At 44.5% G+C, this 71,861-nt stretch overlaps 2 protein-coding genes across 6 annotated transcripts; both read right to left on the bottom strand.

Moving 5' to 3' along the window:
* Positions 1 to 19,884: 19,884 nt before the first annotated feature.
* On the bottom strand, positions 19,885 to 44,843 carry LOC149971611 (disks large homolog 1-like). 2 transcript variants are annotated; one of them, XM_090219638.1, is made up of 5 exons: positions 44,478 to 44,843; positions 42,396 to 42,527; positions 37,573 to 37,658; positions 26,953 to 27,066; positions 19,885 to 20,686 (listed from the first exon to the last, which is right to left on the bottom strand). In XM_090219638.1, the coding sequence occupies exons 1-5, from the start codon at positions 44,491 to 44,493 to the stop codon at positions 20,633 to 20,635; spliced, it is 402 nt and encodes a 133-aa protein (XP_090075764.1). In that variant the 5' UTR covers positions 44,494 to 44,843; the 3' UTR covers positions 19,885 to 20,632. The 2 variants fall into 2 exon arrangements, with proteins under 2 accessions (XP_090075764.1, XP_090075765.1); XM_090219639.1 differs by having other exon boundaries at positions 42,396 to 42,521; positions 44,478 to 44,806.
* Positions 44,844 to 45,390: 547 nt separating this feature from the next.
* LOC110504963 (glycerophosphodiester phosphodiesterase 3) lies at positions 45,391 to 58,641 on the bottom strand. 4 transcript variants are annotated; one of them, XM_021583877.3, is made up of 15 exons: positions 58,054 to 58,641; positions 55,519 to 55,811; positions 53,595 to 53,698; positions 53,368 to 53,461; positions 53,225 to 53,284; positions 52,937 to 53,035; positions 52,654 to 52,747; positions 52,281 to 52,426; positions 51,750 to 51,832; positions 51,421 to 51,580; positions 50,633 to 50,836; positions 50,389 to 50,537; positions 49,710 to 49,857; positions 47,928 to 48,010; positions 45,391 to 46,126 (listed from the first exon to the last, which is right to left on the bottom strand). In XM_021583877.3, the coding sequence occupies exons 2-15, from the start codon at positions 55,603 to 55,605 to the stop codon at positions 46,057 to 46,059; spliced, it is 1,581 nt and encodes a 526-aa protein (XP_021439552.2). In that variant the 5' UTR covers positions 55,606 to 55,811; positions 58,054 to 58,641; the 3' UTR covers positions 45,391 to 46,056. The 4 variants fall into 4 exon arrangements, with proteins under 4 accessions (XP_021439552.2, XP_021439554.2, XP_090075762.1 ...); XM_021583879.3 differs by having other exon boundaries at positions 45,391 to 46,123; XM_090219636.1 differs by having other exon boundaries at positions 58,155 to 58,341.
* Positions 58,642 to 71,861: the final 13,220 nt, after the last annotated feature.

The following is a 71,861-nucleotide window of genomic DNA, read 5'->3' as shown; positions in this document are numbered from 1 at the left end:
GAAAAGCAACCAACAAGTGCTCAGCATATGTGGGAACTCCTTCAAGACTGTTGGAAAAACATTCCAGGTGAAGCTGGTTGAGAGAATGCCAAGAGTGTGCAACACTGTCATCAAAGCAAAGGGTGGCTACTTTGAAGAATCTAAAATCAAAAATATATTTTGATTTGTTTTACAATTATCTGGTTACTACATGATTCCATATGTATTATTTCATATTTTTGATGTCTTCACTATTATTCTATAATGTATAAATAATAAAAATAAAGGACAACTCTTGAATGAGTTGGTGTCCAAACCTTTCACTAGTAAACCACACTGTTCACTGCATAGGGAGGAAAGACACTCCCTCACACACGAAAGGGCTATTACCTAGTCACATGTGTCTCCTTCATATGTGTGAACTGTGTTTTGGGGGTAAAAGATAGGCCAGATCATAACCTCTGCTATTCGAAATCCATGTATTCCCTGGTTCCAATGCAGCCAAAATTCAACAGACAGCCTCCAATTTACAGCCCTGTTCCTGGGACCGGTGCCTGGGCCTCTACGGTCATCTCTGGTTCAATGATAGGAGCTTTGTTGTCTTGGGCCATTGATTGACACCCTCAGGGCTAATGTCATGCTGTGGCGCTGAACATCTAGACGCGATGTAACAATGAAACAGGTGTTGTTGTGCCTCACAGATGTTGTTGTGCTGTCATTCACATGACAATCCTGTTACAAATGGTATATCATCAAAAAAATACTAGGGGTTATGATACAAAAAATCTATTACCATTATAGGGCTTTGCCTTGTAATAAAGGGTGCCTCTGAATCCCTATTATAGATCCCTCCCTCTTCTACCTATACCAATGTATTCCATTTTCAGCAAGCCTGGAACAATATTGAATCACGTATTACTAAACACCCCGAGATCAAACATAGTATGATGACCAGAGCCCTGTACTGACAGGGAGAGACTACTATATCTATTAGAAAACAATGCTGTTGCGTACATCTAAGACTCCATGGTACACTAAAGAACCATGGGGGAAATATCTCACATGTTCACAATGATGACATCAACACATGTGTACGCAACCAACAAGATTACACGCTTGGGCTTTCGAGTGGGTGGAGGAAGAGAGAGAGAGGGAGAGAGGGACTGAGAATGTGGAAGAGAGACGGCGAGGAAGAGAGAGTATGGATGGACATGTATTTATGTGTGTGGTTACGTTTTTTAGTCAGTGATGACTGAGAGTGTACTACTTATGCAAGCTTATAAGTGTAAGTGTTTATAAGAGCTCCATCCATCTGCGTGTGTGTGTGTGTGTGTGTGTGTGTGTGTGTGTGTGTGTGTGTGTGTGTGTGTGTGTGTGTGTGTGTGTGTGTGTGTGTGTGTGTGTGTGTGCGCGTGTGTGTGTGTGTGTTACAGTATCTGCATTAAAGACCTGTATATGTACATTATTCATTCAATGTGGTGGTGAGATAGACCTGGGTGTGTGGGGGAAGAGAGTATATTTACAGTGTCTGAGTTGTGAGAAAGAGAGAAACTATCTATGAAGAGAGTACCTTAGAGCACTGGTTCCCAAACTGTGCTACTAGGACCCCTGGAGGCACTTGGCCTATCCACAGGGGGTACTGGAGGTACTTGGCCTATCCACAGGGGGTACTGGGGGTATCCTGGAGGTACTTGGCCTATCCACAGGGGGTACTGGAGGTACTTGACCTATCCACAGGGGGTACTGGGGGTACCCTGGAGGTACTTGGCCTATCCACAGGGGGTACTGGAGGTATTTGGCCTATCTACAGGGGGTACTGGGGGTACTTGGCCTATCCACAGGGGGTACTGGAGGTACTTGGCCTATCCACAGGGGGTACTGGGGGTACCCTGGAGGTACTTGGCCTATCCACAGGTGGTACTTGAGAAGACTCATGAGGCATAAGCCTACTGGTAAGGGGGTACTTTGGATGGGGTACTTTGGAGGGGGTACTTACGGATAGAGCAAAATGTGATTTGGGGTACAATAACCAAAAAAGGTTGGATATCACTGTCTTAGTGTGTACATGAAGGATATATGTATGTGTATATGCACCTTGGTGTGTGTCTGGGAACATATCTTAAGAGTAGACGAGTGTATGCGTGTGTGTGCATGCGTGTGTGTGTGTCTAAGTGAGTGCTTACAGCCAGTACACAGCTACTGCAGCCCTGCCCGGAGGCACAAACAGCAGGCTCAGCCACACTTAATTACATGCAACAGTAACTCACTTCATTATCATGATATTCTATTCCTATAACTTCTGGAGATTCTGCAAGAGGAGCAGAAAGAAGGGGGAACGTTTACATTTTTAACGGAGTGAGAGGTGCCACTGAGAACGCCCATCTCGGTTACGAAGACGTAGTCACAACTTTTGTCAGAGCCAATCACTGCTTGAAGGCGCTGCTTGAAGGATGTGTTTGAAGGCGCTGCTTGAAGGCGGTGCTTGAAGGAGGTGCTTGAAGGACATGTTTGAAGGCGCTGCTTGAAGGCGCTGCTTGAAGGAGGTGCTTGAAGGCGCTGCTTGAAGGAGGTGCTTGAAGGCGCTGCTTGAAGGCGCTGCTTGAAGGATGTGTTTGAAGGCGCTGCTTGAAGGAGGTGCTTGAAGGAGGTGCTTGAAGGACATGTTTGAAGGCGCTGCTTGAAGGACATGTTTGAAGGCGCTGCTTGAAGGCGCTGCTTGAAGGAGGTGCTTGAAGGACATGTTTGAAGGCGCTGCTTGAAGGCGCTGCTTGAAGGAGGTGCTTGAAGGCGCTGCTTGAAGGAGGTGCTTGAAGGCGCTGCTTGAAGGCGCTGCTTGAAGGAGGTGCTTGAAGGCGCTGCTTGAAGGAGGTGCTTGAAGGCGCTGCTTGAAGGAGGTGCTTGAAGGCACTGCTTGAAGGACGTGTTTGAAGGCGCTGCTTGAAGGCGCTGCTTGAAGGCGCTGCTTGAAGGAGGTGCTTGAAGGAGGTGCTTGAAGGTGCTGCTTGAAGGTGCTTGAAGGCGCTGCTTGAAGGCGCTGCTTGAAGGAGGTGCAAGCATATCCTTCACGGCACACATGACCGAGCACATGTTGGAACCATCCTCCCTCTGCCTCTCTTGTCTCTATGTCTCTCTTACCCATCGCCTGCATCATATTTACGGTCCAGCGGTATGCAGTGAGGGCGTTTGCAGTATAAAAGGCACAATATGACAGAGGGAATGAAAATAGATGGATACAGTACAGGCAGGAGAGATGGAGGAGAGCAGCAAAGAAACAGAGATGCCTGCACTGTATGAACACAGATATGGTGTGTGTGTGTGTGTATATGTGTGTGTGTGTGTGTGTGTGTGTGTGTGTGTGTGTGTGTGTGTGTGTGTGTGTGTGTGTGTGTGTGTGTGTGTGTGTGTGTGTGTGTGTGTGTGTGTGTGTGTGCGTGTGCATGTGGGCGTTTGTAGTACCTCTGGGGAAAAGAATCCTATTCCTTTAAAGATTATATAATATGAAATATAAAACATTTTGCTAGTTCTCCTTAGAACCAATCAATGACCGGTACTCTCTGTGTAAGCAGGACAGGGAGATGGAATGAGAGAGAGAGAGAGAGAGAGAGAGAGAGCAAGAGAGAGAGAGAGAGAGAGAGATAGAGGAAGGAAGAGGGGAACAGGGATACAGGAGGTTACCAATGGCAAATCAGACCAGTGGTTCTATGAAATGGTCTCCAACACGGCATAGTGTGCATTATATCAGCTTATACGGTAGCAAGGATGTGCCTTTAAGATTATTATTACTGACTGACATGGATGCATTTTATATACAGTCATTCTGATCAAATGCTTGGGAATGCTTGGCCCTTGAAGCTTGGGAATAGTGTGTATAGCAGTATACTATCCTAAGAGTGGGTCCATATCCCAGTGCAGTCCCACTCACACGCTGAGGAACAGATGCCTCTGCTCAGAGGGTAATTTCTCAAAGCTAAATGTGTTCACTGTGTTGTTACCACAGCTGCACTGTCAAACCAGTGGTCAGGATTCTCCTTAGTTTACAAGAGTCAAGTAGGATGTCTACAAACCACTTACACAGAGGAGCGTTTCTACTGAGATGGAACACATCTATAAAGATTGTTTACAGTATGTCATGTTTCATGCTGAGAGGGATATCATAAACTAGATTTCCGTCCAATTGGCAACAGATTTTAATGTGAATATCCTAAAAATCGGCATAAAAACAACATGCACATTTTCCCACCAGAGATGTGTTTCCATCAAATTGACTTGAGGCCGTGCGTGATGACGTAGGGCACATAAAAATACATTTTGCGGTGAAAAAAGATAAACAGGTTTCCATCGCATTTTAAACTCTACTGATGCTTTTCTCACAAACAAATGTTGCGTTATATAGTGAGTGTGCCCACTCTGGTATGGGCACGTGCACTCTAGCAACAGCGTGCTGTTGGCCACAGCGTACGTATAGTCTACGCGATCAGATTATTATGGACTAAAGAGAGAGATTATTTTTACTTGTCAAACGGAAGCCAAGCATCGATTATCATTTCACCAGAATAAGACCCTCGATATTTATTGGAAAGGAGCATCAAGCTCATCACCGTGCTCTTTCACCACCCTGTAAAGTTCATCATAACCTATTTCATCTGTAGTCTAATAAACCACTTGCTTTCCTGACGAGTCGTAGTAGGAGGACCACAAAACGTCATCACGTGACTCCAGGTTTACTTTGATTAGATGTTCATTATATCGATATCGATATCAAATCAAATCCAAATGTATTTGTCACATACACATGGTTAGCAGATGTTAATGCGAGTGTAGAGAAAAGCTTGTGCTTCTAGTTCCGACAATGCAGTAATATCTAACAAGTAATCCACCGATCCCCAACAACTACCTAATACACACAAATCTAAAGGGGTGAATGAGAATATCTAAATGTAAGTATATGAATGAGCGATGGCGGAGCGGCATAGGCAAGGTGCAATAGATGATATAAAATACAGTATATGCTTGTGATATGAGTAATGTAAGATATGTAAACAAATAAAATACAGTATATACATGTGATATGAGTAATGTAAGATATGTCAATACTATTAAAGTGGCATTATTTAGAGTGGCATTGTATAAAGTAACTAGTGATCCATTTATTATAGTGGCCAGTGATTGGGTCTCAATGTAGGCAGCACTTAGTGATTGCAGTTTAGCAGTCTGCTGACCTTGAGATAGAAGCTGTTTTTCAGTCTCTCGGTCCCAGCTTTGATGCACCTTTACTGACCTCACCTTCTGGATGGTAGCGGTGAGAACAGGCAGTGGTTCGGGTGGTTGTTGTCCTTGATGATCTTTTGGGCCTTCCTGTGACATCGGGTGCTGTAGGTGTCATGGAGAGCAGATAGTTTGCCCCCGGTGATGCATTGTGCAGATTGCACCACCCTCTGGAGAGCCTTGGGGTTGAGGCTGGTGCAGTTGCTGTACCAGGCTGTGATACAGCCCGACAGGATGCTCTCGATTGTCCATCTGTAAAAGTTTGTCAGGGTTTGGGTGACAAGCCAAATTTCTTCAGTCTTTTGAGGTTTGAAGAGGCGCTGTTGCCCCTTTTACACCACACTGTCTGTGTTGGTGGACCATTTCAGTTTGTCTGTGATGTGTACACCGAGGACTTTAAAACTTTCCACCTTCTCCACTACTGTCCCTTCGATGTGGATAGGGGGGTGCTCCCTCTGCTGTTTCCTGAAGTCCACGATCATCTCCTTTGTTTTATTGACGTTGAGTAAGAGGTTGTTTTCCTGACACCGCACTCCGAGTGTCTTCACTTCCTCCCTGTAGGCTGTCTTGTCGTTGTTGGTAATCAAGCCCACTAATGTTGTGTTGTCTGCAAACTTGATGATTGAGTTGGAGGCGTGCATGGCACGTAGTACAGGAGAGGGTTGAGCACACACCCTTGTGGGTCCCCAGTGTTGAGAGTCAGCGATGTGGAGATGTTGTTTCCTGTTTCCTACCTTCACCAACCTGGGGCAGCCCGTCAGAAAGTCCAGGACCCAATTGCACAGGGCGGGGTTGAGACCCAGGGCCTCCAGCTTGATGATGAGCTTGGAGGGTACTATGGCGTTGAATGCTGAGCTGTAGTCAATGAACAGCATTCTTACATTGGTATTGCTTTTGTCCAGATGGGATATGGCAGTGTGCAGTGTGATGGCAATTGCGTCGTCTGTGGACCTGTTGGGGCGGTATGCAAACTGAAGTGGGTCTAGGGTGGCCGGTAAGGTGGAGGTGATATGATCCTTGACTAGTCTCTCAAAGCACTTCATGATGACAGAAGTGAGTGCTACGGGGCAGTAGTCATTTAGTTCAGTTATCTTTGCCTTCTTGGGTAAAGGAACAATGGTAGCTATCTTGAAGCATGTGGGGACAACAGACTGGGATATGGAGCGATTGAATATGTCCATAAACACACTAGCCAGCTGGTCTGTGCATGCTCTGAGGACATGGCTAGGGATGCCGTCTGGGCCAGCAGCCTTGCGATGGTTAACACGTTTAAATGTTTTACTCACTTCAGCCACGGAGAAGGAGAGGAGGGGGGGGGGCAGTCCTTGTTAGCGGGCCACGACAGTGGTACTGTATTATCCTCAAAGCGGGCAAAGAAGGTGTTTAGTTTGTCTGGAAGCGTGACGTCGGTGTCCGTGACGAGGCTGGTTTTCTTTTTGTAGGCCGTGATTTCCTGTAGACCCTGCCACATACGTCTCGTGTCTGAGCTGTTGTATTGCGACTCCACCTTGTCCCTGTACTGGCGTTTCGCTTGTTTGATTGCATTGCAGAGGGAATAACTACACGGTTTATATTCAGTCATTTCCCAGACCTCTTTCCATGGTTAAATGTGGTGGATCACGCTTTCAGTTTTTCGTGAATGCCGCCATCCATCAACGGTTTCTGGCTAGGGTAGGTTTAATTAGTCACAGTGGGTACAACATCTCCAATCCACTTCTTTTTAAACTCACTCACCGAGTCAGCGTATAGGTCAATGTTGTTCTCTGAGGCTGACAGGAACATATTCCAGTCTGCGTGATTGATCAAAACAACCTTGAAGCGTAGCTTCCGATTGGTCGGACCAGCTTTGAATGGTTCTCGTCACTGGTACATCCTGTTTGAGTTCCTGTCTATAAGACGGTAGGAGCAAGATGGCGTTGTGGTCGGATTTGCCGAAGGGTAGGCGGGGGTGTCATGTTGTGTCTTGTTTCTGTCCTTTCCCTTCACCCTGTCTCCCTCTGCTGGTCGTTATTAGGTTACCTTTTCTCCCCCTCTTTCCCCCAGCTGTTCCTTGTCTCCTCCTAACTACCTCGTCACCCCTTTTCCCACCTGTTCCCTTTTTCCCTCTGATTAGTCCTCTATATCTCTCTCTGTTTTTGTTTCTGTCTTTGTCGGATTCTTGTTTGTGTTGTTCATGCCTGAACCAGACTATCGTCATGTTTGCTGCAACCTTGTCCTGTCCTGTCGGAATCTGCCGGTCCATCTGAGCCTACGTTTGTTTTGTTATTAAAGAAGCTCTGTTTACGTTAAGTCGCTTTTGGGTCCTCATTCACGCACCGTAACAGAAGAATCCGACCAAGAATGGACCCAGCGACTTCGGATCCTCTCCACTCAGCCGTCGAGATCCAGGGAGCGATGCTAGGCAGACACGAGCAGGAATTGTCTGCTGCTCGACATGCCGTTGAGACCCTGGCCACCCAAGTCTCCAACCTCACAGAACAGGTTCACCATCTCCGCCTCGATCCACCGGCCACTTCCAGGGCTTTCGAATCTCCGGAGCCCAGAATCAATAACCCGCCGTGTTACTCTGGGGAGCCCACTGAATGCCGCTCGTTCCTCACCCAGTGTGATATTGTGTTTTCTCTCCAGCCCAACACTTACTCCAGGAGCACTGCTCGTGTCGCCTACGTCATATCTCTCCTTATTGGACGGGCTCGTGAGTGGGGCACGGCAATCTGGGAGGCAAGGGCTGAGTGTACTAACCAGTATCAGGACTTTAAGGAGGAGATGATACGGGTTTTTGATCGATCTGTTTTTGGGGAGGAGGCTTCCAGTGTCCTGTCCTCCCTATGTCAAGGTAATCGATCCATAACAGACTACTCTATTGAGTTTCGCACTCTTGCTGCCTCCAGTGGCTGGAACGAGCCGGCTTTGCTCGCTCGTTTTCTGGAGGGTCTCCGCGCAGAGGTAAAGGATGAGATTCTCTCCCGGGAGGTTCCTTCCAGCGTGGATTCCTTGATTGAACTCGCTATTCGCATTGAGCGACGGGTTGATCTTCGTCACCGAGCTCGTGGAAAGGAGCTCGCGTTCTCCGTTGCCCCCCTCTCCGCATCACTACCATCTTCCTCTGCCGGCTCGGGTGCTGAGCCTATGCAGCTGGGAGGTATCCGCATCTCGACTAAGGAGAGGGAACGGAGAATCACCAACCGCCTCTGTCTCTATTGCGGTTCTGCTGGTCATTTTGTCACTTCATGTCCAGTAAAAGCCAGAGCTCATCAGTAAGCGGAGGGCTACTGGTGAGCGCTACTACTCCTGTCTCTCCTTCAAGATCCTGCACTACCTTGTCGGTCCATCTACGCTGGACCGGTTCGTCAGCTTCCTGCAGTGCCTTAATAGACTCTGGGGCGGAGGGCTGTTTTATGGACGAGACCTGGGCTCGGGAACATGACATTCCTCTCAGACAGTTAAGGGAGTCCACGGCCTTGTTCGCCCTGGATGGTAGTCCTCTCCCCAGGATTCAGCGTGAGACGCTACCTTTAACCCTCACTGTTTCTGGTAATCATAGCGAAACCATTTCTTTTTTAATTTTTCGTTCACCTTTTACACCTGTTGTTTTGGGCCATCCCTGGCTAGTTTGTCATAATCCTTCCATTAATTGGTCTAGCAATTCTATCCTCTCCTGGAACGTCTCTTGTCATGTGAAATGTTTAATGTCTGCTATCCCTCCTGTTTCCTCTGTCTCTTCTTCACAGGAGGAGCCTGGTGATTTGACAGGGGTGCCGGAGGAATATCACGATCTGCGCACGGTGTTCAGTCGGTCCAGGGCCACCTCTCTTCCTCCACACCGGTCGTATGATTGTAGTATTGATCTCCTTCCGGGAACCACTCCCCCCCGGGGTAGACTATACTCTCTGTCGGCTCCCGAACGTAAGGCTCTCGAAGATTATTTGTCTGTAGCTCTTGCCGCCGGTACCATAGTCCCCTCCTCCTCTCCCGCCGGAGCGGGGTTTTTTTTTGTTAAGAAGAAGGACGGGTCCCTGCGCCCCTGCATAGATTATCGAGGGCTGAATGACATAACAGTGAAGAATCGTTATCCGCTTCCTCTTATGTCTTCAGCCTTCGAGATCCTGCAGGGAGCCAGGTTTTTCACTAAGTTGGACCTTCGTAACGCTTACCATCTCGTGCGCATCAGGGAGGGGGACGAGTGGAAGACGGCGTTTAACACTCCGTTAGGGCACTTTGAATACCGGGTTCTTCCTTTCGGCCTCGCTAACGCTCCAGCTGTCTTTCAGGCATTAGTCAATGATGTCCTGAGAGACATGCTGAACATCTTTGTTTTCGTTTACCTTGACGATATCCTGATTTTTTCACCGTCACTCCAGATTCATGTTCAGCACGTTCGACGTGTCCTCCAGCGCCTTTTAGAGAATTGTCTTTTTGTGAAGGCTGAGAAGTGCTCTTTTCATGCCTCCTCCGTCACATTTCTCGGTTCTGTTATTTCCGCTGAAGGCATTAAGATGGATCCCGCTAAGGTCCAAGCTGTCATTGATTGGCCCGTCCCTAGGTCACGCGTCGAGCTGCAGCGCTTTCTCGGCTTCGCGAACTTCTATCGTCGTTTCATCCGTAATTTCGGTCAGGTGGCAGCCCCTCTCAAAGCCCTTACTTCTGTCAAGACGTGCTTTAAGTGGTCCGTTTCCGCCCAGGGAGCTTTTGATCTCCTCAAGAATCGTTTTACATCCGCACCTATCCTTGTTACACCTGACGTCACTAGACAGTTCGTTGTCGAGGTTGACGCGTCAGAGGTGGGCGTGGGAGCCATTCTTTCTCAGCGCTCCCTCTCTGACGACAAGGTCCACCCTTGCGCGTATTTTTCTCATCGCCTGTCGCAGTCGGAACGTAACTATGATGTGGGAAACCGCGAACTGCTCGCCATCCGCTTAGCCCTAGGCGAATGGCGACAGTGGTTGGAGGGGGCGACCGTTCCTTTTGTCGTTTGGACTGACCATAGGAACCTTGAGTACATCCGTTCTGCCAAACGACTTAATGCGCGTCAGGCGCGCTGGGCGCTGTTTTTCGCTCGTTTCGAGTTTGTGATTTCTTATCGTCCGGGCTCTAAGAACACCAAGCCTGATGCTTTATCTCGTCTCTTCAGTTCTTCAGTAGCCTCCACTGACCCCGAGGGGATTCTCCCTGAGGGGCGTGTTGTCGGGTTGACTGTCTGGGGAATTGAGAGGCAGGTAAAGCAAGCACTCACTCAAACTCCGTCGACGCGCGCTTGTCCTAGGAACCTTCTTTTCGTTCCCGTTCCTACTCGTCTGGCCGTTCTTCAGTGGGCTCACTCTGCCAAGTTAGCCGGCCACCCTGGCGTTCGGGGTACGCTTGCTTCCATTCGCCAGCGTTTTTGGTGGCCCACCCGGGAGCATGACACGCGTCGCTTCGTGGCTGCTTGTTCGGTCTGCGCGCAGACTAAGTCCGGTAACTCCCCTCCTGCCGGCCGTCTCAGGCCGCTTCCCATTCCCTCTCGACCGTGGTCTCACATCGATTTTGTCACCGGACTGCCTTCGTCAGCGGGGAAGACTGTTATTCTTACGGTTGTCGACAGGTTCTCTAAGGCGGCTCATTTTATTCCCCTTGCTAAGCTTCCTTCTGCTAAAGAGACGGCACAAATCATCATCGAGAATGTTTTCAGAATTCATGGCCTTCCGTCAGACGTCGTTTCGGACAGAGGTCCGCAATTCACGTCTCAATTTTGGAGGGAGTTTTGCCGTTTGATTGGGGCTTCCGTCAGTCTCTCTTCCGGCTTTCACCCCCAGTCTAACGGTCAAGCAGAACGGGCCAATCAGACTATTGGTCGCATCTTACGCAGTCTTTCTTTTCGCAACCCTGCGTCTTGGTCAGAACAGCTCCCCTGGGCAGAATACGCCCACAACTCGCTTCCTTCGTCTGCGACCGGGCTATCTCCTTTTCAGAGTAGCCTCGGGTACCAGCCTCCGCTGTTCTCATCTCAGTTCGCCGAGTCCAGCGTTCCCTCCGCTCAGGCTTTTGTCCAACGTTGCGAGCGCACCTGGAAGAGGGTCAGGTCTGCACTTTGCCGTTATAGGGCGCAGACTGTGAGGGCTGCTAATAAGCGTAGAACTAAGAGTCCTAGATATTGTCGCGGTCAGAGAGTTTGGCTCTCCACTCAGAACCTTCCCCTTAAGACCGCTTCTCGCAAGTTGACCCCGCGGTTCATTGGTCCGTTCCGTATTTCTCAGATCATTAATCCTGTCGCAGTTCGACTTCTTCTTCCGCGATATCTTCGTCGCGTCCACCCGGTCTTCCATGTCTCCTGTATCAAGCCCGTTCTTCGCGCCCCCGCTCGTCTTCCCCCCCCCCCCCCCATCCTTGTCGAGGGCGCACCCATCTACAGGGTCCGTAGGATTTTGGACATGCGTCCTCGGGGCCGTGGTCATCAGTACCTAGTAGATTGGGAGGGGTACGGTCCTGAGGAGAGGAGTTGGGTTCCCTCTCGGGACGTGCTGGACCGTGCGCTGATCGAGGATTTCCTCCGTTGCCGCCAGGTTTCCTCCTCGAGTGCGCCAGGAGGCGCTCGGTGAGTGGGGGGGTACTGTCATGTTGTGTCTTGTTTCTGTCCTTTCCCTTCACCCTGTCTCCCTCTGCTGGTCGTTATTAGGTTACCTTTTCTCCCCCTCTTTCCCCCAGCTGTTCCTTGTCTCCTCCTAACTACCTCGTCACCCCTTTTCCCACCTGTTCCCTTTTTCCCTCTGATTAGTCCTCTATATCTCTCTCTGTTTTTGTTTCTGTCTTTGTCGGATTCTTGTTTGTGTTGTTCATGCCTGAACCAGACTATCGTCATGTTTGCTGCAACCTTGTCCTGTCCTGTCGGAATCTGCCGGTCCATCTGAGCCTACGTTTGTTTTGTTATTAAAGAAGCTCTGTTTACGTTAAGTCGCTTTTGGGTCCTCATTCACGCACCGTAACAGGGGGATGGCTTTGTATGCATCGCGGAAGATAGAGTAGCAGTGGTCGAGGGTATTGCCCATGCACGTAACGCAATCAATATGCTGGTAGAATTTGGGTAGCCTTGTTCGCAAATTTGCTCCGTTAAAATCCCCAGCCACAATAAATGCAGCCTCAGGATATATGGTTTCCAGTTTGCATAGAGTCCAGTGAAGTTCCTTGATGGCCGTCTTGGTGTCTGCTTGAGGGGGAATGTACACAGCTGTGACTATAACTGACGAGAATTATCTTATCTTGGTAGGTAAAATGGGCAGCATTTGATTGTAAGGAATTCTAGGTCAGGTGAGCAGAAGGACTTGAGTTCCTGTATGTTGTTATGATTACACCATAAGTTGTTCATCATGAAGCACACACCCACGCCCTTCCTCTTCCCAGAGAGGTGTTTATCTCTGTCGGGGCGATGCATGGAGAAGCCCGGTGGCTGAACCAATTCCGACAACATATCCCGAGATTTGCGTATAATAGCATTTCCATCGACATTTTTGCATAATTATTTTTACTGACACAAAAAGATTTGGAAAGTTGACCTGTTTCCATCAGGTCTGTTATGACATTATTTATCCGATATGTACTTTACCCGCATAAAAATCCTGGATGGAAACCTGGTTATAGAAATAACCAATATCCAAAATGACAATGAATTTCTATTTTATCCTTAAAGCAGGGTCAATATCAGGTAATAGAAATGTCTAGAAGCGAATAATGAAGACATACTAATTTACCTCGCACCTGACCAACTGAACAACATGTGCGTGTGTGTATGTTTGTGCACACATACATGTACGTGTGTGTGTGTGTGCGTATGTTTGTGTTTGTTTGGGTAAACACTGTGTACAATTAAAGGCTTGGGGACTGCTGGGAAGATTTGTATCAACAATATATGGTGATTTATCTTCTGAAATTAAATCGGCAACCCTTGACCCTCCCTTGACAAATGAAAGGGGGAGACCTGTGATTTACGGTGTCACGGCTTATGGGATGGCTACAGCATATCCCACCTCACAGCCTCACAGCACATCTGCCTGTCAGTGTACTGTTACCTAGCGCTCACATCCCCCATTATATAAACCCACCTGGAAGAACCAACACACTCACACACTCACACACACACCCATTATCACCATAGCAACACACCCACCCCCTGCACACACAGCATGTGTAATGTGTAGAGAGCATTTTGGTCATTTCTATGCACTCTCCGAGAAGCAATGTGACTACTCCCTGGTCACCTGACAGGATGCATGCCCATGTAAGGAGAGAGGACGTTGATGCAGTCTTAAAGGAGCAGTCACACCATAACCCATCCTGGTCCTCTCCTGTTGACTTAAAGGAGCAGTCACACCATAACCCATCCTGATCCTCTCCTGTTGACTTAAAGGAGCAGTCACACCAAAACCCATCCTGATCCTCTCCTGTTGACTTAAAGGAGCAGTCACACCAAAACCCATCCTGATCCTCTCCTGTTGACTTAAAGGAGCAGTCACACCAAAACCCATCCGTATCCTCTCCTGTTGACTTAAAGGAGCAGTCACACCATAACCCATCCTGATCCTCTCCTGTTGTCTTAAAGGAGCAGTCACACCAAAGCCCATTTGCGATGGCTCTATGTTCTACTGATCATACTAAACATTTTTGTGGGTGTCGATATGGTTGTCCTTGTTCGATTGAGCCAGTGGACTTCTTTCAGCGATGTTGATATCGGCGGATTCATTGCTAAATATACAAGCAGACATCATTTTCCAGTCGCTGAAAGACTACAACTTGTGTTGCTCTGGCCCCCGTCCCTCCCTCAAGCCAGGCTTTATTTAAAAGGAGGCAGACACTAACAACAATCCTTTGGGCACAACTGAAATTGGTGATATTCAACCATACATGTTTCAACCGGAATATAGCAAATAGGATTCGAAACAAAAGGTTTAGAAGCTCAGCTACAGCCGATGCCAGCACCAAGAGGGCAGATAACAAATACGATGCCTAGCTAAGTAAGTTATGTTTCCTGCAAAGCACCGAGCTAACTTGAGTGGGTTGAGTCACTGATGTGATCTTCCTGTCTCGGTTGGCGCACCCCCTTATGTTGTGCCGTGGCGGAGATCTTTGTGCGCTATACTCGGCCTTGTCTCAGGATGGTAAGTTGGTGGTTGAAGATATCCCTCTAGTGGTGTGGGGGCTGTGCTTTGGCAAAGTGGGTGGGGTTATATCCTTCCTGTTTGGCCCTGTCCGGGGGTATCATCGGATGGGGCCACAGTATCTCCTGACCCCTCCTGTCTTAGCCTCCAGTATTTATGCTGCAGTAGTTTATGTGTCGAGGGGCTAGGGTCAGTTTGTTATATCTGGAGCATTTCTCCTGTCTTATCTGGTGTCCTGTGTGAATTTAAGTATGCTCTCTCTAATTCTCTCTTTCTTTCTCTCTCTCGGAGGACCTGAGCCCTAGGACCATGCCTCAGGACTACCTGGCATGATGACTCCTTGCTGTCCCCAGTCCACCTGGCCGTGCTGCTGCTCCAGTTTCAACTGTTCTGCCTGCGGCTATGGAATCCTGACCTGTTCACCGGACGTGCTACCTGTCCCAGACCTATTATTTGACCATGCTGGTAATTTATGAACATTTGAACATCTTGGCCATGTTCTGTTATAATCTCCACAGCCAGAAGATGACTGGCTACCCCTCATAGCCTGGTTCCTCTCTAGGTTTCTTCCTAGGTTTTGGCCTTTCTAGGGAGTTTTTCCTAGCCAACGTGCTTCAACACCTGCATTGCTTGCTGTTTTGGGTTTTTGGCTGCGTTTCTGTACAGCACTTTGAGATATCAGCTGATGTACGAAGGGCTTTTTAAATACATTTGATTTGATTTGATTTATCCACTGAAACCTATATTGCGTATTGCTGGCTAACATACTACAGTGGGGTGAAATTAAATTATTTTTCTGTTTGCTAATTTAGCTAGCTAAACAACTACCAGTAGCCATATATAAACCTATTAGCTTTTCAGTCATAGGTATGACTAGCTACTAAACAGCAAGCTACAACTTTACAACCAGCCACCTAATGTCACGCCCTGACCTTAGTTATCTTTGTTTTCTTTATTATTTTGGTTAGGTCAGGGTGTGACATGGGTGATTGGTTTAGTTTTTGTATTGTCTATGTGTAGTTGCCTGTCAGCACAAGAAGAATGTATGCTTATCACGCTGCGCCTTGGTCTCATCAATATGGCGAACGTGACACCTAAAGCTAGGTTTACCAGCAAACATTTGTACATGACTGGAGTTGGCTAGCTATTTAGCCTGGTGCCTGCTAACTTGTTATTTTTTATATATTTTTTTTTAATTTAAACTTTATTTAACTAGGCAAGTCAGTTAAGAACAAATTCTTATTTACAATGACGGCCTACACCGGCCAAACCCAGACGACGCCAATTGTGCACCGCTCTATGGGATTCCCAATCATGGCCAGTTGTGATACAGCCTGGATTCGAACCAGGGTGTCTGTAGTGATGCCTCTAGCACTGAGATGCAGTGCCTTAGACCGCTGCGCCACTTGCCTCGCATTTGTAACTTGTTAGCAAACGTGTCGCATCAGCAACTGTAAGTAATTTACTAGTTGGCTATGTAACAAAATTGACGAGGGTTGACATTGGTTATGATTATGACCTTGGATGCATTTCAGTCCAAAAATTATAGGTATAATGCAAGATACGATTCCAAACAGATGTAAATAACAAGTATTGTATAGCCATAGATAGCTAAGTTTACAAGCAAACAGTGAGGAGAAACAATAATACAACAATTTACTATTGTAAATCTCTAAAACTGAAGCTATACCTTAAAATATATTTTCCTAAGCATGCCTGATAGACATGGTTGTAGGTAGATACGGTCTGCCTGCCTACAGTACCTAGGCTCATTTGTACGGTCTGGTCACTGTGCAAAGGTTGAAGATTATGCCCTATTTCTTTTTATTAGGCTTGATATTGTTGTATGTTCAACTAGTCTACCCTAATGTTGATGTTGTGCTGGCATGGTTCAACTGTTGTTCAAAGTATAATTTTGTTTGTTTTTTGTCTTACACATAATACCGTGTGGTGCCTGGGCTTCTTCCTGAACTGGATTTTTGATACAGAAACAGAATTCCTTTGCCTGCGTGTGCCATTGTAGCATAACTGTTTCCTGTGAACTGTATCCCTCTCGAGGGATTAGACATTATGCTCGATTTCAAGCACATGACTCATGAGAATCTGAATGGCAGTTTGATCAAAACACTCCTCTCACAGCTTTACAAGTATTCCCTGAATTTACCATATGTCTCCTTGGAATAGCAATTCCATCATGACCACCTCTCCCATCATCTGCTGATCACCAGTTCTCTTAGCTACACTGTTACACCAGATAATGATATTTAACCAACATTGTTGCTATCTATTACTGGGAGTTACAGGACAGGTACTGTTTGGTGTAGCACAGAGACGTTTTGACCAACCTTAGTGTCATGTCTGTGGACTATTCATTAATGTAACAACTGTTATATGAAATCAGTTCTCTATGTGTAATTATTATTACTTGATTTAAATAATCACGTAAACATTAAGTAACTAGGAAGTCAGGGCACCACGGGAAAATGTTGTTTAAAGAGTTACTGTACACTTATTAATGTATTATTGCCTCATCAGTCATATTCTGAAGGTCGCAAACCCTTGGAATTGGCTTAATTATTTATTTACTAACTAAATAATCACACAGAATTGCATAAACACACACACAGAATAGGTTATACATTGGTTACTACATAATAAAATGAAAAGTTCCTAGTGGACTAAGCCCGATATGACGGCTTGGTAGACAATGGAAAGGGGTGGGGACAGATAGAGTGGGAAAGACAAAGGACTCCACTATCGTACACACATCTGATAACTAGGCTCATGGAAATGCTAACACTTTGCACATGAACAGCCTCTCATTCAAAAATAAATGGCATTTTATATATTTACAACTGTAGGTCTTTTTTGTCTCTCTCTGTGATCACCGGTCCCTCTGCTGGAGAATCAGTCGACAGAAAGTTTCTGGTTTGTCCACTAGAGATCAAAGTCTTTCGTAGTTGTAGCTTGTTATAATGGATACGTCAGGGATACCAATTGTCATTCGATAGTGAAATGTTCTCCAGAATGGACCTTTCAGAGTACCATTTGGTCGTTCGATCGGTCGCGTTTACCAGACTAATGTACTCAAACAGCTGCAGACTGAATGCGTAGTCTTCAGTTTTGTAGAACTTTTCTTCTTAACCATTTGTAACACCAGCGTCCCTATGTCCTCTGGTCTGTATTTAAATTGCCAACCATTTCAACGACGCTACAGCTCCATGCTCTCTGGTCTAATGTACAATTTGTCGCGTTTTTTTATATTGGAGTAGAAAACGGAGCGTTTCATAATTTCCACCCAACGTCTGTGTTCACTTGGGGCGGGGTCACTGACTGATCATAAGTTACTATGAAAAATAATTCTTATTTAGAAGACTAAAATCACATTGTTATCTTTCCAAAAGTATTCTTATACTTAATTAATTTATTCTATACAACATTCCGATGCAAATCCCATAATTGAGAAGTGTATACAAACAAAGATACAGTAATGTGGTTATACTGTCTTTCATGAAGTCACAAAATGAAACAAATTTGACATGGTCGTTCTTTGATTTCCCACCGATCACCTACCAATTTCTCTAAAATAGGAATATTGTTTCATTCTTCAATTTGGGGATGTAGGAGTCTTGGTGGGAACAGTGTCTTTTGTTCTCCATAGGTTCTCTCCCTCAATACTCCATGGCAGTGAAGAGAGTGTTTCTGCAAGGAATTCACAACCTGTCGTTAAGTCATAAAACTGTGAAGAGAGAGGGGGGGGGGGGGGGGGGGGCTATGATCCCCCCCCCCCCCCCCCCCCCCCCCCCAAGGGCACGCCATGACATTAGCGATGCCGTCTTCGTCCTCGATTTGGGCAAACAGGAGTCTCATCAAATGTATGTCCAGTTGCAGGGGGTCAGTTTGAATTCAGAAAATGCTCCGTTATGAAAATACTTTTTTTGCTCCATAAAGTCGTCCAGCAATACAGTGCATTCGGAAAGTATTCATACCCCTTGACTTTTCCAGTTAGAGCCTTATTCTAAAATGGATTAAATAACCCCCCCCCCCCCCCCGCCTCATCAACCTACACACAATACCCCATAATGACAAAGCGAAAAACAGGTTTTTAGCAGCATTGAAGGTCCCGAAGAACACAGTGGCCTCCATCATTCTCAAATGGAAGAAGTTTAGAACCACCAAGACTCTTCCTAGAGCTGGGCGCACGGTCAAACTGAGCAATCGGGGGAAAAGGGCCTTGGTCAGAGTTCCTCTGTGGAGATGGGAGAACCTTCCAGAGGGACAACCATCTCTGTAGCACTCGACCATTCAGACATTTATTGTAGAGTGGCCAGACAGAAGCCACTCCTCAGTAAAGGGACATGACAGCCCCTTTGGAGTTTGCCAAAAGGTACCTAAAGATTCACAGACTATGAGAAACAAGATTATCTTTGGCCTGAAAGCCAAGAGTCACGTCTGGAGGAAACCTGCCACCATCCCTATGGTGAAGCACGGTGGTGGCAGCATCATGCTGTGGGGATGCTTTTCAGCTCCAGGGACTGGGAGACTAGTCAGGTTCGAGGCAGAGATTAACGGAGCAAAGTACAGAGAGATCCTTGATGAAAACCTGCTCCAGAGCGCTCAGGACCTCAGACTGGGGCGAAGGTTCACCTTCCAACAGGACAATGACCCTAAGCACACAGCCAAGACAACGCAGGAGTGGCTTCGAGACAAGTCTCTGAATGTCCTTGAGTGGCCCAGCCAGAGCCCGGACTTGAACCCAATCTAACATCTCCGGAGAGAGCTGAAAATAGCTGTGCAGCAACGCTCCCCATCCAACCTGACAGAGCTTTAGAGTATCTGCAGAGAAAAATGGGAGAAACTCCCCAAATGCAGGTGTGCCACACTTGTAGCGTCATACCCAAGAAGACTTGAGGCTGTAATAGCTGACAAAGGTACTTCAACAAAGTATTGAGTAAAGGGTCTGAATTTACTTATGTAAATGTGATATTTCAGGGGGATTTAAACATTTGCAACAATTAAAAAAAACAACTGTTTTTCTTTGCATTATGAGGTATTGTGTGTAGATTGATGAGGGGAAAAACGATTTAATCCATTTAAGAATTATGCTGTAACATAACAAAATGGTAAAACGTCAACGGGTCTGAATACTTTCCGAATGCACTGTGCGTGCGCCGTCATCGTGTCCATTTCAAGTCTTCTCACACATTGATCGAGCCAGGTCTATGTCATCATGATATGAGGTACTTTGGGGTGGACATACACCTGTCTCGATCAATGAAAGAAGACTTGGCATAGACAAGATGTCTGCAAACGTCTTGGTGAATCACATTATCTGGTGTAAGAATCTATAACTACAGTTCTCTGCACTTCTGTGTCTCTGCACCTGACATACATTTGGACACACTGAACTGTACTACTGTACTTAAAATGTGTATGTTACTTTTACCATATACCATTGTTGTGAAATACCCAGTTCTCTTGATGTAGCATTAAATAGTGTACACTCCTTCCTGTATTGTAGATATCCAAAGAACATTTGTTTATTTGTCAATCTGAATGTCTAGCATCTGTTTGATGCAACAGAGCCATGTACAACTTATATAAATATCTTCTATGAATCCATAAGGGCCGACATATTCCGAAGATTCATAGAAAATATCCATCTTTATTTTATGGTGGTTCTACAGCAGGGCTCTCCAACCCTGTTCCCGGAGACATACCGTCCTGTAGGACCTACCCAATTCTAATAATAAACTGAGCCAGGTTAGTTACAACTGGGGTTGGAGCAAAAACCTACAGGAGGATAGCTCTCCAGGAACAGGGTTGGAGACCCCATGTTCTACATGGTCTTAGGCCAGGAATTCCCAAACTCGGTCCTGGGGATCCCAAGGGGTGCATGTTTAGCTTTCTGCCATAGCACTACACAGCTGATCATCAAGCTTTGATTATTTGAGTCAGCTGTGTAGTGCTAGGGCAAAAACTAAAATGTGCACCCCTTGGGGTCCCCAGGACCGAGTTTGGGAAACACTGTCTTATGTTGAGCCACACTGGCTGCGTTTACACAGTCAGCCCAATTCTGATCTTTTTTCCACTACTTGGTCCAATTTGTGAAAAAATATCAGAATTGGGATGCCTGTGTAAACGCAGGATAAGTACTTTATCCGGCTTCGTTACACTGGCAATGGTGTTATGGCGATGGTCTTGTCCGGTCTGCAGTGAACGGCCAGCTGGATAAGACTCTGACGAAAGTGTTGTAGGGCTTCTTAACACCAACTGTTTTGTCCTCTTGCAGAATATTTGCTGGTACTGCATGTCTCCTGGAAAGACATGGTTGTGTTCTTAGCATTTTACACTTTTTGCGGAATGGACGTAGGGCAACACGCCTTTGTTGGTAAAGGTGTCAACCAAATGGGACCGGATAGAGTATTGTTTAGGGACAATGAGGGGGGCATTGGGAGCTGTTTTTGAGAGGAAAGATCAGTCAACAAAGTGAATGGGCTAAAGAAGGTGTAAAAGTCTTAGGAAGACAGCTCTTACACAGTATGAATGGTTGTGTATGGGAGATTGAGGAGAAATGACACCCCAATCCCTCTCATACACAACAATGCATGTACTGTCTAAGCACAACCAAAAACCCCTTCCTCATCTCAAAGTACTGTCTGTAAACCTTCCCCAGCCCATTGACTTTGACACATCATTCTTGTCAATAGCAGTCAGCTTGTGTTTTATAGATAAGGGTGGAATAGATAGCTTCCAAATTGAGACTCGTATTTGGTAACATTAGCTAGTTCACGTTAGCTAACATCAGCCAGGGACAGAACATGTTTACTCTGCTGAAGGTAGCTAGCAGTCTAACAGTGACTACCATGGCATGGCATAGGTTAAATTGATTGACAGTGTGTATACCAAAAGATAGCCCCATGATTTAGCTAATGGCTTTCAGTGTTCAATACAGGACTGTAACGTTAGCTAGCTAACTTACCCAGCTAGGCTAGCAAGCTAGCTAACGCTAGGTTAACTCTAATTGAGAATCTTTCGTTTTGTTGTGAACGAAAAAAATTGATGGTATCGCATCACTTCTCCGCTGTCGTCGAAATGGATTCCCCATAATTTCAGCCAGAAAATTCCTCTGATAATCTTTGGTCACTGCATCATTGGTGATGGGCGCAACGCAAGCAACTGGCAGAATCTGGGTTAATTGGGTGTGAATCTCTGGAATGGTCATTTCCGCGCTTGTTTGTAATTAGCACAGAACACCACACAGGCATGATGACAACCATTAGTGTAAACAAAACGTTTTCAAAAATATTTTGCCTCGAGAAATTCTGAGATTACTGTGTGTTGGTCGTTCTAAGTAAACAACGCCATTATTCAAGTTTGTGGACACGCCCCCTCTAACTAGCGGGTGGTGTCAGGATTCGCTATGAATGCCAGACTTAGTGGTTCACTATGAGCAGACGAATACAAAGGGGCACTTCCTGATTCTACCAGTGAAATGAAAATGTGCTAGTTGTAAGCTTGTGGTTTGGATAATGTTGATGTTTATGATAAGGGGCGGCAGGGTAGCCTACTGGTTGGACTAGTAACCGGAAGGTTGCAAGTTCAAACCCCCGAGCTGACAAGGTAAAAATCTGTCGTTCTGAACAGGCAGTTAACCCACTGTTCCTAGGCCGTCATTGAAAATAAGAATTTGTTCTTAACTGACTTGCCTAGAGGTTAAGATTAAAAAATAAAAAATAAAACATAATGTTGTTAATATAGTAATGACTATATGCCATAGCAGGTCTGTCTCTCTCAGGATGAATCTCTACATCAGAACACTATCCACCTGTTTCCTCAGAAGAAGAAAAGGAATATAGCAAGACATCTTCCCAGCAACATGAAAAAGAACAACCATACAGCAAATATTGTCAACATGGTCAATAGGAATGTATCCAGAGGAATTGACATAAGACATACTCTTATCAATCGTCAAAACTCTCACCTGTATGACCTGTATGACCTGTATGACCTCACCTGTATGACACACACACACAAACTCTGCACTGAACCAGAATATAGCCTGCCAAGGAGCCTACAGTTTGCTCTACCAGAAACACAGAGACAGGAAACAAAGGCTCCACGGCTGTGACTCCTATTAATAGGCCCCAGTGGCAGAGAACAGCTGCTCCACCAACACAGCACATCCAACTGATAGAATAATGATAGAGAGAGAGAGCAAGAGAAAGGGAGGGGATAAGAGAAAGAGAGAGGGTAAGAATAAGAGCAAGAGAGCGAGGGTGAGATGGAAGAAAACAAGGAAAAGGGCGAGTCAAGAGAATAGTGTAGGTAAGGTGTAGTGGTGTAGGGGTGTTGGATAGATGTGGTGGAGGGGTGTTGGATAGGTAAGGTGTGGTGTTGGATAGGTAAGGTGTAGTGGTGGAGGGGTGTTGGATAGGTAAGGTATAGTGGTGGACGGGTGCTGGATAGGTAAGGTGTAGTGGTGGAGGGGTGTTGGATAGGTAAGGTATAGTGGTGGACGGGTGCTGGATAGGTAAGGTGTAGTGGTGGAGGGGTGTTGGATAGATAAGGTGTAGTGGTGGAGGGGTGTTGGATATATAAGGTGTGGTGTTGGATAGATAAGATGTAGTGGTGGAGGGGTGTTGGATAGATAAGGTGTAGTGGTGGAGGGGTGTTGGATAGATAAGGTGTAGTGGTGGAGGGGTGTTGGATAGATAAGGTATAGTGGTGGAGGGGTGTTGGATAGATAAGGTGTAGTGGTGGAGGGGTGTTGGATAGGTAAGGTGTAGTGGTGGAGGGGTGTTGGATAGGTAAGGTGTCGTGGTGGAGGGGTGTTGGATAGATAAGGTGTCGTGGTGGAGGGGTGTTGGATAGATAAGGTGTAGTGGTGGAGGGGTGCTGGATAGATAAGGTGTAGTGGTGGAGGGGTGTTGGATAGGTAAGGTGTAGTGGTGGAGGGGTGTTGGATAGGTAAGGTGTCGTGGTGGAGGGGTGTTGGATAGGTAAGGTGTAGTGGTGGAGGGGTGTTGGATAGATAAGGTGTAGTGGTGGGGGGGTGTTGGATAGGTAAGGTATAGTGGTGGAGGGGTGTTGGATAGATAAGGTGTAGTGGTGGGGGGGGTGTTGGATAGGTAAGGTATAGTGGTGGAGGGGTGTTGGATAGATAAGGTGTAGTGGTGGGGGGGTGTTGGATAGGTAAGGTATAGTGGTGGAGGGGTGTTGGATAGATAAGGTGTAGTGGTGGGGGGGTGTTGGATAGGTAAGGTATAGTGGTGGAGGGGTGTTGGATAGATAAGGTGTAGTGGTGGAGGGGTGTTGGATAGATAAGGTGTAGTGGTGGAGGGGTGTTGGATAGATAAGGTATAGTGGTGGAGGGGTGTTGGATAGATAAGGTGTAGTGGTGGAGGGGTGTTGGATAGGTAAGGTGTAGTGGTAGAGGGGTGTTGGATAGGTAAGGTGTCGTGGTGGAGGGGTGTTGGATAGATAAGGTGTCGTGGTGGAGGGGTGTTGGATAGATAAGGTGTAGTGGTGGAGGGGTGTTGGATAGATAAGGTGTAGTGGTGGAGGGGTGTTGGATAGGTAAGGTGTAGTGGTGGAGGGGTGTTGGATAGGTAAGGTGTCGTGGTGGAGGGGTGTTGGATAGGTAAGGTGTAGTGGTGGAGGGGTGTTGGATAGATAAGGTGTAGTGGTGGGGGGGTGTTGGATAGGTAAGGTATAGTGGTGGAGGGGTGTTGGATAGATAAGGTGTAGTGGTGGAGGGGTGTTGGATAGATAAGGTGTAGTGGTGGAGGGGTGTTGGATAGGTAAGGTGTAGTGGTGGAGGGGTGTTGGATAGATAAGGTGTAGTGGTGGAGGGGTGTTGGATAGATAAGGTGTAGTGGTGGAGGGGTGTTGGATAGGTAAGGTATAGTGGTGGATGGGTGTTGGATAGATAAGGTGTAGTGGTGGAGGGGTGTTGGATAGGTAAGGTGTAGTGGTGGAGGGGTGTTGGATAGATAAGGTGTAGTGGTGGAGGGGTGTTGGATAGATAAGGTGTAGTGGTGGAGGGGTGTTGGATAGGTAAGGTGTCGTGGTGGAGGGGTGTTGGATAGATAAGGTGTAGTGGTGGAGGGGTGTTGGATAGGTAAGGTGTAGTGGTGGAGGGGTGTTGGATAGATAAGGTGTAGTGGTGGAGAGGTGTTGGATAGATAAGGTGTAGTGGTGGAGGGGTGTTGGATAGGTAAGGTATAGTGGTGGATGGGTGTTGGATAGATAAGGTGTAGTGGTGGAGGGGTGTTGGATAGGTAAGGTATAGTGGTGGATGGGTGTTGGATAGATAAGGTGTAGTGGTGGAGGGGTGTTGGATAGGTAAGGTGTAGTGGTGGAGGGGTGTTGGATAGGTAAGGTGTAGTGGTGGAGGGGTGTTGGATAGGTAAGGTGTAGTGGTGGAGAGGTGTTGGATAGATAAGGTGTAGTGGTGGAGGGGTGTTGGATAGGTAAGGTGTAGTGGTGGAGGGGTGTTGGATAGATAAGGTGTAGTGGTGGAGGGGTGTTGGATAGATAAGGTGTAGTGGTGGAGAGGTGTTGGATAGATAAGGTGTAGTGGTGGAGGGGTGTTGGATAGGTAAGGTATAGTGGTGGATGGGTGTTGGATAGATAAGGTGTAGTGGTGGAGGGGTGTTGGATAGGTAAGGTGTAGTGGTGGAGGGGTGATGGATAGATAAGGTGTAGTGGTGGGGGGGTGTTGGATAGGTAAGGTGTAGTGGTGGAGGGGTGTTGGATAGGTAAGGTGTAGTGGTGGACAGAGAGAGAGACAGAGAGCGGGAGAGAGAGATAGCGAGAGAATAAAGACAAGTGTGTGCATGAGACTGCATAATCACGCCGGTTTATTTACACATTTAATTCCTGCAGTGAAGCAATGTATTTAAATCACATGATCCATGCTAAATACAGCATCATTTGAGGATGTACGGATGAGTGTGTGTATAGTATGGCTGGAAATGTGACTGGGAATAAAAGAGAGATGCAAAAGAAGGAATGAAAAATGGAGAGAAAGAGAGCGAGAGAGAGAGAGAGTCAGAACTGTCTGTAGGGATGCAGGCAGGGGGAGGAATGTGGTTACCATGGCAACCCAATGAAGGCTGAGCTTTGGGTGTTTATTCCAGCTCTGACTGCGCGTTGCACTGCACCGGCCCTCGCTTCTCTGCCGCCTAACTCTCTCCATCCTCCCCCACGCTCTCTTTCTCCCTATATTTCTCCCTCGCTCACTCATCCCTCCCCCGCCGCCTCCTCGGCTCCCTCCATGAGAGAGAGAGGAACTCAGCACTACCCACCCAGCTCCATATTATCCAGCCCAGCTATTCACTGAGCACCATTGAGTCAAACTGTACTGTCACTGTGCTTTTATGTTGATATTACATTACCATAGAGCTCAGTGATCCTGTACCACCGTGCCTTAACCCAGGCAGCAGCCCCCTACCCTCTACCCCCCGAACCTCTCTCCTAATGCCCCCGCCCCATGCACTAGTTCTCGGCTCAGCTGAAAAGCCAGCGCCTGTGGGTATTATGCTGCCGTGTGCCGCTGGGTGTGTTGTGATTGGGAAGGCATGTGAAAACAAGGCCTTCCATGGTACTGTACTGTTGTACTAGGGAACATGGACAGGAGGCCTCCCTCCCGCTCCCTGACAGACAGACAGACAGACACAGGGGCTGTGTGACAGCAGGTGAGTCACACCCCTCCATTCTGAGGTAACGTGAACTGCTACAGATTACACTAACATACAGTAGAGAGCAGTGGAGGTTGCTGAGGGGAGGAAGGCTCACAATAATGGCTGGAACGGAGTAAATGGAATGGCATCAAACACATGGGAACCATGTTTGATGTATTTGATACCATTCCACTAATTCCGCTCCAGTCATTACAACGAGCCTGTCCTCCCCAATTAAGGTGCCACCAGCCTCCTGTGGTATAGACATATTTTTGATCTTTGATGATTCATCATACATTCATGATTTACATAATTTACATATTGTCTCAAAACATATATATTTTTAAAGATATTCGAAAGTATGACAGTTTACCAAATTAGAAGAAGCTAAATACCATGAACTACCAGGCCCCATCATCTGCCCAGTGTTTACATAAGAAGTTGAAACGGCTGTCAACATGCTTGCCACTTCCTTACTTGACATAATGAACCTAAACTAAGCAATTTTACAGCCTCCATCTCCACAAATATCTAATTGAAAAATAGAGGTGGAATTTCAGAAACCCACACCAGCAAAATCTACAACAATTGAAAATATTCTCATATCAACAATATGATGAATTGTACTAAAGGCTGTGGTCATGACAACTGATATCACTGATTTGAGTCTCTGGGATTTGTCTGTGATTCCGTGTGATGCAGGAGCTGTGACATCCGTCTCTGATTATTAAAATGTTCAAAAAGGTCATTGAGCTTAATGAAAAAAATAACGAAAGGGCACCCATGTGACGCTTCACTGAGCAAGCTGGAACAGGAGTGTGAGAGAGACACTCTGATTGGGCTCCTTTACGTTATGGAGCGTTCATTTGACCCATGGGTGACCCTGGGTGACTGACCTTAGGCGTCTCGATGTGGTAGCGGCTCACCAGCCCCAACACATGCTCCACCTTCTGAGGGTTCCTCCTGCTGGTCACTCGTACCCGCGACACTCCCTCCTCCTCCTCAGAGTTCTGTAGGAAGGACAGGATGGAATAGATCAATACCTGATTAATATAGCAACACCCATGCCCCGCCCACCCGAGGAGCTGTCTTTTTCAGCCATCTATTTCCTGTGTTTTGGGGTGAAAAATCCATTTGTCACTTAAATGGTCGCTGGATTGATTGCTTTCATTTGACTCCTGCGACTCTTTCATACTTGCTTGTGCCTGACGTTTTTTTCCAATTGACGTTATGACCATTTAATACAGTTGAAATGTTTACAAAATTAGATTCCGAAAATGAACACTCAGAAAGTGATATTATGTCTGCTCTCGCAAACAATGTAAAGTATGTATAGCTTGGTTTAATCAATAGCCAAGCATGTTGATCTTTAAACCAAGGGAATCCTGCTATTGACACACTTTAATTAATGAGGCAGTCTAGACAGGGCAGTGAGTGCAGGTAGGTCTAGACAGAGCAGGTGAGTACAGGTAGGTCTAGACAGAGCAGGTGAGTACAGGTAGGTCTAGACAGAGCAGGTGAGTACAGGTAGGTCTAGACAGAGCAGGTGAGTACAGGTAGGTCTAGACAGAGCAGGTGAGTACAGGTAGGTCTAGACAGAGCAGGTGAGTACAGGTAGGTCTAGACAGAGCAGGTGAGTACAGGTAGGTCTAGACAGAGCAGGTGAGTACAGGTAGGCCTAGACAGAGCAGGTGAGTACAGGTAGGCCTAGACAGAGCAGGTGAGTGCAGGTAGGTCTAGACAGAGCAGGTGAGTACAGGTAGGTCTAGACAGAGCAGGTGAGTACAGGTAGGTCTAGATAGAGCAGGTGAGTACGGGTAGGTCTATACAGAGCAGGTGAGTACGGGTAGGCCTAGACAGAGCAGGTGAGTACAGGTAGGTCTAGAAGGAGCAGGTGAGTGCAGGTAGGTCTAGAAGGAGCAGGTGAGTGCAGGTAGGGTAGACAGAGCAGGTGAGTACAGGTAGGTCTAGACAGAGCAGGTGAGTACAGGTAGGTCTAGACAGAGCAGGTGAGTACAGGTAGGTCTAGACAGAGCAGGTGAATACAGGTAGGGTAGACAGAGCAGGTGAGTGCAGGTAGGGTAGACAGAGCAGGTGAGTACAGGTAGGGTAGACAGAGCAGGTGAGTACAGGTAGGGTAGACAGAGCAGGTGTTTAGTGGTTGCAGCCCTGTTCCACTCATTTCTGTTACTTTATTCATATATGTAAATACAGTTGGCATGTTTATGCAAATGAGGCACATATCATGTTCTATATTTTAACACAAAATGTATATTTTTAAATACCTGATACAATAAGCACATTTATATATGAGTGAAATCAACAACAACAAAAAAGGTGTCTTGGACAATAAATTGAATACCTGAATTCCCACCAAAATCCCTGAACTCTGTGCCAGTAAAATGTTTTATCTGCTATAATTAAGACAATCTCTCATTACAACAATTCAAAATGTTTGGAGTATCTTCCTCCAATATCCAACTGCTGCATTTATTAGAATACTTTTTAAAACCTTTGAACAATTTGGATGAGCGTTGCTAGATGAATATTCACACAGTGTTTACTGCCAGAGAAGAGTCCAATACAGTAAAACCAGTAAAGAGTCAACGTTTATGGACCTTTTATGGACAATGTTTATGGGTAGCTATGAGTAATATAGCGGCTGGGCACTCTTTCCGCCTGCCTCTCTGCTAACGACCAATGACTGACTGATATTTGTTGTGCAAACAGTCACCGGGGCCCAGTAGAACAAATGGAGTAAAGCCACAGTATAAACTGGACGGACCAGTCTATCAAAGATCTGTTGAACATGACAAACATGACAGGAGTAATTCCTACACACTAAAAACAAATGGTTCAATTTGTGTCAACTAAGGGTTCTTTGGATTGTGACCATATCGGATCCCTTTTTGATGCTGTACTGAACCCTTTTTGGAAGGTTCTATAAAGAACCATGCTCATATGGTTCTAAATGGAACCGTTATGGTGCTATAAAAGAGCCCTTTCCTAAGGTTCTATAAAGAACTATTACACCAGGTTCTATATAGCTCCAAAAGGGGTTCCACTATCATTAAAACCCTTTGAATGGTTCTTTATAGAACCTTAATGGAGAAAGGTTCTGTATAGAACCATTCTCAATCTCAAAGATTCTACAAAGAACCTTTTGAAGAATGAGACAGGCTTACTTCTCCTGGTTAGCAATAGTATATTGTTTAAAATTCCATAGGTTTTATTATTGTGTTAATTGACAAATTGAATCAGTTGTTCTAGCTATGGAACAACTTGGGGCCCCTGGGGAGAAACGAGGACCACTGATTCAGACAATAGTTCTCATCTGACGCTCAATGAGTCTTTCACAAGACACCGTCACTGTCCATAGTCATATTTAACATGTAATGGGATAACACAACATATTAGATCTATTGGAATGACACGCTCACTCACAGTTGCACAAAATGAGCTGTGCGCAAACCACACCCCATAATATTCTAATGAGCCGCTGCCCCTACATTATCACTAAAAGAGGAAAGAACACTTTTTTGAACTGCAAAGATCCATTGAAGGGCTCAAAGGGTTCTTTGGGTCTGTATGGTTCCACATAGAACCATCCCCTCTCCCGAGGAACCCTCATTCCTTGGTGTGTGTGCTCCAGGCTAATGCAGGACAGGCTGGTAGCCTAAAGACTGTAATTGTATGAAAGGATATGAGGATGTTGGCAGCTATTGATTCTTACACACCACGTTATTCAACATTAAATCTGACACAGAGGCTTAGCCTACCTGTGAGCTGCTGTGGCCACAGCTTAACCCGCACAGACCCTTAACAGACAGCAGAGGGCAGCGTTCAGAGTAGGCCAAGGTCACAAAAGGCTCGGGACAAAATTGGATTGATTACTATCCTGATGATCAAGGCTCCAGCGCTTCTTTGTCCTCCCAGCAGAAGTGAAAGCGTGTCCTGATCTTACCCTTAACACGAGGCTGATGTGTGTAATATAGACACCACACTAACAGAAGCATGCAGGCTACTTGACCTCAACCACACCCACTTGAGCAAGAGCTTGAGTTAAACACATCCCTCATCCCGTAAAAAGCATGACATACAGACAGTTGTATCATATTTCAAATGAATGCACATGCATGGTCGAAAGATGAGTCTATGAGTTACTTATCATGAGTCAACAAACAGCATGCAGTGTTCACTAGAAACATTCCTATGAACAGTCATGGTAACGAAATAGACCAATCACACAAATAGGACATTCCATATTTACAGTATCAGGAATCACATTTTTAGGTCCGAACTAGATTCAACTCTTTGTGCTCTCTGTCACCTGGGGCTACATGGCAAACAGCCCAAGAACACAAGGAAGACACAAAGGACATTGATTTAAGGGCCAGTACTCACTACCCCCCTCTGAGGGGTCTAAATGTATCGCTCTCTCCCTCCAACAGTAACCAGAGAATTGACTACAGAAATGTGTGTTAGAATAACACTATTGCTGCCATGTCTGGTATCTATCTGAAACTTGTTCTCTGAGGATTACTTTGATGTCATCTATATGGATGGGTGATCTCTGTGTTTACTTGTAGTTCTTCAGAGTGAACTCTGATGGTACTGTATGCAATCGTCTTCTCAGGAATGCTGTCTTGTCTCTATGGTAACAAGCCTACCCTGCAGGTCATCACAAATAGACGTGACCCCTTCCTAGAGGTTGGCTGGTTCAATATATTAGTTTTACTACTTTTGGTTTGGTCCGAGGACTGGTCACCAGTTGATTTTGTATACAAACAAGTCAGATCTGGTAGAAATTGAATGGTCTGTTGTCCTCTCTCTTATCCTGTATCCAGTCCATTAGAGAATGGTCTGTTGTCCTCTCCCATATCCTGTATCCAGCCCATTAGAGAATGGTCTGTTGTCATCTCTCTTATCCTGTATCCAGTCCATTAGAGAATGGTCTGTTGTCCTCTCTCTTATCCTGTATCCAGTCCATTAGAGAATGGTCTGTTGTCCTCTCCCATATCCTGTATCCAGCCCATTAGAGAATGGTCTGTTGTCATCTCTCTTATCCTGTATCCAGCCCATTAGAGAATGGTCTGTTGTCCTCTCTCTTATCCTGTATCCAGCCCATTAGAGAATGGTCTGTTGTCATCTCTCTTATCCTGTATCCAGTCCATTAGAGAATGGTCTGTTGTCCTCTCTCTTATCCTGTATCCAGTCCATTAGAGAATGGTCTGTTGTCCTCTCCCATATCCTGTATCCAGCCCATTAGAGAATGGTCTGTTGTCATCTCTCTTATCCTGTATCCAGCCCATTAGAGAATGGTCTGTTGTCCTCTCTCTTATCCTATATCCAGCCCATTAGAGAATGGTCTGTTGTCATCTCTCTTATCCTGTATCCAGCCCATTAGAGAATGGTCTGTTGTCCTCTCCCATATCCTGTATCCAGCCCATTAGAGAATGGTCTGTTGTCCTCTCTCTTATCCTGTATCCAGCCCATTAGAGAATGGTCTGTTGTCCTCTCCCATATCCTGTATCCAGCCCATTAGAGAATGGTCTGTTGTCCTCTCTCTTATCCTGTATCCAGCCCATTAGAGAATGGTCTGTTGTCCTCTCTCTTATCCTGTATCCAGCCCATTAGAGAATGGTCTGTTGTACTCTCTCTTATCCTGTATCCAGCCCATTAGAGAATGGTCTGTTGTCCTCTCTCTTATCCTGTATCCAGCCCATTCGAGAATGGTCTGTTGTACTCTCTCTTATCCTGTATCCAGCCCATTAGAGAATGGTCTGTTGTCCTCTCTCTTATCCTATATCCAGCCCATTAGAGAATGGTCTGTTGTCCTCTCTCTTATCCTGTATCCAGCCCATTAGAGAATGGTCTGTTGTCCTCTCTCTTATCCTGTATAAAGCCCATTAGAGAATGGTCTGTTGTCCTCTCTCTTATCCTGTATCCAGTCCATTAGAGAATGGTCTGTTGTCATCTCTCTTATCCTGTATCCAGCCCATTAGAGAATGGTCTGTTGTCCTCTCTCTTATCCTGTATCCAGCCCATTAGAGAATGGTCTGTTGTCCTCTCTCTTATCCTGTATCCAGCCCATTAGAGAATGGTCTGTTGTCCTCTCTCTTATCCTGTATAAAGCCCATTAGAGAATGGTCTGTTGTCCTCTCTCTTATCCTGTATCCAGTCCATTAGAGAATGGTCTGTTGTCCTCTCTCTTATCCTGTATCCAGCCCATTAGAGAATGGTCTGTTGTCCTCTCTCTTATCCTGTATCCAGCCCATTAGAGAATGGTCTGTTGTACTCTCTCTTATCCTGTATCCACCCCATTAGAGAATGGTCTGTTGTCCTCTCTCTTATCCTGTATCCAGCCCATTAGAGAATGGTCTGTTGTCCTCTCTCTTATCCTGTATCCAGCCCATTAGAGAATGGTCTGTTGTCCTCTCTCTTGTCCTGTATCCAGCCCATTAGAGAATGGTCTGTTGTCCTCTCTCTTATCCTGTATCCAGCCCATTAGAGAATGGTCTGTTGTCCTCTCTCTTATCCTGTATAAAGCCCATTAGAGAATGGTCTGTTGTCCTCTCTCTTATCCTCTATCCAGTCCATTAGAGAATGGTCTGTTGTCCTCTCTCTTATCCTGTATCCAGCCCATTAGAGAATGGTCTGTTGTCCTCTCTCTTATCCTGTATCCAGCCCATTAGAGAATGGTCTGTTGTACTCTCTCTTATCCTGTATCCAGCCCATTAGAGAATGGTCTGTTGTCCTCTCTCTTATCCTGTATCCAGCCCATTAGAGAATGGTCTGTTGTCCTCTCTCTTATCCTGTATCCAGCCCATTAGAGAATGGTCTGTTGTCCTCTCTCTTATCCTGTATCCAGCCCATTAGAGAATGGTCTGTTGTCCTCTCTCTTATCCTGTATCCAGCCCATTAGAGAATGGTCTGTTGTCCTCTCTCTTATCCTGTATCCAGCCCATTAGAGAATGGTCTGTTGTCCTCTCCCATATCCTGTATCCAGCCCATTAGAGAATGGTCTGTTGTCCTCTCTCTTATCCTGTATCCAGCCCATTAGAGAATGGTCTGTTGTCCTCTCTCTTATCCTGTATCCAGCCCATTAGAGAATGGTCTGTTGTACTCTCTCTTATCCTGTATCCAGCCCATTAGAGAATGGTCTGTTGTCCTCTCTCTTATCCTGTATCCAGCCCATTCGAGAATGGTCTGTTGTACTCTCTCTTATCCTGTATCCAGCCCATTAGAGAATGGTCTGTTGTCCTCTCTCTTATCCTATATCCAGCCCATTAGAGAATGGTCTGTTGTCCTCTCTCTTATCCTGTATCCAGCCCATTAGAGAATGGTCTGTTGTCCTCTCTCTTATCCTGTATAAAGCCCATTAGAGAATGGTCTGTTGTCCTCTCTCTTATCCTGTATCCAGTCCATTAGAGAATGGTCTGTTGTCATCTCTCTTATCCTGTATCCAGCCCATTAGAGAATGGTCTGTTGTCCTCTCTCTTATCCTGTATCCAGCCCATTAGAGAATGGTCTGTTGTCCTCTCTCTTATCCTGTATCCAGCCCATTAGAGAATGGTCTGTTGTCCTCTCTCTTATCCTGTATAAAGCCCATTAGAGAATAGTCTGTTGTCCTCTCTCTTATCCTCTATCCAGTCCATTAGAGAATGGTCTGTTGTCCTCTCTCTTATCCTGTATCCAGCCCATTAGAGAATGGTATGTTGTCCTCTCTCTTATCCTGTATCCAGCCCATTAGAGAATGGTCTGTTGTACTCTCTCTTATCCTGTATCCAGCCCATTAGAGAATGGTCTGTTGTCCTCTCTCTTATCCTGTATCCAGCCCATTAGAGAATGGTCTGTTGTCCTCTCTCTTATCCTGTATCCAGCCCATTAGAGAATGGTCTGTTGTCCTCTCTCTTATCCTGTATCCAGCCCATTAGAGAATGGTCTGTTGTCCTCTCTCTTATCCTGTATCCAGCCCATTAGAGAATGGTTGTATGATATTTTTATATTTACTAGGCTTCTAGGCCTCTTTGTCCTGTAAGTTAACCTTAGGATCTAAATGCCTAGAATGAAGCTTTGTTAATGTCAGTATTACCTTGTAACTTAAGATGTATACCTTGTATGTGAATTTTACAAAGTTATTAAATAATACTTGTGTTTTGCATTCACTTCCCATGACCATGTATTGCTCTTAGTCAGCTAAATGCATAATACTTGATTCCACATGGTATTTCTATAATATTAAATGTAGTCAGATAACCTAATATATTCCACTCTTACATCAGGCCTCTCTTTAGCCAGCTTCCTTCATTCCATCTCTACAGAAGCTATTCTCCCCCTAACCTACCTCACTGCACCAAATCAGTGAATTTGCAGACTCATTTAATGTCCCTCCCATCCTCCACTCAGGTGACAGCATGCCTGGAATGCTGATGAGGGCCTCCTCACTGGCCAACCACTGAACTGAGCTGTCCCATTAACTGGCCCCCACTGCTAGGGCTTCCTCACTGACCAGCCACTGATCTGAGCCGTCCCATTCACTAGCCCCCACTGCTAGGGCTTCCTCACTGACCAGCCACTGATCTGAGCCGTCCCATTCACTAGCCCCCACTGCTAGGGCTTCCTCACTGACCAGCCACTGATCTGAGCCGTCCCATTCACTAGTCCCCACTGCTAGGGCTTCCTCACTGACCAGCCACTGATCTGAGCCGTCCCATTCACTAGCCCCCACTGCTAGGGCCTCCTCACTGACCAGCCACTGAGCTGAGCTGTCCCATTCACTAGTCCCCACTGCTACTTCTCCTGCTACTGCCTCCCTATATAGCCCACACTGGCGAGGCCTGAGGTTAGGGATGGGGCTGAGGCTAGGGTTGGGGCTGAGGGATGGGGCTGAGGCTGGGGCTAGGGATGGGGCTGGGAGATGGGGCTGATGGATGGGGCTGAGGCTGAGGATTGGGCTGAGGGATGGGGCTGAAGGATGGGGCTAAGGCTAGGGATGGGGCTGAGGATAAGGATGGGCCTGAGGCTAGGGATGGGGCTGAGGCTGGGGATTGGGCTGAGGGATGGGGCTGAGGCTGGGGATGGGGCTGAGGGATGGGGCTGAGGGATGGGGCTGAGGCTGAGGGATGGGTCTGAGGCTAGGGATGGGGCTGAGGGATGGGGCTGAGGCTGGCGATTGGGCTGAGGGATGGGGCTGAGGCTAGGGTTGGGGCTGAGGGATGGGGCTGAGAGATGGGGCTGATGGATGGGGCTGAGGCTGGGGATTGGGCTGAGGGATGGGGCTAAGGCTAGGGATGGGGCTGAGGATAGGGATAGGGCTGAGGATAGGGATAGGGCTGAGGATAAGGATGGGGCTGAGGCTAGGATGGGGCTGAGGGATGGGGCTGACTCTGGGGATTGGGCTGAGGGATGGGGCTGAGGGATGGGTCTGAGGCTAGGGATGGCACTGAGGGATGGGGCTGAGGCTGGGGATTGGGCTGAGGGGTGGGGCTGAGGGATGGGGCTGAGGCTGAGGCTGAGGCTGGGGATTGGGCTGAGGGATGGGGCTGAGGGATGGGGCTGAGGCTGAGGCTGGGGATTGGGCTGAGGGATTGGGCTGAGGGATGGGTCTGAGGCTAGGGATGGGGCTGGTATTGAGTATGGGCCGGGGTTGGGCATGTGGCTGATGTAGTTGTAAGCAGCACCAGGGTGTATCAGAGGAAAGGTGGGTGGGGCACTAGGTCTTTGGTTAAAGCCTTTGACGTGATGTGACGCGTGACCACAGTGTGTGTTTGACATGGGCCAATAAGATGAGGGATTTGAAAAATTATATCTGTCACGTGAGCATTAAATCTGACTGTAATTCATTGAATGAACGAAAATCTGATTATGTCAGGGAAATGATTGGTTCATGACAGTGCAATACTACTAAGGTTGAATAGTTTAAACTAGAAGGTACATATAGGAATCCCTACAGCCAACAAATACATTGAAGTACTGTGACTGGAATCTTTCTAAAAGCATTCACACCTTCAACAAAGGAATCAGGTTCCTTTCTCCAGGCTTGGCTCCTATTTCTGTCATGTCACACACTAAGATACGTGTAGCAGCCATGAACTGTACAACACAATCTTCTGCGTTAACTCGTCCATTCAATTCAATATGGTAAGCGATTACTGACATGTTTATTGCCCATTCCCTATTTGACTGACCATACGTAATGCTATTAATGCATGGATTTTAAAAAACATTGCCATTACTTGATTGTTTTGGGGGCTGGTTAAATCATGACGGGATATAAGACCCACTTTTGGCAGAATGAACATGCCAGGTAAACGAGATTTCTATCGGATGTCCTGGATTGATTTATTATGTCCTATCAATATTACATTAAAAACCACTTCACTTAAAGCAGGTGAAAAAGCGGTTGTAGCGGATGCATGAGCGCTCGTGCACACACACACACACACACACACACACACACACACACACACACACTGTGTAATACGAGGCCGTAGTATTTCATAATCCCAGTACTAAAGCCAGGCCAAAAAGTGTTCCCTTAATGGGCCATAGAAATCAGCCAAGGATCAATTTCATTAACATTTTGACTTAGCTGGAACAAAGTTATGAGGCAATATTGAATCATTCAGGTGATATGAAATCAGGTGTCACCTCCCATTCAGGGACCATTACAACATAAATCACAACAAGGTACTACTTTAGAGCAGATACATAGGGCGGTTGTCTAGAGTAAATGGCCTGTATTTACTGAAGTGTACACCCTACTAGAAAGTTTGTGTTTTATGCTCTCCTGCTTTGAATTGAATTACTTGCTACCAAACTTCTCAGTGTTTATTTTTCCTGAGCTGGTCTATAAATATTACCGGTGGTGACCATGTGATGCAATTGCAAACACTTGTAATGAAAGGTCTGTGTGACATCGTCATCGTGTGACATCGTCATCAGCAGCCCACTGATGAGCACATGGTGTTACCACTGTTGAACTGACTAATGCTGTGATGTCTGTCTTCCTCCATCACTCCCAGACAACCACTACTTACACTTTTTCTCTCTCTCTCTCCCTCTCTCCCTCTCCCTCTCCCTCTCCCTCTCTCTCTCTCTCTCTCTCTCTCTCTCTCTCTCTCTCTCTCTCTCTCTCTCTCTCTCTCTCTCTCTCTCTCTCTCTCTCTCTCTCTCTCTCTCTCTCTCTCTCTCTCTCTCTCGCTCCCTCGCTCTGTCTGTCTGTCTCTCTCCCAGACAACTACTACTTTCTCTCTCTCTCCACTTCTGACACCAGTGTAGAAAATGGCGGGACAGGGGAGCGAATCTGGGTTGCTGGAGTGAAAGGTAAACACCCTACGCATAGCACCAATAGAGTTGGCTCACATTAGCAAGGATCGCTACAATCTTTTGTGCATTATGCAAGATGTGTAGAGCATTTTTAAAGGGATTTAAAAAAAATCTGGTTTACAGATTTTTACATTGTGTACAAGTTGACTGCGAAAGTGAAGCAGGACTTTCTGGAAGTTTCTCACCTCCCCCGCATCCTCAGCACTGGCCTCCTTCACTGCGTTCTGGGTTGTGTTCAGTTGCAGGGTCACCTCGTAACATTCTTGGATATCTGCAAGGAATTGAATAAACACCAAGTTATCGAAATAAAGGCCATTGTCTCCTCAGATGTGAGTACTTGAAAGACAATCCACAAAAAAAATGTGTTTGTTTCCTTCAGTGTGGTTCTCTGTATGGGTGGGACATCTCTTCACTATTTCTCATTTATGTTTTTGTCTAAAACTTTTCTACACTTGTTGTATGACTCAAATCCTGTCTGCTCAATGTCCAATCTGCCCCAACTTCAACAACAAGTCATCCTTTGTATGGTCTAATAAAGATCAGCACTCTGTCTCCTACGGAATTGAGTTTAGACTAAATTATATGGGAGAAGTAGAGATTTCTCCACAAATACCCCATCTGCACGAATGGTATGGCATGAAGATGTTGGACTGTCTGTGATGTCCATAGACCCCCTGAGGTCATTGGTGCCTATACCTAGATGTTAGTCAGATCACGAAAAACTCCTGTTCTGTGTCACTTCCTCTCACTCCATCACCACTAGGCCATGCTGTGTTCCACTGTGGCCAGCTCTGTACCGCAGGCCTCCCTCACTGCCAGCCCAAAACTTCTCACCCTCCCAAATCCTGCTTACTCTCCTACCATGACCATTGCCTTCATTTCCTCAACTCATCCACCTTCTTTAATTGAGTTTCTAAAACACTCCCCCTTCCTCTCTTCCCTCTCCTCCTTTCTCCCTCCTTTCCTCCCCCTTCCTCTCCTTCCTCCTCTCTCTCCTCCTTCTCCTCCCTTCCCTTCCCCTCTCCTCCCCCTTCCTCTCCTTCTCTCTCCTCCCCCTTCCTCTCCTTCTCTCTCCTCCCTTCCCCTCTGCTACCACCTCTCTCTCTCTCTCCTCCCTCTCCTCTCCCTTCATCACCTTTCGGGTCATTTAGCTGCTGTGCCCTGTGGTCACCTATTGACTGGCAGCCGCTTGATGAGAATGCGGGGAGACATTGTTGCTGATGTCACACACTGGCCCCCTTGCTGAACTGTTGACATAAAGAGATTGCTGTTCTCATAAGAGATCCTGCTACAACTTTGTTAGCTTTAATGTCAGGACACATGGACAGAAACACTGTGTAGAAAGAAGATCAACAATAACTTGAAATGTATAAATATGTATTGTGTACAAATATGTATGTGATTTCTGTGAACTAGAGCTAAAGGAGTGAAGGCACTGTATGTACCAATGTGTGTGTGTGTGTGTGTGTGTGTGTGTGTGTGTGTGTGTGTGTGTGTGTGTGTGTGTGTGTGTGTGTGTGTGTGTGTGTGTGTATCCCAACAGTGGGAACAAAAGTGGAAGAAGGGGGCATGTGAATCATCACTGTGTAAGAGTGTCTGACTGTGTAGGAGTAGAAGCAGAGATTTTTGCTGCCCAGCTGGTTTGAGAGGCACACACACACACACACACACACACACACACACACACACACACTCACACACACACACACACACACACACTATTATTTAGCCCTATGATTTTACAATGTAGTATTTAGCTTTGTTGTAAACATTGTACAAACAATGCAAACATATAACTTGCCCTGATAGTAAAACAAAATAATTGAGATAAATATATTACTGCATATCGCTCATGTAAATTGTTAAATTTATGTGAAATTACTCTGCACTAACCACCACTTATATGAAACCATTCTCACACGGCAAACCCTTAAAAAAGGTGCATTATCAACAGAGAACAGTGTGTTCAGAGCTGTGAAGAGGTGCAATGTTTTCCCAAAACCCAGAGTCAGATGAAACCTCAGAGGCTGCAGCTTCCTCTTTCTCCAGCTTTCCAAAACATTTTCCAACCCTCGAAGACCACATCAATTCCTGGCCACGGAACAGGAAATACAAACCCTGTTTTATCCCGGTTACCTCTTTCACAGGCCGTCTCTCACAGATCTCTGTTCAGCACTGTGGACCCGTTTTGGGATGTCCTGGTTAGAATGTGTGCCTCAGTCAGTCTATAATGTCTCCAGCTGTTACTTCTCTCTGTTCTACAAACGACACCGTGGGCTTTGTATGTGTGTGTGTGTGTGTGTGTGTGTGTGCATACACCCATGTTAGACCCACCTCTACGTATATCCGGTAGACCTATTCAAGTGTACTGGAGACATCTCTCCACTCATAGCCAGCTCTGGGTGAATCAGCCTGAAAATAATGTGGCCCTGAGTGCTTTCCATGGGATGACAATGAGCAACAGACAGAAAGACACTCTGCTCATTAGAATCTAACAAAATTGGGTCAGAGGTAAAGGAGCGTACAATTCCAACCTCCCTCCTCTCCTACCCTACAATAATACCCTGCTCTACTACTTATGGACTAAGTTGTGGGAGTGTTGTGTGTGGGTGTGTATGTGTCTGTGTGCGTGGGTGGGTGGGTGTTTGTGTGTGCCCCCCCCCCCCCCCCCCCTCTAGCCACGACCTCTTCCTGCATGTTTGCATGTCGGGGAACAAAGAGATGAGTCCGCAGTTAAGGCGACCTTTGTTCATGATTGTGCAACCATGCAAAACATCCAATCAAGCGCTCAGTGCTCCAACTTCCCACAGTGCATCACAAGCAAGGGCACTCCCATTCATTCACACATCAAATACTCAAATACTGTACAATGCTGCCCACAGCTGAACTGATGAACACTTCTTTACACCAGTCATGCCAGTTTTCATTCACTTTCATAATACCTTGTTTGACACAGTGCCAATACTGTTCATTTACACATTTTCCCACTGTGACAGAGCATACCGATAGCGATACATTGGCAACAAAAAATAAAAATAAATACAACCACTACAACAATCCCACTACAACAAGTAGCCTAAACAAAGTCCATCTACCTCTATTTAAATAGGTACTGTACAAATGTACAGTAGTGACAGTAGCAAACAAACCTCGGCCCTGAAGGAAAACAGCAGAGAGCATCTGGGAGGCTAATGCGGTGAGTAATGTTTGAATAACCCAGTGTTCCCGTTAGCTGTGTAAACGTTCAGCACCTCCCCTGTGCCTGGGCTGATGATTAAAACCACATGTTGAGGAGAAAACCGGGGCCTCATTTGACCCCGCTCTGCCCCTGCGTCTAAGACTCTCTCTCTCACCCACAGACTCTCTCGGCTGTATCCTCAGGCTGAACTCAGGCCAGGAGAAACAGAGGGTGAGGATGGCGCGGGCAAAGGCAGCCATGAGCTGTTTTTTTCTACAGTACTCTACTCTACCGTACCTCCAGCCACAGACTATGGCTGCACATTCCTGCCCCGGGATCCAGACTCTTTGGAGTGGAATGCTTGGAATCCTGATTCGGAATCCTAAACCCCCTCGCTGTACCCCAGCCTACTCTTTTGATGTGGAGGCAACCTCTTTAATAAATCAGACATAAACTGTTGGGATAGTCATATGTGGATTACAAAGCCATCCTTTGAATACTGGAGATATTGACCACACGAACAGGCTGACAGATAGATCAATATATCTGGTCTTTTCTGTGTTGGGATTAACACATTGTTTTCTAGTTAGACCGCAGCAACAGTTTTGTCATTATCATCAACGTATCTGTTCAGCGAGTTTGGACAGGCAGGCATGCACGTCTGGAGAGACCACTGGTCATGGTGGACAGCCTCCTCAGTCTACCCTCTTCTCCAGTCCTCCCCCCTGCTCCATGGACCCCCATCCCCCATGGAGGCTCCAGATTTCTGGGTAGAGCAGCCGAAGCAGCAGACCCACAGGGTAGCATCATTCGGGAATGGCCATGATAATTAGAGGGGCCACTCAGCCATTGGTTAAATGGAACTAATTTGTCTCCTTTGCAGGGTAAAAAGACTAAAGTGAAATATAGTTTCACAGGAGCTGATTTGGTGCCGTAACTGCTTATTAAGGTATCATTGCAATACACTCAAGAGTCAGTTTAGTTCATGGTTCCAGTTAAGCAATGATACTGTCGAGGTGGTGAGGTCATGCACATTCATGGTATTGCAAAAATATATTCTGGACTGGTAACACCCTGTTATTACAGCTCATACAGCAGTGTTTTGGCTGTTGCGAATGAACCACATCTAGGAAGTCTTAAGATGGCACAGTGCAAATACTGATTGATGTGCAAGTTGAAAAGATATGTGTAACTCTTTCACAAGGTAAAGAAATGTGAGCCTCTGGTAAAACATTGAGCTCTCTGAGAGGGCCGGCTTGTGATCAGCCCATAGACAGTGTCACGGGCATGTTTAATAGGATTTCATTACCATCCGAGTACATTAGAGAGGAGGGGAGGGGGGGGTATACAGCAAAACCTTTTGTGAGTTGAACTGAAAGGCCTCTTTCATGGGACTTCACTGAAAAACGTTTAGGCTCTTCCCACAAAAATGAATATAACCTGACTGTGCCATCTATGTATTTTAGCTCTGGTCAAGAACAACCCTCCACACAAAAACAACTAGTGAGTCGTCACTCATTTTCTTGAAACTAAACGCACTAGTTGAGTGTTTCCCAACTCTGGTCCTCCAGTACCCCCAACAGTACATATTGTTATTATAACCCTGGACAAGTACACCTGATTCAACTTGTCAACTAATCATCAAGCCCTCAATGAGCTGAATGAGGTGTGTTTGTCCACGGCTGTAATGAAAAATGTATACTGTTTGGTGTACTCGAGGACTAGGGATGGGAAACACTGCACTAGCTGATTTGTTGTCTGGTTGGACTGAGACTTCTTTATTCATAAAATAATAATAGTGAAAGCATGTGTGTATTTTCCTCGTCTTACCAAGTAGGGCGTGAAACAGTTGGCTGCCGAAGATGGCGGAGACCTTCCCCACGCTGGTCTTCAGGGCTTGTTCCTCTGGCCTGGTCAGACTATCCTGGTATTGTCTCAGCAGACCCACTGCCCTCTCTGTGTCTGACAACAGGGATGCTTCATGTTAACACCCTCACAGAGCCAGTCGTAGTGATAAAAAGTTAAGAAACTGATCAGATGTGCAGTGCACATTACCATTACGGTCCTTCAAACATTTAACAATATTATTCCCCCATTAGCATAACACAAGTCTAAGTGTACGTGAAACAGTAGGACATTCCTAAAATGAGGGTTTAGAGGCTTGTGATAGGCTACTATGCAATTTAGGATCGAGTTGGTTTTGTTCATTGCTCAAGAGTTTGTCTGACTTTTAGTGCTGCTATATTGGGCAGGAAAGGGGAGTACTATCAGAACTAGAGTATAGTATGCCTATTCTATACTGAAAAGCAGCCATACTCTATACTGTATAGCAGCCATACTCTATACTGTATAGCAGCCATAGTCTATACTGTACAGCAGCCATACCCTATACTGTATAGCAGCTATACTCAATAGGTGGGTCAATATATATTGATATTTGGGGAATTTGGTCGGGATTCAACTCCTGGTATCATATGAAGAAACATAGCACATGGAAAATGTGTAGAATTGCAGGAAATTTGCTTTAAAACTGCATATTTTTCCCTCTGCCAACAAGAGGGATGTGAACAGTTTGGGGTCACATGGGTTGCGAGCTGAGTGTTTGTACCTACGCCGATAAATGACATTATCCATCCGGACCTTAGCTACTTAAGAAATGTATGTGACCGGACCTTCTCAAATATACTGAACAAAAATATAAACGCAACATGCAACAACTTCCACGATTTTACTGAGTTACAGTTGCAGTTCATTTGAGGAAATCAGTCAATTGAAATAAATTCATTAGGCCCTAATCTATGGATTTCACATGACTGAGCAAGGGCGCACTGGGGAGCCAGGCCCAGCCAATCAGAATTAGTTTTTGCCCACAAAAGGGCTTTATTACAGACAAAAATACTCCTCAGGTGTCCGGGTGGCTGGTCTCAGACGATCCCGCAGGTGAAGAAGCCGGATATGGAGGTCCTGGACTGGCGTGGTAACAAGTGGTCTGTGGTTATGAGGCTGGTTGAACGTACTGCCAAATTCTCCAAAATGACATTAGAGGCAGCTTATGGTAGAGAAATTAACATTCAATTCTCTGGCAACAGCTCTGGCGGACATACCTGCAGTCAGCATGCCAATTGCACGCTCCCTCAAAACTTGAGACATCGGTGTCATTGTGTTGTGTGACAAAACTGCACATTTTAGACTGGCCGTTTATTGCCCACAAGGTGAATCTTTGTAATGATCATGCTGTTTAATCAGATTCTTGATATACCACACCTGTCAGGTGGATAGATTTATTTTGCCAATGGAGAAATGCTCACTAAACAAATTTGTTCAAAACATTTAAAATAAATAATATTTTTGGGCATATGGAACATTTCTGGGATCTTTTATTTCAGCTCATGAAACATAGGACCAACACTTTACACGTTGCGTTCTGAATTTTGTTCAGTATAGTATTTGAGTACCCCTGCTGTTTACATTGCATGATGGTGCACAGCTGTTTGCTGAAGCCAGGTGGGAGGTGTAGGTAGCCTAATTAACAGCATTGAGATGATCCACCCTCACTTACTACAACCACATAAAGTTTATTATGAGTAAACTTAATTACTTCCCTTGGCAGCGTGAAAGTGCTCCGTGGCAGTAGCCTATATATGAGTTCATGGAAACATACTTCCTGTTTTCGCTTAGAAGATTTCAAGTTTCTTCCAAAAATGCACTAGTTCATTCTGTTCATGCTTCATAGTTGACAACACAGTGGCAAAACCACGGAAAACCTACAATTGTAGTTGCTATTTTCGACGTGTCATTACTTTAACAACTATAACAGCGAATAAGCCTAAACGTTCTAAAAACTGCCTCGAATAAACGTTTAGTTTAAAACTTTTCCTCTAAATTCCTGAGAAACATTATGTAGGCACTTACCATACTTGTGGACCATGGTGTGTAGAAAATATTTTGAGAACTACTTTTCGAGGCAAGCCGAAAACTAACCCACAAATCAGAAGTAACAAGTTGAAATTCGGCGTTGAATGTTGTACCGTTACTCTTCACCAAAACAACTGTAATCCCGCAGTTATAAACGCAACCACCAAAACAGACACTCCCAAATTCGCTCTACACTGAAATGTTACTTTAACCGTAGCAGCAGCAGGGCACTCGACACGAGAAGAATTTCTTTCATGTGAAGTTCCCGGGAATTCTGTTGAAATAGTGAAAGTGTTTATGCGCCACTGTCGCGGCCTCGGCCCCTCGCCTAAACATGTGATCACTGTATATGAATGAGTCTGTAGCCCACCCATGGGGATGTGGGTCTATAGGCAGCCCAGCACCGACACATTCCTTGTCATTCAAAAATATATCCAGGTTTTTGTGGGATCATTTTCATGGACTAAAATCATAATTTTCATCTTCATCATTCATCTCTGCTAATTCTGTTCTCATGTCCTCCCGATCTGATGACACCTGTATATAACTTTGTTTGTTGCCTGTGTTCTATGTTCTGGATTGTTTTTGTAATTTTTATTATTATTATTTCAAAAATATATATTTTTTTGCCCCTTGGTGTGAGAAAAGTGCTTCACAAATTAACTGAATTACTATTATTAATTATTATTATCATCATCATCATCGTCTTCATATCCACCACCACCAACCCGATTACTATCATCAGTATCACCTAGGAACAATTACTTTAAGTTCCAACTTCTTAAAATAGCCAACCAAAAATATTCAATAGTTTGACACTTGACCATCGCACAAAAACCTGGTTACTCCTGCCATCTACTGGTTGTAGAAGAGACTTTCATATTGCCAAGGACCAGTCATCTGCAGCAACTGAACCCAACACATTCCATTTTTTTTTATTCACACAGACAAATCATGACATGTAATTTTCTGAAACACACACGCTCTGTCTCTCACGCATACAACTACTCACTCACGCACGGGCGCGTACACACACGGGCGCGTTCACACACACAGACAGGTGTCAAATCCAGATAACATTTTTATTAAAAAAAAAAATAGGCTATAAGATGATTTGTGATCATTTTGTAAATCTCTCATTCAGAATGTAAGCCCCAGTGGAAATAGTGCTGACATTTATCAGTGAACCCAACACCAGTAGTTTCCAAATAAGACTTAATGTAAACTTAAACTTAATGTATACGAATAAATATATTTTTTTTTACAAATACAGTGTCACACAAACATTTTCTATTGGAAAACACTATTTACAAATGGTCACAAAAAGCATCTAAAATGTATTGAAATAAAATGACAATGAAATTACTTCTTGAATAGCCATCCTTGTGGCAACACATGTGGTATTTTCACCTTTGCTCATAAATTCTCTTAATGAATGTAAAATGTACTTTACGCATGTGATCCACACATTTTTAATAGATACTGTCTTTTCAATTAGCCTAATTACTTCCTGATACAAGGCTGAGCCATTCAGACAGTAGGGTGGGGTGGGATGGATTTCTGGATCCAGGCTGAACTATTCAGATGGTAAGAAGGAAGATAGCTCTCTTGATTCCAAAGCAGAACATGTGTGCCTCTCTTTTCTTCTAGAGATAATCAGACACAAACCATTATTCCACTTCCTCATTATAGAATGTCTCTTTATATGATGCTCTTGTGTCCTAGTTTATAAGATCATAAGCACAAACACAGCAGTTATTTTCTTTGCATGTCATTAATGCAACCGAAACACTACAATTTAAATGATTTACACCAACACAAGAATGAAATGTATTATGGTAAGAGAGCATGGTATAATCCTTATTTATCAGTCCCATTCATCATTAAAGATACATACAGTGCCTTCAGAATGTATTCACACCCCTTTCATTTCTCCACAGTTTGTTGTGTTACAGCCTGAATTTAAAATGGATTACATTTAGATGTTTTGTTTTAATCACTGGCCTACACACAATACCCCATAATGTCAAAGTGGATTTTTTTTGTTAGTTTGTTTTCACAAATTAATACTTTCAAGCTGAAATGTCTTGAGTCAATAAGTATTCAAAATTTAAAAATGTACTTAACCAGTTTCATAATAAGTTGCATGCCCTCAATCTGTGTTCAATAATAGTGTTTAAAATGATTTTTGAATGACAACCTCATCTCTGTACCCTACACATACAGATAATTGTAAAGTCCCTCAGTCAAGCAGTGAATTATGAACAAAGAAGGGCATGAGGCCAATGGTGACTTTAAAACAGTGATAGGAAAAATTGCGGATGGATCAACAACATTGTAGTTACTCCACAATACTAACCTAATTGACAGAGTGAAAAGTACATAATAAGAAATATTCCAAAACATGCATCCTGTTTGCAACAAGGCATTAAAATAATACTGCAAAAATGTGGCAAAGCAATTTACTTTTTGTCCTGAGTACAAAGTGTCATGTTTGGGGCAAATCCAATACAACATATTACTGATTACCACTCTTCATATTTTCAAGCATAATGGTGACTGCATCATGTTATGGATATGCTTGTAATCTTTAAGTACTGAGGAGTTTCAGGATAAAAAATAAACCGAATGGAGCTAAGTACAGGAAAAATCCTTCAGGAAAACCTGGTTCAGTCTGCTTTACACCCGACACTGGGAGATGAATTCACCATTCAGTATAACAATAACCTAAAACACAAGGACACATCTACACTGGAGTTGCTTACCAAGAACAAAGTGAATTTTCCCGAGTGGCCCGAATTAAAGTTTAGACTTAAATCTACTGGCAAGACCTGAAAATTGTTGCCTGGCAATGATCAACAACCAATTTAAAAGAGCTTGAAGAATTTCGAAAGGAATAAATGGGTAAATGTTGCACAATCCAGGTGTGGAAAGCTCTTAGAGACCCAGAAAGACTCACAGCTGTAATCGCTGCCAAAGGTTCTTCTACAAAGTATTGACTCAGGGGTATAAATACTTACGTATATTAGATAATTCTGTATTTCAGTTTCTATAAATGTGCAAACATTTAAAAAAACATGTTTGTCATTATGGGTTATTGTGTGTAGATGGGTGATAAAAAAAATGTTTGAATCAAATTCAGGCTGTAACACAACAAAATGTGGAATAAATCAAGGGGTATGAATACTTTCTGAAGGCATTGCAGATAGCAATTATCTTAGTAGTTAGTACCGTACAGAATTACTTTCAACATTGCTAAAAAGGGAAATCAATTTTAATTTCTTCATGTTGATTATATTGATCATCAATGTCTACTAGCAAAACCCATCTTTAGCATGACTGAGACAGCACCTTTTTCAAAGCAGAAAACTAAAGGGAACAAATCAAGTCCTAAAATTCCAGACTGTTTCCATTGTCTTTTACAAGCAAAACTAGTGTGCTACTCACCTCTTTAAGATGAAGAGTGCGAACATTATGAGCAATGACCCCAGGTCCAATGTGATCCATATACATCTGTATGTATCACGTCCCTGAAACACACACAGACACACATATAATACGTACCAGCAAACCGAGTAGGTATATTTATACGACCCATAGGTGGCGTACAAGATGAAAGAAAATGTCAAGTTCAATTCTACACATGGATATCATGATACAGTTGAAGTCAGAATTTTACATAAACATTTCAGCTTTTATTTATTTCATCACAATGCCAGTGGGTCAGAAGTTAACATACACTCAATTAGTATTTGGTAGCATTACCTTTAAATTGTTTAACTTGGGTCAAGCATTTCGGGAAGCCTTCCACAAGCTTCCCACAATAAGTTGGGTGAATTTTGGCCCATTCCTCCTGACAGAGCTGGTGTAACTGAGTCAGGTTTATAGGCCTCCTTGCTCGCACACGGTTTTTCAGTTCTGCCCACACATTTTCTATAGGATTGAGGTCAGGGCTTTGTGATGGCCACTCCAATACCTTGACTTAGTTGTCCTTAAGTCATTTTGCCACAACTTTGGAAGTATGCTTGGGGTCATTGTCCATTTGGAAGACCCATTTGCAACCAAGCTTTAGACTGATGTCTTGAGATGTTGCTTCAATATATCCACATAATTTCCTCCCTCGTGATGCCATCTATTTTGTGAAGTGCACCAGTCCCTCCTGCAGCAAAGCACTCCCACAACATGGTGCTGCCACCCCGTGCCTAACGGTTGGGATGGTGTTCTTCGGCTTTCAAGCCTCCCCCTTTTTTCTCCAAACATAACGATGGTCATTACGGCCAAACAGTTCTATTTTTGTTTCATCAGACCAGAGGACATTTCTCCAAAAAGTACGATCTTTGTCCCCATGTGCATTTGCAAACCGTAGTCTGACTTTTTAAATTGTGGTTTTGGAGCAGTGGCTTCATCCTTGCTGAGCGGCCTTTCAAGTTATGTCAATATAGGACTCGTTTTACTATGGATATACGTACATACTTTTGTACCTGTTTCCTCCAGCATCTTCACAAGGTCCTTTGCTGTTGTTCTGGGATTGATTTGAACTTTCTGCACCAAAGTATGTTCATCTCTAGGAGACAGAACGCATCTCCTACCTGAGCGGTATGACAGCTGCGTGGTCCCATGGTGTTTATACTTGCGTACTATTGTTTGTACAGATGAACGTGGTACCTTCAGGCGTTTGGAAATTACTCCCAAGGATGAACCAGATTTGTGGAGGTCTACAATTTTTTTTTCTGAGGTCTTGGCTGATTTCTTTTGATTTTCCCATAATGTTAAGCAAAAGAGGCAGTGAGTTGGAAGGTAGGCCTTGAAATACATCTACAGGTACACCTCCAATTGACTCAAATGATGCCAATTAGCTTATCAGAAGCTTCTAAAGCCATGACATCATTTTCTGGAATTTTCCAAGCTGTTTAAAGGCACAGTCAACTTAGTGTATATAAACCTCTGACCCACTGGAATTGTGATACAGTGAATTATAAGTGAAATAATCTGTCTGTAAACAATTGTTTGAGAAATGACTTGTGTGATGCACAAAGTAGTGTATGTAAACTTCTGACCAACCTAAGTGTATGTAAACTTCCGACTTCAACTGTATATGTTAACTAATGTTTAAAAGCAACGTTGACTTTGTGAGAATTACAATGTCTGGGTGGGGTGATCTGTTTGACCTTTGAAGAGGGAGTGACTATGGGAGAGTGAAGAAGATGGGGTTTGATGTTGGTCCCTCACCATTGTCCAGTCAGGCTGGTTCTTGTCCTGTAGGACAGAGCAGGCGTTGGTGGTCACAGAGCTGGCCCCCGAGCACCACATTAAAGAGAAGAGCCATGGTTCATTCACCACCCACAGGTTCACCGAAACGTTCCTGTTCCGAAGCTCCCTGTCTCACACAAACAAACACAAATTCAGTAGCGAATGAAAAGATTAGGTGAAAGAGCTGGCTCAGATCAGCAACATATAATCAGTAGTAGGAGTTCAGCTTAGACAGAGTTACTTCAGCAAACATGACACCTGTTAAAGACTACAGACAGGAGTGGTTAATCATACGGTAAGATGTCATACTATTAAAGGAAACATCATGCTTGTTCAGACAACACTTTCCCATTCATTTCACTAAATCAACAGAAACTAATCATCCCATGAGGAACTTTCACTACTGGGCTCTCAGCCATTCGAAATCCACCTGTGCGAAAACATGATTTGAATCTCATTCCCCCCTGAGGCATTGTGTGTATCTCAGTCTAAGATAGTGCCATTTCCTTGTCTCAGCACGCCAACATAAACCCTTGTAATTAGGAAACCAGTGCACCTGCAGCTGTCAGCACAGACAGGTAGAATGTGGTTTTGGAATGAAGGTTTATTTGGCCACAGCTCTGAGAAAAGCGTGGGCACTTCGAGGTAGGCTACTCACCCGATCTCTGCGAAGCTCAACGCACTGTACTTGACATTCAGATGATCTGCTCCGTCAAGGTTCATATCAAGCACATTGTTGTAAACCTGTTTGAACCCTGGCGCAACCTTCTTCACATCCTCCCTATGTGTGGGGGGAAGCCAGAGGATCTAGAGAGAGGAGAAACACACTGTCAAACAACTGTAATAAGAGTGTAACTGCACAGAACTGGTGAAGTAGTGACACTGATAGACATTCCCCTAACCTTGTCGTGGGGGATGCCAGAGTTGAGGATGGTTTTCACAGTGTCATTAGTGTCATTGTTGTTGTCATTCTTCAAGTCAAAGATGACAGAGGTGTTATGAGTCTTGGCCAGGTCAAGCAGCTGCAGAAGGGAGGGAACACTCTGGTTCCCAGCTGTCTTCTTCTCCTGTTCTGAGAGCTGGGACACTGAACGGAATGGATCTGTCTGAAAGGGAGATATCCATAGTATATATGTCATTATGTCAATTCTTTTTTATTTAACCTTTATTTAACTAGGCAAGTCTGTTAAGAACAAATTCTTATTTACAATGATGGCCTAGGAACAGTGGGTTAACTGCCTTGTTCAGGGGCAGAACAACAGATTTTTACCTCGTCAGCTCGGGTATTCGATCGAGACACCTTTCGGTTACTCGCCCAACGCTCTAAACACTAGGCTACCTGACGCCCCTGGTCAATGAGTTGGTATAGTTCAACTAAGCGGAAATGATTTCCAACTAATAATAATTTGGAGGGTGCTTATACTGTGTAATGTAAATGTGTTTCTTTAATACCCCAACTCCTCCCTGAGACATCTGCAGGGATTGGGGTCACAGCCAGGGTCACCATTGTACAGCATCCCTGGAGCAATTAGTGTATCTGCCTTGCTCAGGGCCACATTTCTCATCCTGTAGGCTCCGGTATTCAAACCAGCGACCTCTCGGTTACTGGCCCAACGCTTTGACCTCAAGGCTACCTGCCGCCCCACTACAAAATACAAGGGAGGCTGATAAAATTGGATATCACCCTTACCTTCAGGAACCAATCACCAGTGTTTAATTCCTGTAGCTCCTCCCAGGTGAGGTTTGTGCTGTGGTTAAAGTCTTTCCCAGGGAACTTCTGTAGAACATCTGTAGTCCTCCTCAGGAAATGGTTGCCGTTGTCGTGCATCAGGTAAGGAACTCTGTCCTTACTGGAGGAGAAAGAAACGTCAATAAACTGCCTCTTTGGGTCTTTGAAAAGCGCTATATAAACCCGAAGCATCCTTATTATTAAACTGAAAACAATTTGAAACAGCAGTGCACTTTTGATCCGACTCTGCCACGTCTATGTACAGGAAGCCGCCCTAGTCCCCCGGGTACCTGAGCTGCACGTCCGTCTCAAAGGCGGTCACGTTGCACCGCACACTCCTCCTGAACGACATCATGGTGTTCTCTGGGGCCAGCTGAAAACACAGAGAGAGAGGACAGATGGGTGAGAAACACTCCGGTGACTACCCTGACTCTGTGTGAACACTGAGCCATGCTGCATATGTCACAGCTGAGCTGAGTGGGCCTACGGTGGCGATAGTGGAGAGGACTGGAGCAAGGTAATGGGGGCAGAGCAACATGCCTTGTGGTGCCATCACATGACTGGACAGCAATTCACGCTTCAGCCCTCTGGTTCATATATAAACTGAATCATAAGGGATGATTATGGAATTTATGTCAACAGTAAAAGTGTAACACATAAGCCATTTTTGGATGATGGTCTTATAGCTCTGTAATCAAGTCGTATCCACTGTATGACTACGGTAGCTAATCACCTTTAGGTGCTTAGCATTTCCCAGCTTAGCACTTAAATATTGAGACCATAGAACCACAGTATGATAAATGAAGTGGGCACTTCCTCACCATTGGTGCTCCGCGATGACCAAAGAGGGCAGGTTTAGGGGGCAGCTGTTTCTCGTCCACCAGACAAGGGGATTGGATGAGGAGTGGGCTGAGGAACATTGCCACTGACACGCCAGCAAACACTACCATGATGAGGATCTTAGAGGCTGACAGACACAGGTTAACGAACGAATCAGTCATACTTTAACTATTGTTGTGAATACAAAAAGGCAAGGAAAGAAGATAGTCAACGGGTTTGAAATTGTTCCAGGGTTCACAGAACTCAATTATATTCTATCAATATTGAATTCATATCTATAGGTGTGTACTGGACATCTCATATTATTGATGTCACAGTGAGTATTTGTGTATTTTCATTGGACAAGTGACTGACCTACTCTGCGGGATCTATGGAAGCCCTGGAACACCAGCCAACTGACTAGGGTCAGGGCTCCAACCCCTCCCATCTGTAGGAATGGAGCTGTGGCCTGAGGGAGATCAATGTTACATACAGTGTATTACACACAGCAGGGAGCTGCATACTGCTGGCAAAGCACTGACCATAAACACACAGGCTTACTCCACACCTCACTCCGCTTGAACATTCTCACACACACACACACACACACCACACCTAACAGACAGTTCCATGGTGCTGTACATTGGCCCTACTATACCTGTAGTGACAGAAGAACAGTGTGCCACTCTTCTTTCCACTGTAGACTTATTCCAGCGATGCCCAGGGTGATGAAGACCACACCTAAAAACAGGAACAACTGGGCAGAGCAAACCGCAACACAATATAATGCAGTCAACACATGTCAATACCTAAGCTACACCTGAAGTGACTTACTATTGTTAAATCAGCCATGCTATTGCCATTCATGTTATGCCACTATAGCTGTGCACTTCTTAAATAACATGTAAAGGGAAACATTCTCGGAAACAAAGAATGTTCCTAATACCTTGTGCAGACAGTGTAAGTCCAAAGGCTCTTTCAAGGCAAGTTGGAACAGCGCAAAGACCTGCAATTGTACAGTCATTACAACTCAGCTGATGTCAACGACATACCGTAAATACATTGACAGGTGTGTGCATTGTGTCTCACCAGTAATAGGGTGCAGTAGATGGTCAATACAGCAGAGATGATGATTAGCACCATGAACCAGTTCACCCACAGTTTCAGAATGGAAAAGGCCTTCCTGGTAGGGGACAATTGAGGGCAGATCACAGGGTTTGAGTCCATCGCTGTGAGTGTGTGCGTGTGTGTGTTTGCGTTTGTGTCTGCAGCTGTATGTGCACACATGCACACACAGAGTGTATGACCAAGCTCACCAGTTAACATCCTCGCGGTCATTGAAGGCCATCAGACAGACGTACATCCAGAACAGAGTGAGGAGGGACACAGCGGTAAGGACTGACAACCTACAGCGGGAGCACTGTAGCAAGGAGAGTCAACAATTACTCCTGGAGCCCTAAACCTGTTCTCATTTCTACTGACATTGGAAGATCTCATGACTAAACTTCTTTGTCAGGAAGACATTTAACTTCCAGGATGAAATAAAAAGTATGCAAACGGGTTGTTTCAACAGTCAGAAACTGTTTGCAGGACTTGCATCCAATGAATTTGATTGATCTCCGGGGTTCATTTGAAAATGATTAGAATAATCGTGTACATAGAACCACTAGCTATGGTTTACAAATACATATTCTCTGAGTGTTATTGTACTTCTGATCAACAAGTGTGTGCATGTGCATGTGCATGTGCATGTGTGTGTGTGTGTGTGTGTGTTTGTGTGCATGTGAGTGTGTGTTTGTTTGTGTGCATGTAAGTGTGTGTGTGTGTGTGAGTCTGAAGGGCTCAGCAGTTAGCTCCCTCAGGGCTGTTGGAGCCTCTCCAATGCCTCTTCATGTTTGGTTTCGCCTGCTATTCCATTCATCCATTAAAGGAATGAAAAACACCAGCATCCACCATCCACCCACCCGTAATTGTGTCCAAACAAAAATAATTTAAAGAAGGACTTAAGTCATTTTTGGGGGGGTATCTGTACTTTATTATTTATATGTTTGCCAACTTTTACTGTTAATTCATTACATTCCTAAAGAAAATGATGTACATTTTACTCCGTACATTTTCCCTGACACCCAAAAGTACTTGTTACATTTTGACTGGAAAATGGTCCACTTCAGGCACTTATCAAGAGAACATTCCCGGTCATCCCTATTGCCTCTGATGTGGCGGACTCACTAAACACAAATGCTTTGTTTTTAAATGATATCTGAGTGTTGGAGTGTGCCCCGAGATATCCGTACATTTTAAAAGAAAAAGTAAATGGTGCTGTCTGGGTTGCTTAATATAAGGAATGTGAAACGATTTATACTTTGACTTAAGTATACTTTAGCAATTACATTTACTTTTAGACTTTTACTCAAGTAGTATTTTACTGGTTGACTTCAACTTTTTCTCAAGTCATTTTCTATTAAGGTATCTTTACTTTTATTCCAGTATGACATTTGGGTACTTTTTTTCAGCACTTGATCTATCCCAGATAAGTTTTTACCCAGCCAGTAGGAGCTTGTTTGTTCAGTTCAGAAAGTAGTCCTGGCACACATGCACATGCTCTACTCTGCATCGCAATCTCCCTCCCAATTATCCTGCTCTTATTTACACAACAGGTCTGAATGAATGGATGCCTCTCCAATAACATCCATCCACATCTCACTGGCCTAGGAATAGAGGCTTCCGATTATACAACCACAATGAGTTTATAAAGGGGAAAAATCCTCACGCTTCCACTGAATGCTGTCCAATGGAATGTTAATCCATTATAATCCCGGTAATGCAGGTACAAGAAATTGAACTGTAGAGAAGGCGCAAGCAAATTCAAAGCTGAATTCCCTTGGCAGTGTCTCAGGGACTGCTGCTGCTGGGTGACGATGACGATGATGATTTTTATTGCAACACATATCAAAGCAGTGTGAACATTTCCTTGTAGACCAACTGTAGCTCTGACCTGAGAGAAGTCACTAAAACAACATTTGAGCTAGATGGAATTACAGTGCATAGTAATACACTGATTATAGGTCGCTCTGGATAAGAGTGTCTGCTAAATTATTCAAATGTCAAATGTCAAATGTACATAAACCAAAAGGTGAGGATAGTGAGAAGTTGGTGCCAAAAATCATAATTGTCTTAATGAATGTCCTGAAGTTACAGTATATTCTACACACAATACAATTCTAGGCATACAGTACTCACTTTTTGTATCCTCTCACTCGGGTGCCTCCAGTAGCAGCTATACACCCCCCTGCAGCATATTCGGCAACAGCTGTCATCTGACATCATCACCTTATCTCTTCATTCACAGTAAACAAAAATGAGGTCCTGTCCAGAGGAGTGGGGATCCTGTCTGTCCTAGAGGGTTTGGATAGAGCGGTGGGGTGTGTGGGGGGTGGGCAACACTCCTGGAGAACACCTTGTCTGGCAGCTCTGTGCTCTGTATGTGAGGAGAGGGGTTCCACTCTGCTGAGGGCTGACTCACCACTCTAAACCTACACAGTGTAGGAGGAGAGAGAGACGAAAAGAGTAAGGACGGGAGAGTGAGGGATAAAGAGGGAATATCTGTGAGTATTAGGGCCATCCCTGTTCAATACATCCCTGAATAGAGCTTCTATGTTGGGGGCCGGCCTGGCTGGCCGCTGACAGAGCTGACAATGGCCGGCCCTGTGGGGTTCTGTAAGAGGCAATACAATACGGGAGAACTGACAGTGACAGGCACATCCATACACAGGGTGGGAGCAGGGACGGAGAGGAAGGAGGAGGAGACTTCAACCAGGGGTTTAGTATGGGGGACTGGCATCCTGGTCTTACCAAACCAAGACATCAAGCTTCACAATATTAAAATGTTACTGTATAAAGACGGTTAACTGAGGGTTGAACAGGCTGAGGCAGATCCATGCTGTTATTCTCTTTACTGGGGTGTTGATAAGAAACTAGGGCAGGGTGACCAGTTCCTAAAGAACAACAAAATGGGGAAATACACATTTCAAGTTACAGACTCGTAGCTATTCTACCTGAGTCAGTGAATTTCTAAATCGTTCTACAACATTGAAAAGCAAATTGACATTAGACCATCTATTGATCAAAAAAGATTTATAGCATGAGCTGTTAACCATGAAGTTAGCCTTTAAAGAGAGGGGCACATGCAGTGTGAAGGTATTCTGTGCTGTGGAAAGCCCTCCGGTCAGGCTCATATGAACTTTATGATCACACAGGGGCATGTCTGAGCAAGTCGGCAATAAGTGAAACTCCAAGAAATCTGAATAGATTTTACCGCATGAAACCAGATGCCTTGCCATTGTGAAATGTAAGATGACTAGGTTACAACTGAAGAGACTAAAAATGTACAGAATTGAATTTCAGGATGGTGGGGGGGAACTCCCTTAAATCCACCACCTCTTGCCCAGGGCTCTCTTGAAAAAGAGACTTTGTCAGCTGCTACAGAATGTCATCAATACAACACAACAGTGAATAATCCGTGTGTCCTTGTACACCCAGTCTGGCATCAATCACTATCAACAGATATGAGAATAATCCATAACATTCTGCTTCAAGTCGAGTGACCATCAACTCACACCTTAACTGTGTTTACACCGGCCGTCCAATTTGGATCTTTTTCCACTAATTGGTATTTTGAACAATCAGATCAGCTCTGAAAAAGATCCGATGTGATTGGTCAAAAGACCAGTTAGTGGAAAAAATATCAGAATTTGTCTGCCTGTCTAAACACAGCCCTTGAGTGTTACAAATAGAACACTTTATGTTTATGTTTATTAGAGAAAATCTGAATATGCTAAACATTGTGTTGATCAGTCTAAACTAAATGCGAACTTTAGTGATGTTAAATTACCCCATTACAATGCGAATACATAAAAACATCCGACAATGAACAGGAAGATGGCAACAGCATCAAAAACATTCCTTTAAACGTGTGTGGTCCTAAAACAATATCCATATTTATTAGACGAAACATCTCATTTACATTTACTCCTAACAACATTAAGTTATGTTGTCAGCAGTGTTACCAGTGTGAGAAAGCATGATGTACACCTTGCCACACATCAAGCACTACGGCTTGGCAGTTACATAGTAAGCATTCTTTGTTCCGTGCACAGGTAAGCATGGTAAACTAGCCGACACGGAAATAAGGGCAGCTTACTGATCAGAACAGATAAGGGGAAGATTATTTTATTTGAGCCAAGATTACAACATGTTTTATCAACTACCTGTCTACAAAGACTGTTGCATTTGAATCATGGATCTAAACCTGATTGTTGCCCTTTTAAATATGAGCACTTGAAATCAAATGAAATGTGCCTCAACTGTCCTGGATTTTAACATTTGGAATGCTTTAAAAATACTGAATTAAACCCACTCATGATGATGTAAAAACGGTAATAAAATGCCATACAAAAGTAAGTGACAGAAATCACAGCCTACTATTTAGCTATTTCTGTGGTGAACCCTGCAATGAGTAATGTGATTCAGAAGTTTTTTTGATGTGCTAGTTAGAATGTGACCTACTGCATCATAACCACAGTCCATTTCACGTTCTCCTCAATTTACCAAAGTTTAAAAACAACAGATAACCATCTCAGTTCAGTACTGATACAGACTGAATGTGTTTATTCAACATTTAGTTGAAATAGGTAGATCTAGTCAATTTGAGTTAATTTGACAACGCATTAAAATGCAGTAGGCTAGTAAAAGCTGGAGGCATGAGATGCACCATACCTTTAGATCATAGTGTGTGTGCATCTCTATTGCAACACCGTAACAGCCGGGGATGTTCTGTTCATCAACTTGTTCCAGTCCAGTCCACTATATTTCATTACCTCTTTTCTGTGCCTGTTGTTCTGTCGTCCACTCCGGTTCTTTGTGGAAATCTGTGGCAGGAATGTTAATGAATCAGAATGAATGGGTGCAAGTTCCTAAAGTAGCAAGGGGGAGGGGTATGCCTATTTGGAGGGAGGCACTCAAACACAGGTAGCCTACAACTGCAGAGAAAGCATTGTCCGATCTGTCAAATTAGAATGAACATGTGTAGTGGTAGAGGCAGGGACGTTTTTCAAGAACCTCAATGTACTAAATATATGCTATTAAATACATCATTTGAGTGTCAGAAAACCAGGGCTTCTGTCTGAGGATGTCTACAGCTGTACTACTGCATTTCAATGAACTCTGAGGAAACCAATCATACTTGAGTCAGTTATTACAGTAAACTAAAAGTGAAACTAAATCTAAAACGATATAATTTAAAAAATAATTAAATAAACTGAAATAAAATAATGAATGAACCCGTTAGAAAAACAAAAACTATACTGAAACTATACAGTTCAAATAAGGAAATCAGTCAATTGAAATATATTCATTAGGCCCTAATCTATGTATTTAAAAAAAATGGTATTATTATAAAAAAATGTATCTATGGATTTCACATGACTGGCAATACAGATATGCATCTGTTGGTCACTGATACTGTGCCTTTAAAAAAAAGTAGGGGTGTGGATCAGAAAACAAGTCAGTATCTGGTGTGACTACCATTTGGCTCATGTTTGTGGAACAGGGAGAGTAAGGGAAGACACCTGTATAAGATCCAGGAAAGTTGACGGCGGGCGGTGGTTAGGTCCTCAGGCCGAGAAAGAAGGGAGGAAATTGTAGACACAAGGCTGAGACTGGGACACACAAGGCTGAGACTGGGACACACAAGGCTGAGACTGGGACACACAAGGCTGAGACTGGGACACACAAGGCTGAGACTGGGACACACAAGGCTGAGACTGGGACACACAAGGCTGAGACTGGGACACACAAGGCTGAGACTGGGACACACAAGGCTGAGACTGGGACACACAAGGCTGAGACTGGGTCACACAAGGCTGAGACTGGGACACACAAGGCTGAGACTGGGACACACAAGGCTGAGACTGGGTCACACAAGGCTGAGACTGGGTCACACAAGGCTGAATAGTACATTGAAAGTGGTGGGGAAACATCTGACTGGGAGGTGTGATCATTGTCAGGAGGTGATGGAGACAGTGGAACATGTATTTCAGTGCCAGAAATATGTGAGAGAAAGGGAGCAATTGTTATTAGATTTGAGGAGTAATGCGGTTGAAGAGCCAGGATTAAATGAACTGCTGGAGAAATCTTCAGGGGATGTAGTATTTATTTATGTAGTTTCCTTAGGGAGACAAAATTATTGGGAAGGATTTAGATTTAGACCTTCCCTGTCTCTGGTCCACACTCGAGTCCAGTTGGTGACGGTAATGCACCTTAAAGTTGGTTGCCAACTGCCATATAAAATCCACAGAAGTAGAAGAAGAATTTGCCTCGTGCAGTGCGACACCTCCATCGCATAGAGTTGATCAGGCTGTTGATTGTGGCCTGTGGAATGTTGTCCCACTCCTCTTCATTGGATGTGCGAAGTTGCTGAATAATGGCGGGAACTGGAACAAGCTGTCATACACGTTGATCTGGAGCATCCCAAACTTGCTCAATTGGTGACATGTCTGGTGATTATGCAGGCCATGGAAGAACTGGGACATTTTCAGCTTCCAGGAACTGTGTGCAGATCCTTGCGACATCGGGCCATTCATTATCATGCTGAAACATGGCACGACAATGGATGAATGGCACGACAATGGGCCTCAGGATCTCATCACGGTATCTCTGTGCATTCAAATTGCCATTGATAAAATGCAATTGTGTTCGTTGTCCATAGCTTATGCCTGCCACCATAGGGGCAATCTGTACACAACGGTGACATCAGCAAACCGTTTGCCCACACAGAGCCACACTTCTCCAGCATTTCAGTGGACATCGAATGTGAGCATTTGCCCACTGAAGTCGGTTACGATGCCGAACTGCAGTTAAGTCAAGACCCCGGTGAGGACGAGCACGCAGATGAGCTTCCCTGAGACGGTTTCTGACAGTTTGTGGAGAAATTCTTTGGTTATGCAAGCCAACAGTTTCATGTTGGAGGAGAGAGAAACAAAGAGTAAGAAAGGGAGATTTAGAGATAAAGAGGGAATATCTGTGAGTATGCCACGAGCAGCACCGCACATCATCGACTTTACCGTCGGACACCAGATGTCTATAACATATGTGGTTAGGGAGTGAACGTTATTTATAATAAGGGTTACATGGAGAAAATCGGACCTCTCTTTAATGAAAACAGATGGTCCTCCTTTCAACAAAATACATTTGACCTGACCCTCCCACACTTGAATAAAAGTGACCCTCCCATTTCCCCAAAAATAATAATTCAAACAAAGAGAGAGAGAGGTCAAAGAGAGGTCTACCATTTACCCTCACTTCTTGGACAGACCAGGTTCTTAGATATGCAGTTTCGAAACTGTTCTTGGTCCAGTGAGCATTACATGGCAAACTAACTACATTTGATGACGCACAGGGCTGTGAGGCAGAAGGTTGAGGGTTCGCAGACCACTGTGTACAAGAGTAGGAGTGGAAATATCTCCTTTATAGTAAAAGTATTGCATGAATCTATCCTCGTATTTGCAGAAAAAATTGCCTTTAATAAAAATGTCATGCAATTCAACATGTTAACAGAATCCTTTTTAATACCACACAAATTACCAAAATGGCCTATATGCCTACCTGTTCATTTTATCACATTTCTCCAATGCCAAATCAGTGTTTTGTTTGTAATGAAACTCTTCCTGTTTGTAAATTATTAAATCCGAGACTTCATTAGGAATCTGAGCATGAAACTTTCAAAAGTTAGGCCTACCTTTCAATCCCAGACAGAGTAGGCCTACCTTTCAATCCCAGACAGAGTAGGCCTACCTTTCAATCCCAGATAGAGTAGGCCTACCTTTCAATCCCAGACAGAGTAGGCCTACCTTTCAATCCCAGACAGAGTAGGCCTACCTTTCAATCCCAGACAGAGTAGACCTACCTTTCAATCCCAGACAGAGTAGGCCTACATTTCAATCCCAGACAGAGTAGGCCTACCTTTCAATCCCAGACAGAGTAGGCTTTACAACACAGAAACTGTAAGCTTTAACTGCTGGCAACTCTTCTCTGAATGTCAAAGAATATATATATATATATATATATATATATATATATATATATATATAATACCAGTCAAAAGTTTGGACACACCTAGTAATTCAAGGATTTTTCTTTATTTGTACTATTTTCTACATTGTAGAATAACAGTGAAGACATGAAAACTATGAAATAACACATGAAATCATGTAGTAACCAAAAAAGTGTAAAACAAATCAAAATATATGTTATATTTGAGATTCTTCAAAGTAGCCACCCTTTGCCTTGATGACAGCTTTGCACACTCTTGGCATTCTCCCATCAGCTTCATGAGGAATTCTTTTCCAACAGTCTTGAAGGCGTTCCCACATAGGCTGAGCACTTGCTGGTTGCTTTTTTTAAATATATATTTTTTATTTTACCTTTATTTAACTAGGCAAGTCTGTTACTCGAAATCTGTGAAGCATTTATTTGGGGTGCAATTTCAAATTGTATTAGTCACATGTGCCGAATACAACAGGTGGAGGGAGACCTCACAGTGAAATGCTTTCTTTTGAGCCACCTAACCAACAATGCAGTTAAAAGAAATACAGATAAGAATAAGAAATAAAAGTAACAAGTAAAGAGCAGCAGTAAAATAACAATAGCTAGACTATATACAGGGGGGTACGGTACAGGGTCAATGTGCGGGGGCACCGGTTAGTTGAGTTAATATGTACATGTAGGGAGAGTTATTAAAGTGACTATGCATAGATGATAACAACAGAGTATCAGCGGTGTAAAAGAGGGGGGGCAATGCAAATAGTCTGGGTAGCCATTTGATTAGGTGTTCGGGAGTGTTATGGCTTCGGGGTAGAAACTGTTTAGAAGCCTCTTGGACCTAGACTTGGCGCTCCGGTACCACTTGCTGTGCGGTAGCAGAGAGAACAGTCTGTGACTAGGGTGGCTGGAGTCTGACAATTTTTAGCGCCTTCCTCTGACACCGTCCTGGATGGCAGTAAACTTGGCCCCAGTGATGTACTGGGCCGTTCGTACTACCCTCTGTAGTGCCTTGTGGTCGGAGGCTGAGCAGTTGCTATACCAGGCAGTGATGCAACCAGTCAGGATGCTCTCGATGGTGCAGCTGTAGAACCTTTTGAGGATCTGAGGACCCATGCCAAATCTTTTCAGTCTCCTGAGGGGGAATAGGTTTTGTCATGACCTCTTCACGACTGTCTTGGTGTGCTTGGACCATGTTAGTTTGTTGGTGATGTGGACACCAAGGAACTTGAAGCTCTCAACCTGCTCCACTGCAGTCGGTCCTCTTTTTCCTGTAGTCCACAATCATCTCCTTTGTCTTGATCACGTTGAGGGAGAAGTTGTTGTCCTGGCACCAAACGTCCAGGTCCCTGACCTCCTCCCTATAGGCTGTCTTGTCGTTGTCAGTGATCAGGCCTACCACTGTTGTGTCATCGGCAAACTTAATGATGGTGTTGTAGTCGTGCCTGGCCATGCAGTCATGAGTGAACAGGGAGTACAGGAGGGCGCTGAGCATGCACACCTGGGGGGGGGGGGGGGGGGCTGTGTTGAGGATCAGCGTGGCAGATGTGTTAAAACCTACCTTTACCACCTGGGGGCGGCCCGTCAGGAAGTCCAAGATCCAGTTGCAGAGGGAGGTGTTTAGTCCCAGGGTCCTTAGCTTATTGATGAGCTTTGAGGGCACTAAGGTGTTGAACGCTGAGCTGTAGTCGATGAATAGCATTCCTCACATAGGTGTTCCTTTTGTCCAGGTTGGAAAGGGCAGTGTGGAGTGAAAAAGAGATCGCATCATCTGTGGATCAGTTGGGGCGGTATGTAAATTGGAGTGGGTCTAGGGTTTCTGGGATAATGGTGTCGATGTGAGCCATGATCATCTTTTCAAAGCACTTCATGGCTACAGACGTGAGTGCTATGGGTCGATAGTCATTTATGCAGGTTACCTTAGTATTCTTGGGCACATGCACTATGGTGGTCTGCTTAAAACATGTTGGTATTACAGACTCGGACAGGGAGAGGTTAAAGGTTGTTAGAGGTTAAAAATGTCAGTGAAGACACTTGCCAGTTGACCAGCGCATGCTCGCAATACACGTTCTGGTAATCTGTCTGGTCCTGCGACCTTGTGAATGTTGACCTGTTTAAAGGTCTTACTCACATCGGCTGCGGAGAGCGTGATCACACAGTGTTTCCTGGATCAGCTGGTGCTCTCATGCATGTTTCAGTGTTATTTGCCTCGAAGCGAGCATAGAAGTAGTTTAGCTCATCTGGTAGGCTTGTGTCACTGGGCAGCTCTTGGCTGTGCTTCCCTTTGTAGTCTGTAATGGTTTACTGGCCCTGCCACATCTGAGGAGATTAAGAGCTGGTGTACTACGATTCGATCATAGTCCTCTATTGATGCTTTGCCTGTTTGATGGTTCGTCGGAGGGCATAGTGAGAATTCTTATAAGCTTCCAGGTTAGAGACCCTCTCCTTGAAAGTGGCAGCTCTGGCATTTAGCTCAGTGCAGACGTTGCCTGTAATTGTGGCTTCTGGTTGGGGTATGTATGTATGTACGTACGGTTACTGTGGGGACGATGTCATCAATGCACTTATGGAAGAAGCCAATGACTGATGTGGTGTACTCCTCAATGCCATCGGAGGAATCCCGGAACATATTCCAGTCTGTGCAGCAAAACAGTCCTGTAGCTTAGCATCTGCTTCATCTGACCACTTTTTTATTGATCTAGTCACTGGTGCTTCCTGCTTTAATTTTTGCTTGTAAGCAGGAATCAGAAGGATAGAATTATGGTCAGATTTGCCAAATGGAGGGCGAGGGAGAGCTTTGTATGCGTCTCTGTGTGTGGAGTACAGGTGATCTAGAATTTTTTTTCCTCTGGTTGCACATTTAACATGCTGATATAAATTTGGTAAAACGGATTTAGGTTACCCGCCTACGAGGAGTGCTGCCTCTGGGTGAGCGTTTTCTTGTTTGCTTATGGCGGAATACAGCTCATTCAATGCTATCTTAGTGCCAGCCTCTGACTGTGGTGGTATGTAAACAGCTACGAAAAATACAAATATAAACTCTAGGTATTTACCTACCTGTGAATGGACACTTTAAAATCTCTACTCAATGTTGTTGCTAGCACTTGCCCCCCAAAAGTGTACCATCTGGGTTCATTTGGTTGAGTTTACAAAAACAGATCAGCTTAAGATCAACCTCACTGACTGGGGTCTACCATATTTATTTTATATTTCACCTTTATTTAATTAACCAGGTAGGCTAATTGAGAACAAGTTTTAATTTACAACTGCGACCTGGCCAAGATAAAGCAAACAAACAACAACAACGAGTTACACATGGAATAAACAAACATACAGTCAAAAACACAATAGAGAAAAACGTCTATACAGTGTGTGCAAATGAGGTAAGATAAGGGAGGTAAAGCAAAAAAGAGGCCATAGTGGCAAAATAATTAAAATGTATCAATTAAACACTGGAGTGATAGATGTGCATAAGATGAATGTGCAAGTAGAGATACTGGTATGCAAAGGAGCAAGACAAATAAATAAAAACAATATGGGGATGAGGTAGTTGGATGGGCTATTTACAGATGGGCTATGCCCACGTGCAGTGATCTGTGAGCTGCTCTGACAGCTGGTGCTCAATGATGGTGAGGGAAATATGGGTCTCCGGCTTCAGTAATTTTTGCAATTCGTTCCAGTCATTGGCAGCAGAGAACTGGAAGGAAAGGCGGCCAAACAAGGAATTGGCTTTGGGGGTGACCAGTGAAATATACCTGCTGGAGCGCGTGCTGCGGGTGGGTGCTGCTATGGTGACCAGTGAGCTGAGATAAGGCAGGGCTTTACCTAGCAAAGACTTATAGATGACCTGGAGCCAGTGGGTTTGGCGATGAATATGAAGTGAGGGCCAGCCAACGAGAGCATAAAGGTCGCAGTGGTGGGTAGTATATGGGGCTTTGGTGACAAAACGGATGGCACTGTGATAGACTGCATTCAATTTGCTAAGTAGAGTGTTGGAGGCTATTTTGTAAATGACATCGCCGAAGTCAAGGATCGGCAGGATGGTCAGTTTTACGAGGGTATGTTTGGCAGCATGAGTGAAGGATGCTTTGTTGCGAAATAGGAAGCCAATTCTAGATTTAACTTTGGATTGGAGATGCTTAATGTGAGTCTGGAAGGAAAGTTTACAGTCTAACCAGACATCTAGGTATTTGTTGTTGTCCACATATTATAAATCAGAACCGTGTCCAGAGTAGTGATGCTGGACGGGCAGGCAGGTGTGGTCAGCGATCGGTTGAAGAGCATGAATTTAGTTTTACTTGCATTTAAGAACTGTTGGAGACAACGGAAGGAGAGTTGTATGGCATTGAAGCTCGTCTGGAGGTTAGTTAACACAGTGTCCAAAGAAGGGCCAGAAGTATACAGAATGGTGTCATCTGCATGGAGGTGGATAAGAGAATGACCAGCAGCAAGAGCGACATCATTGATGTATACAGAGAAGAGAGTCGGCCCGAGAATTGAACCCTGTGGCACCCCCATAGAGACTGCCAGAGGTCCGGACAACAGGCCCTCCTATGTGACACACTGAACTCTGTCTGAGAAGTAGTTGGTGAACCAGGCGAGGCAGTCATTTGAGAAACCAAGGCTGTTGACTCTGCCGATAAGAATGTGGTGATTGACAGAGTCGAAAGCCTTGGCCAGGTCGATGAATACAGCTACACAGTATTTTCTTTATCGGTGGTGGTTATGATATCCTTTAGGACCTTAAGCATGGCTGAGATGCACCCATGACCAGCTCGAAAAACCAGATTGCATAGCGGAGAAGGTACGGTGGGATTCGAAATGGTCGGTGATTTGTTTGTTAACTTGGCTTTCGAAGACCTTCGAAAGGCAGGGTAGGATAGATATAGGTCCGTAGCAGTTTGGGTCTAGAGTGTCTCCCCCTTTGAAGAGGGGGATGACCACGGCAGATTTCCAATTTTTTGAGATCTCAGACAATACGAAAGAGCGGTTGAACAGGCTAGTAATAGGGGTTGAGACAATTTCGACTGATTTTAGAAAGAGAGGGTCCAGCTTGGTTAGCCCTACTAATGTGTAGGGGTCCAGATTTTGCAGCTCTTTCAGAACATCAGCTATCTGGATTTGGGTGAAGGAGAAATGGGGGAGGCTTGGGCAAGTTGCTGTGGTGGGTGCAGGGATGTTGACCAGGGTAGGGGTGGCCAGGTGGAAAGCATGGCCAGCCGTAGAAAAACGCTTATTGAAATTCTCAATTATTGTGGATTTAATCGGTGGTGACAGTGTTTCCTAGCCTCAGTGCAGTGGGCAGCTTTGAGGAGGTGCTCTTATTCTCCATGGACTTTACAGTTTCCCAGAACTTTTTGAGTTTGTGCTGCAGAATGCAAATTTCTGTTTGAAAAAGCTAGCCTTAGCTTTCCTAACTGCCTGTGTATATTGGTTCCTGACTTCCCTGAAAAGTTGCATATCTCGGGAGCTATATGATGCTAATGCCGTACGCCACAGGATGTTTTTGTGCTGGTCACGGGCAGTCAGGTCTGAAGTAAACCACGGGCTATATCTGTTTCTGTTCTACATTTTTTGAATGGGGCATAATTAGTTAAGATTGTGAGGAAAGCACTTTTAAAGAATAACCAGGCATCTTCTACTGATGGAATGAGGTCAATATCCTTCCAGGATATCCGGGACAGGTCGATTAGAAAGGCCTGCTCGCTGAAGTGTTTTAGGGAGCGTTTGAATGTGATGAGGGGTGGTCGTTTGTCCGCAGACCCATTACGGACACAAGCAATGAGGCAGTGATCGCTGAGATCCTGGTTGAAGAGAGCAGAGGTGTATTTGGAGGGCAGGTTGGTTAGGATGATATCTATGAGGGTGCCCGTGTTAAGGATTTGGGGTTGTACCTGGTAGGGTCATTGATCATTTGTGTGAGATTGAGGGCATCAAGCTTAGATTTTAGGATGGCCGGGGTGTTAAGCATGTCCCAGTTTAGGTTACCTAACAGCACGAGCTCTGAAGATAGTTGGGGGGCAATCAATTCACATATGGTGTCCAGGGCACAGCTGGGGGCAGAAGGTGGTCTATAGCAAGCAGCAACGGTGAGAGACTTGTTTCTGGAAAGGTGGATTTTTAAAAGTAGAAGCTCAAATTGTTTGGGCACAGACCTGGATACTAAGACAGAACTCTGCAGGCTATCTCTGAAGTAGATTGCAACTCCGCCTCCTATGGCAGTTCTATCTTGGCGGAAGATGTTATAGTAGTTATAGTAGTTATAATTTCTGGGTTTTTGATGGCCTTCCAAAGCCAGGATTCAGACACAGCTAGGACATCCGGGTTGGCAGAGTGTGCTAAAGCAGTGAATAAAACAAACTTAGGGAGGAGGCTTCTAATGTTAACATGCATGAAACCAAGGCTTTTACAGTTACAGAAGTCAACAAATGAGAGGGCCTGGGGAATGGGAGTGGAGCAAGGCACTGCAGGGCCTGGATTAACCTCTACATCACCAGAGGAACAGAGAAGAATTGGGAAAAGGGTACGGCTAAAGGCTATAAGAACTGGTCGTCTAGTACGTTCGGAACAGAGAGTAAAGGGAGCAGGTCTCTGGGAGCGGTAGAATAGATTCAAAGCATAATGTACAGACAAAGGTATGGTAGGATGTGAATATAGTTTAGGTAAACCTAGGCATTGAGTGACGATGAGAGAGGTATTGTCTTTAGAGACATCAATTAAATCCGGTGAGGTCAACACGTGTGGGAGGTGGGACAAGAGGGTTAGCTGAGGCATATTGAGCAGGGCTGGAGGCTCTACAGTGAAATAAGACAATAATCCCTAACCAAAACAGCAATAGATAAGGCATATTGACATTAGGGAGAGGCATGCGTAGCCGAGTGAACATATGGGTGTTCCATAAAACATTTACTTATAATTAATGTGCAGGTTACCCATTATGACAACCTGAAACTCCTTGCCATCCAAGTGTGAGCATAAACCCACAAGTACGCCACAGATTACATGTAATATCTGCATAAATACAATGTAATTACTAGGTGTTAAACAGAAATGTAGCTACTTAAATTAAGTGTATCTTGAGAGGTACTTACTTGTCATTTAAAACACAAGGCCAAATATACACTGGAGTTGCTTACCAGGATGATGTTGAATGTTCTTGAGTGGCCTAGTTACAGTTTTGACTTCAATCTACTTGAAAATCTAGCCTTAGAGATTTAGCCAGAAAGACTCACAGCTGTAATCGCTGACAAATGTGTTTCTACAAAGTATTGACTCAGGGGTGTGTATGCTTATGTAAATGAGATATTTCTGTATTTCATTTTCAATACATTTGCAAACATTTCTAAAAACATGTTTTCACTTTTTCATTATGGGGTATTGTGTGTTGATGGGTGAGAAACAAACATATTTAATCAATTTTGAATTCAGCCTGAAACAACAAAATGTGGAATAAGTGAAGGGCTATGAATACTTTTTGAAGGCAATGTAGCAAACCAGGCTCTGGGCCTAGCTAGCTACCTAGCTAGTTGTTGTGTTATCCAGCTAGAAATAATTGCTACGATTTTTATAACTAACCCAAGATAGACCACAGCTAGTTGTTTCCAATGGGAACAAATGAGTCATGGGCAGAACAAGCAAGGAGGGTGGCAGGGCAAAACACGAGCTAGTGAGATGCTTTTGCCGGGTTCTAGCATGTATTTGCATATTTCCTTTAGGGAACGCCTACTCTGTGAAGTGCATGTGTGCAATAACTCAATTTGCCCTTCATTCCTAAACAACCCAATTTTGTAAAACTTTGACAAAGGGTAAAAGCTACAAAACTTAGTCCACTCTGTTCATAACAGTTTATAGTTTTGAAAACAAAATAGAAAACTGCATTGAGATCAAATATTTCATCAATTAGAAAATTAGCATAATGTCAGTCAAAATCCACCTTGCTCCATCTTCTCCCACTGCCGGCCAATGGGGTTCCTCTCATTACCATATTTGGTAGTGAGTGGAAACGCCAACTGGATGCTTCACAATTATAGTTCAGGTGAAATATCTGGCTCATTTTTCTATCTGTGATAATGGCGCTTACTAACACTAATACGTTAACAAGTGTTTAGTTACATTGAAAAGGATCTAACGTTACTCATGGGGCTTTATTTTCTGCTGGCGTTAAGGCGGCGCTAGCATCAAACATGTTAGTTTGCTGTTTCTTAATGTAAAAACTGGCGCACTGGCCTATCGCAAGGCCTATCGCAAGGTTCGGCAAGTTACCCGTCTTATAAAAGCTCCTTGCGCTCAGATGGGCGGGGTACTTTTTTTTAGTTGTGTCCTTAAAAACATTATCCAAAGTGCACATTTTGGACAGCGCTGATAGGGATATTTAAGACCAACCTAAAGCTGGTTATAGCAGTAACGCAGTTGGTTATGGCATGAATTTTGGCAGCGGAAACGCACCCTATCCAGTCATGACGCACACTGTCAATATATATGCACATGGAACAAGTGTAGCCTCATGTGCTTTTGGTGCCTGTACACTTTGTATTTATGAAACATTTGTAAAAAAAAAATTTAAAACGGAATGTTTTTTCCCATTTTGTTTTATTTTATTTATTTATTAAAAACCAAGCATAGCCTCCCTTCCACTCAATGAAGTTTTTTTTTGTCTGCCCAATGCAATCGGAAAGTAGTCAAGACTGACGATAAAGGGTTTGGCTCCTGAGACCGCTTGGAAATAAATCTTAAATCACTAAGTATTTATTAAAATATTAAGTTTGAGAGGAGTGAAACCCTAATGTCAATATGCCTGCGTTGTTCTAATATTACATGCCCACTGTGGGTGGGAAATGTTCTATTTTTTTATTTAACCTTTATTTAACCAGGCAAAGTCATCTGAGACCCAGAGTGTCTTTTTGAAGGGAGACCTGGCCAAGAAGGCAGCAACAATCAATACATTAAAGAATTAAAAAAAGAATTAAAAAAAGGCTTTTACACTCCTCTGTAAAGGTCTCCCATCAACATTTTAAATTAATTCAGTGGCACTAACATATCTAGATGAATCATGGATTGTAGACTATTCCGTGCCTCTGGTGCACAAGAGGAGAAGGCAGTCTTGCCTGATACTGTAAATGTCCTGGGGACTTTAAGTAGAAACCACCTAGCAGACCGGGTATGGTAACTGCTGGTGGTGAAGGAGACCAGACTACAGAGGTAAAGAGGGAGTTTACCCAAAAAGGCTTTGTAGATGAACACATTCAAATGTAGCTTTCTGCGCATTTAAAGTGAGGTCCAACTCACCATGGTGGGTGAGTGACTTGGTATTTGTAATAAAGGTCATGAATTTTGTTTTTATGTACATTCAAGACCAGTTTGAGACCATAAAGGGAGGCCTGCGGTGACTGAAAAGCAGTCTGGAGCTCTTCAACAGCCTGAACCAGACAAGGAGCGCATGCATATGATTGTATCATCTGCATATAGATGTAACTTTGCTGGTTGCATCCCATTTCCCAAATTGTTAATAAAAATGTAGAACTTTTTTTTTTTTTTGTGATTGTCAGTATATACACATTGTGTTCTGTCAGAAAGATAGTTCCTCAACCAATTTTCTGCCCCTTCACTGAGACCAATGTTACTAGCTAGCAACAATTCATGGTCAACTGAATCAAATGCCTTTGATAAATCAACAATGTTGCTTTTTATCAAGTGCATTTATGATGTCATTTGCCACTGCTATAGCTTCAGTTGTGGTGCTGTGCCCCGATCTAAAACCAGACTGAACCCCGCTCAGTATGTTCATTTCAAATAATATGTTTTTTTAACTGAGTTCACTAGGGAGTCATAGACTTTGGCCAGGATAGGGAGTTTAGAGATAGGACGATAATTAATAGCATCTGAGGGATCTCCACCCTTTAGCAGTGGGAGAACATAAGCTGATTTCCAAAGGCTGGGTATGGAATTGGTCAAGAGACTCAAGTTGAAAATATGAGCCACAGGCTCAGTAATAGTACCAGCTGGTATCTTTAAGACGTAGGGGATCCAGATTGTCTGGACCTGCAGACTTTTTAGTGTCTATTGCCTTTAGTACTTTATAGACCTCAGCATAAGAAACAGGCTCAAAGTTAAAATGGTTCACATGAGGGCCCATATCATAGTTGACTGTAACAGAGCTTACATTAGAGGCCTGGGTCCCACCATTATCAAAAACTGAACCAGCAGATATGAAGTGCTTGTTAAAAACCCCTACAATATCTGCTTTGTCCTTCACTTCATTAGAATCTCTGTGACTGCATATAAATAGTAATCTGATTTGGACTTCCTAATCAATCATGTACATTTGTTTCTTAGCACTCTGAAGGAGGCCCAGTCAACAGAAGCATTTGTATGTCTAGCTTGAGCCCAAGAGACATTTCTCTTTCTAATTCGTTTTCTGAAAACCAAGGATTTTCCCTTCCACTGATTCTACATTTCTTCACAGGGGCATGCTTATCACAAATGGACAC

The sequence above is a fragment of the Oncorhynchus mykiss genome, chromosome 25 (genome assembly GCF_057628025.1).
Source record: "Oncorhynchus mykiss isolate SJ-2025 chromosome 25, ASM5762802v1, whole genome shotgun sequence".
Lineage (NCBI taxonomy): Eukaryota > Metazoa > Chordata > Actinopteri > Salmoniformes > Salmonidae > Oncorhynchus > Oncorhynchus mykiss.
This window is presented reverse-complemented; position numbering and strand designations above follow the sequence as displayed.

Coding starts and splice junctions, on each gene's coding strand:
- LOC149971611 (XM_090219638.1), bottom strand. Junction 37,659..42,395: donor ACTGTTTCACGCCCTACTTG/GTAAGACGAGGA, acceptor AATTCCTTGCAG/ATATCCAAGAATGTTACGAG. Junction 20,687..26,952: donor ACCACATCGAGACGCCTAAG/GTCAGTCACCCA, acceptor ATGTCTTTCCAG/GAGACATGCAGTACCAGCAA.
- LOC110504963 (XM_021583877.3), bottom strand. CDS start 55,605: ATGATGTCAGATGACAGCTGTTGCCGAATATGCTGCAGGGGGGTGTAT. Junction 53,699..55,518: donor CGAGTGAGAGGATACAAAAA/GTGAGTACTGTA, acceptor TCCTTGCTACAG/TGCTCCCGCTGTAGGTTGTC. Junction 46,127..47,927: donor GCACTCTTCATCTTAAAGAG/GTGAGTAGCACA, acceptor GATTATCTCTAG/AAGAAAAGAGAGGCACACAT.